Source organism: Triticum aestivum, chromosome 6B (assembly GCF_018294505.1).
Source record: "Triticum aestivum cultivar Chinese Spring chromosome 6B, IWGSC CS RefSeq v2.1, whole genome shotgun sequence".
NCBI lineage: Eukaryota > Viridiplantae > Streptophyta > Magnoliopsida > Poales > Poaceae > Triticum > Triticum aestivum.
Genome location: NC_057810.1, coordinates 198228787 through 198300875, shown reverse-complemented (window position 1 = coordinate 198300875; position 72089 = coordinate 198228787). Strand labels below are relative to the sequence as shown.

Sequence of the window (72089 nt, the reverse complement as noted above, 5' to 3'; positions counted from 1 at the left end):
AACACATAATCGGATGGTACCGTCCCTCTTCTCCACAAACAGAACAGGTGATCCCCAAGGTGAGGCACTAGGGCGGATGAATCATTTCCTCATCTGCTCGGTCAGCTGCTTCTTCAGTTCTGCTAACTCCTCCGACCCATTCTATAAGGCTTCTTATAGATGGGTCCTGCTCCGGGCATAAGCTCGATAATGAACTCAATGTCGCAGTCAGTAGGCATTCCTGGTAACTCGTTAGGAAAGACATCGGGGTATTCACATACAACCGACACTTGCTCCAGTCCAACTTCTGTGAGATAGTTGACTTGGGTGACTTGAGCAGAGGAGGTATTGGAGGCAAACTTAACTTCAACTCCTTGGTCATTGGTCACTATGACAGTTCAGTTGGCACAATCTAACAAGCCTTGGTGCTTGCTGAGCCAATCCATTCCCAAGATCATGTCCAAGCCTTGTGATCTTAGGATGATAAGGACTGCTAGGAAATCTACCCCATTAATGTTGATCCCGACTCCTTTACATCCTATCTTGGCTCTCATCTCGGCTCCGGGGGTTTGTACCACCATGGGATTACTTAGGGGTGTAGGGGTCATGCCACTTTTTAATGCAAACCTTTGGGTGACAAATGAATGCGTGGCTCCATAATCAAACAAGACAGTTACAGGTGAAAGGGCATTTCCCTACCTTATGTTTTGGATGATGATGACAACCCTTTGTTGGACTAATCCTGTGCTAAATGTTTCAGGTTCTCGATGATTAGGCTTACATTGGTTAATGGTTCTCTCTCGAAGGAAACGATTGAAGACGGAATCCTCTACGCTTTTTATCTCTTTGGTCGTAGGGAACTCGTACTATCAAGAGGGAATCAACTTTGGAAAGAATAGGGGAATCCATTCACGTACACCTCCATCATCCCTCTTTTGTCGAGAGAGTGCCTCCCTCTTGATTTAATCTCTGATGCGTTTTCCCAGCGGTTGTACCGCTCGTCCGAGCGGTTGTACCGCTGGCTCTTAGCGCTTCCCTGTCTTTGTCGAGCGGTGGTACCGCTGCCTCCGGGCGGTGGTACCGCCACCAGGCTCTGCAAAGACCAACAGCGGTTGTTCCGGCCATGCACCGCCCATGTACCGGTCAGGCTTCTGTTTTGATGCGGTGGCTGGGCGGTGGTGGCCCGGTTGGTCCGGTTGTTCCTCATCAACCGGTACAACCGGAGGTTCGAGCGGTTCTTCCACTCATACCTTAGCCGCTCAAGCGCTCAAGGCCAAGCGGTTGCACCGGCCCTGCACCGCCCAACTACCGCCCTCAAGGGTGACTCTGTTATGTTTCGGTGTGGTAGCTGTGCGGTGGCTGGGCGGTTGGTCCGGTTATTTTCTAATGACCGGTACTACCGCCCGGTAGCCCGGTTGTACCGCCTGGTAGGGTTCTGTCGTTACATCGTGAGTCCCGGTTGTACTGGGACAGGGAGCGGTTGTACCGCTGCAGTGCTGAAAACGTAGTAACGGTTGGATTTATTAGGGTTGCTATATAAGGTGGTTCTTCCACCTACCACTCCCACCTCTTACCTCTCTCACTCCACCATTAATGCTCTCAAGCTCTCTTGCCCGATCTCTCTCTCTAGCCACTCAAACTTGTTGATTTGCTAGGGACTGAAGGAGGAGACCTAGATCTACACTTCCACCAAAGGATATTTGCTTCCCCCATACTTTCTAGTGTGGATTTTGTTACTCTTGGGTGCTTGAGCACCCTAGACGGTTCAGGTCACCTCGAAGCCATATTCCATTGTGGTGAAGCTTCATGGTTTCGTTGGGAGCCTCCAATTGTTGTGGAGATTGCCCCAACCTTGTTTGTAAAGGTCCGGTTGCCGCCTTCAAGGGCACCAATAGTTGAATCATGGCATCTCGCATTGTGTGAGGACGTGAAGAGAATATGGTGGCCCTAGTGGCTTCTTGGGGAGCATTGTTCCTCCACACCACTCTAACGGAGACGTACTTCCCCTTAAAAGGAAGGAACTTCGGTAACACATCCTCATCTCCACCGGCTCCACTCTTGGTTATTTCGTGCCTTTACTCTTGCAAGCCTACTTGTGTTGTATCCCTTGCTTGCTTATGTGTTAGTTGTTATTGCATCATATAGGTTGCTCACATAGTTGCATATCTAGACAACCTATTTTGTTGCAAAGTTTAAATTGGTAAAGAAAAGCTTAAAAATTGTTAGTTGCCTATTCACCCCCCCCCCTCTAATCAACCATATCGATCCTTTCAATTGGTATCAGAGCCTCATCTCTTTTTAAGGACTTTACCGTCCGAAGAGTATGGTTGACGTCGTAGATGATGTGGGAGAGCACTCCGGTGCGAATCCGATATCATCTACGGGAGATGGGGGTAACTCGATCTCATGTGAGGAATTCAATGTGGCATTGGACACATTGAAAACCTCCATGACGACCGAGGTCAAAGACATGTTTAAGGAATTCTTAGAAGGGCTTAAACTTTCCACCGCGCCCTTGAAAGTGGGTGATCCCGCCAACACGGTGACGGATGCTAACCCCGAAAAGGGGGAAGCTACTAGTGAGAAAGCTCCTTTGTCTAGTGGTAAAAATGGCACCGGCATCTTTGCCCATGTGGAACCTCCAATTTATGGAGGGCCGATTCCCTCTACTCATTTAAATCATGCCGGTCCTCCTCCTAAGTATGAGAAACATGAAGATTTTGATTCTTGGGTTTATCGCTTCAAGCGACATTTAAAACGTGTGAATACTAACCTTTGGAGAATCATTGAAGAAGGTTTCTATCCTCATGACCCAAGCAACTTCACCCCTCGAGAAGCCATGGATAATCAATTCAATGAGAGTGCTCTCTTCATCATCCAAGATGCAATCCTTCCTGAAGATCTCCCTCATCTTTGACCTCATGCCATGGCTAAGGACGCATGGAAATGTGTTGTGTCTCTCTATCGAGGAAGTGCTAGCATTCAACGCTCCAACTATGAAGTGGTGCACGATGAAGCCGATGAGTTTGCAATGAAAGAAGATGAAGAACCTCGTGAGCTCTTTCGAAGAGTGACCAAACTCACGGTCTCACTCCGAGATCGTGGAAGCAAGGACACGGATGACAATTGGATCAAGCGCAAGTTCCTCAAGGCCATGATGCCCTACAACAAGGCCATGTCCTCCGTCATTCGTCAAAGACCGGACTTCCACTCCATGACCTCAAGTGAAGTGTTGGATGAGTTCGTTGCAATGAGAATCTTGGACAAGACCACCGACAATGCGGTGCTCCGCTCTCAAAGGGCAAAGAATCCCAACCTTGCTTTGAAGGCCAAGGTTATTATGTAAGAAGAGGAAGAAGTGGAAGATGAGGAGAGCAACCTCGAAGACACCAAATATGATTATCATGAGCACATGGCCCTTGCTTCAAGATAATTTTGGAGCAAGAATAATACAAGACCCAACTTCAACAAGAAGAACTCAAGCGGCGCCAAGGGCAAGCAACGAGTGAGAACTTGCTTCAACTGTGGCAATATGAGCCATTTCATTGCGGATTGTCCTTATGAGAAGCGGGAAGACAATGGTGGCAAGTTCATCCGAAAGGACAAGGCCAAGTCCTTCCCCAACAAGAACAACTTCGCCAAGAAGACTCCCACTCGTGGGTTGGTGGTTCAAGAAGAATACCAAGAGGATGACGATGATGATGAAAATGGAGAAGCAATGGCCATGGCATCCGTTGCCATTGCTACTACTCCCTGGGTGTCTCTCTTTGATTCACCCAACGAGAACATCACCGCCAAGTGCCTCATGGATAAAGCTTCAAACAAGGTAACCCCCAACATCACAACCACCATCATTACTAATCCCTCCTTGGAGGATTGCATTGATGAACATGATGGGTCTAATGAGGAAGTGAATGAATTTGAGTCTTTTATGAGTAAGCTCAAGGGCAAGTCCAAGAAGCATTTTGTCGCTCTCTTGGAACAACTTGGTGAGGCCAATGACATGATCGAGGCTCACGAAGAAACCATCTCTACGATGGAAGGTCATAGCCATGACTATGCCGATGAGATATCGGATCTCTCTAATGATCTTGAGGAAGAGCGTGTTCATCGTTTGACTTTTGAGGAGTCATACAATGATGACCATGCTAAGTTAAAGAAAGATCTTGATCATGCTCTTGTCGTGTCTCATGTGCTAACTTCCGACAAGGCTAAACTTGGGGTTGATCATGCTAGACTCAAAGAGGAGTTTGAGATACTTGACAAGGCCCACAAGGTTTTGAAGGGTGCTCACGCTAACCTCAAGGAGTCTCATGCTCAACTCCAAGTTAAGCTAACCAAGGAAAAGGCCACCTTCCCTCATATGGTATTAATTGACAATGCATGTGCTACTAACCCATGTTGTGAGCATGTGCATCTTGTGGAGGAGAATGCCAAATTGAAGGATCAACTTGAGAAAGGCCTTGTGACATGCATTCAATGTGAGAAGAACCTCAACGAACTTTTGAGCAATCAAAAGGAAGTTGTGGGCAAGGAAGGAATTGGGTTTGCACCCAAGTCCAAGAGCAAGAAGAAGAAGAACGACAAGACCAAACGTCCTCCTCCTCTCGAGCAAACCTTTGTGAAAGAGGGAAAGGGTGCTCCTAAGGAGAAGAAGGAAAAAGTGAAGGGAGCTGACGTTCAAAAGGGCAAAAGCATTTCCTCCAACAAAGCCGGCGACTTTAACCCATCATATGTGTTATGCCGTGCTAGTGATGGACATGTTTATGCTAAATTTGTTAGCTCTCCTTATGAGTACATTGAGTGGTCTATTTGGGTTCCTAAGACCCTTGTTACTAACATCAAAGGACCCATTACTAAATGGGTACCTAAAACCAAGCATTGATCTCTTGTAGGTGTTTGCTTCCGGTGGGGGGTCATGGTTGCTCGATAGTGGAGCAACAAATCATACGACCGGAAGCAAGGACTTGGTGGTGGACGTGCAAAACATTCCATCTATGCCCACCAATGTTGAGTGGGGTGATGCCTCACATTCTAAGGTATTGGGTCTTGGCAAGGTTGTCGTTTCTCATGATCTAACGATCGAGAAAGTCATGCTTGTTGAGTCCCTTGCATACAATTTGCTTTCCGTTCGTCAACTTGCACTCATGGATTTTGCTACTTTCTTTGACATTGATACCGTGGCCCTCTTGTGGAGCAAGACTTTTAAAGTAGCCTTTGTTGGGCATGTCGAGAACGGTCTCTATGTGATTAACTTTTTGGAGCGACCCACTAAGACCGCGACATGTCTAATGGCTAAAGTTGACGTGGGATGGCTTTGGCATCGCCGTTTGGCCCACGTCAATATGAGATCTTTGCAAAGTCTTCTCAAGGGTGACCATGTCCGTGGACTAACAAATGTTAGTTTTGCCAAAGATCGTGCTTGCAGTGCTTGTATTGAAGGAAAGCTTCATGATAAGGCTCACCCTCCATCAACCATCATCTACTCGAAGAGACCCTTGGAGCTCCTTCACATGGATCTCTTTGGGCCTCCATCTTTTGATAGTCTTGGAGGTAGAAAGTATTGCTTGGTGATTGTGGATGACTATTCAAGATACACTTGGGTATACTTCTTCAAGAGGAAGAGTGAGACTCAACAAACTGTCGTCGACTTTGCAAATGAAGCTCAACGTCAACATAATGCAAAGATCTTGACAATAAGAAGTGACAACGGCACCGAGTTCAAGAACTACACCTTGGATGAGTTTCTTAGTGATGAGGGGATCAAGCATCAATATGCTGCACCTTATACCCCTCAACAAAATGGTGTAGCAGAGAGGAAGAACTGGACATTGATGGATGCGGCAAGGACCATGATGGCGGAGTTCAAGTCTCCATACAACTTTTGGGCCGAAGCCATCAACACCGCATGTCATGCATCCAATCAGCTCTATCTCCGCAAAGGCTTGAACAAGACTCCTTATGAGATACTCACCAGCAACAAGCCCAACCTCAAGTACTCCCGGGTGTTCGGTTGTAAGTGTTTCATTCTCAAGAAAGGTGTTCGTTTGTCTAAATTCAAGGCTAGAGCTCATGAGGGCATATTTGTTGGTTATGCTACAAACTCTCATGCTTATCGTGTTCTCAACAAGTCCACCGGACTCATTGAGGAGACGTGTAACATGGAGTTTGATGAAAATAATGGCTCCCAAGTGGAGCAAAGTGGTACTTGTGATGTAGGTGATGGAATTCCACCCCAAGCCATAAGAAGAATGGGTATTGGTCATATTCTACCCATTGAGGAACCCCTTGTGGCCGAAGGAGAAGGACAATGCTCTACTCAAGTGGAGCCATCACCTCCCCAAGACCCACACGCTTCCGAAGAACAAAGTGAAGGCCCTCAACCTCGTGAACAAGACCAAGGGCAAGATCAACCTCAAGATGGTGGTGAACCTCTAAATGATGCCCAAGGTCAAGTTCTCCCCCTCGAGCAAGTTCAAGATCATGAGCAAGCTCAAGATCAAGAACAAGCTCAAGACGGCGCTCAAGATGATCAAGTCAACCCTCCTCCTTCCACACGCGAGGAGGAATTAGAGCGTCGTGCCGCGAAGATTGCTTCCAAGCTCACCACCCAAGGCCATCTCATGGAAAATGTGGTTGGAAGCCTAAGAAAGGGGGTAAGCACTCGTAGACAATTAGCAAACTATTGTGAACATCACGCGTTTGTCTCTTGTGTTGAACCCCAAAAGGTCTATGAGGCACTCGAAGACTCGGATTGGCTCAATCCCATGCATGAAGAACTCAACAACTTCGAGTACAACAAAGTATGGAGATTGGTGCCAAGGCTATCGGGGGACCACAACGTCATTGGAACCAAGTGGATCTTCAAGAACAAGCAAGATGCTCATGGGAACATCGTTCGCAACAAGGCAATATTAGTAGCACAAGGCTACTCCCAAGTCGAGGGTATCGACTACGGTGAAACCTTTTCTCCCGTTGCTCATCTTGAATCCATACGTTTGTTGATTGCTTATGCTTCCCATCACAACTTTAAGTTGCAACAAATGGATGTGAAAAGTGCTTTTCTTAATGGTCCTATTAATGAGTTGGTCTATGTCAAGCAACCCCCCGGGTTCGAGGATCCCTACTTCCCGGATCATGTGTATCAACTCGATAAGGCACTCTATGGCCTTAAACAAGCCCCACGTGTGTGGTATGACCACCTTATCGAGTTGTTACAAGATCGTGGATTTGAGGTGGGGCTAATCGATCCCACTCTTTTTACTAAGAAGGTCAAAGGGGAGTTGTTTGTATGCCAACTATATGTTGATGATATTATCTTTGGTTCTCCTAACAAAGCTTTCAATGAGGAATTTGCCGCTCTCATGACCTCCAAGTTCAAGATGTCTTCGATGGGAGAGTTGAAGTTCTTCCTTGGTTTTGACATCAAACAAAGAAGAGAAGGAACCTTCATCAACCAAGCCAAATACACTCAAGACATGCTTAAAAGATTCAAGCTAAGTGATGTCAAGCCGGCTACTACACCAATGCCTACCAAGTGCCAACTTGACATTGATCCCAATGGTAAAGCGGTGGATCAAAAGTTATATCGCTCCATGATTGGCTCCTTGCTTTACCTTTGTGCATCTAGACCGGATATCATGTTGAGTGTGGGGATGTGTGCATGGTTTCAAGCCGCACCGAAGGAAAGTCACTATGTGGCGGTCAAGCGAATCTTTCGATATTTGGCTCATACCCCAAACTTTGGCTTATGGTACCCAAGAGGGGCAAACTTCAAGCTTGAAGGATTTATGGATTCCGATTGGGCGGGAGACAAAGTGGATAGGAAGTCCACTTCTGGAGGGTGACAGTTTCTTGGGTGCTCTTTGGTGAGTTGGTCTTCCAAGAAGCAAAGTTGTGTGTCTCTCTCGTCCACCGAAGCGGAATATGTGGCGGCCGGTAGTTGTTGTGCACAACTCCTATGGATGAGGCAAACTTTAAAGGAATACGGTGTCATTTGTGACAAAGTGCCTCTTTTGTGTGACAACGAAAGTGCCATCAAGATTTCCCTCAACCCCGTGCAACACTTCAAGACGAAACATATTGAGATTCGATATCATTTCATCCAGGATCACATTAGGCGAGGGGAGATCGAGCTCAAGTATGTCAACACTCATGATAACCTTGCAGATATTTTCACAAAGCCCTTGGATGAAGCAAGATTTCGCGAGTTAAGGCATGAGCTAAATATCATTGATTCGAGCAATGTGACTTGAACCCTTGCACCCCCCCACCACACTCAACTTGTTGTCTAGTTTAGGTGTAGGCATGGACATAGAGGGGAGTGTTGTTCTCTCAATGAACTCTCCCTCCCCCCATTATGCATAAATCGATCAACTCTTTCACATTAGCCATTTTTGATAGTACTTGTGCTTCAAAGACGAGTTTTGGTCATGGGCCCAAGGATAATTCTTCGCAGTGCCATACCAATTGACTCAAACATAGGTGGCTTCGGCCACTGCCCTCTCTTGAGAGAGAGGCCTGAGCTTGCTCTGCTTTTGTACGGTTGTTTTTGTTTTCCTTTCGTTCTTTTCTCTGTTCTTAGTGTCGGTTTCTCTTAGTTGTTGTCCCGTTTGTTTTGTTCCCTTCTCTTTGGTTTGGGGCATTTGTGGTCGGGCGGTACAACCGGGGTCACGGGCGGTTCTACCGCTGATACCTGGTTGTGCTGCCCCAGTAGGGTTCCATTTAGTGCTTGGGCGGTTTTACCTCCCATTTTCACTGGGCTTCCTTCGTCCGGTACTACCGGTTGTCTCCGGGCGGTACTATCGGTGCCCTTCAGGAAACGGAAGTACCGCCCACTACAACCTGTCAGTACCTGACTTGCGGTACAACTGGTCCTTGGAGCGGTTCTACCGCCACGCGGCTATGGGCCTATTTATATCCGACGGGGTGAAGGGTTTTCTTTTTTTCCCTTCGTCCCCATTCGTCCTCTCCTTGCCCTAGCCGCCGGTCACCTCTGCCTCGCCCTGGAGTGCATTTCGCGCTTCGGATCCGTGGGCTCTCTGTGGATTCTCTCTGTGGAGGCCTTCCGATCTTCTCCCATGGATGGTGGTAATGCCCTTGTTCTTCGTTCCTCGTTATAGGGTTTCTTCTTTGTCTAGGTCATTACTTAACCCTCCTAGTTTAGTGCTTGTTCTTTGGTTGGGAGAGATCGTTGTTTTTCTTCTGTCTATGCAGTACCTAGAAATCAGAATATTGCTTCTGTGATTCCCATGTCTTGGTTAGATCTAACTCCCCTAGTAGTGCCAATGTCAGCGGTTCTACCGCATATACGGGCGGTACAACCGGTGGGGCGGTTCTACCAGTGGGAGATCCGGTACAACCGGAATATATGAACCACACAGCACTATTCTGGTTTCTTTGTTGTTGCATTTTTCGTGTGCTTTCCTCTCATTCTTGCTGGTTTTCGTGTGTTCTCTTCGTGTGTGTGTTCAGGTGGCTCTAGTTCTCGCTCTGCTCCTCGCAAGACCAAGAAGAGGGCTCGAAGGACTGCGCGCCCAGCTGTGTCTGCTAATGAAGAGGAAGTTGTGATTCCCACCAAGCCTACTCGCCGTGAAAAGTCTGCCGCTGCCAAGCAACGTGTGGTAATGCCTCTGCATTGTTGGAAAGCCAAGGATTGGGAAGCCTTCCGCTCCAAGAATCCTTATGTGGTGCCCGTAGCTCCTCGTTGGACCACCGTTCAGTTTCGGAATGAGATGCAAGTGCGAATTGTTCATGAACTCTTTGAGCACAACAAGAACAGATATGCCAAGCAGTGGACCATCGATCTTGATCACTAGAGGAACAACCTGGAGTATTTTGGTGAGGCTTTGGCTCTTTGTGAGGAGTTTGATCTTGTCAAGCTCATGTCCGTCAACTGTGACTTTGATGTTCAACTCATCCATCAGTTCTATGCCACCGTTCACTTTGGAGAAGATGACGTGCGCACCCTCACTTTCATGTGCCGTGATGAGCTCTTTCAGGTTCCCTGGAGGACCTTTTGCAATGCTATTGGGTACGATGATACCGGTCTGGAAGGAAGAGGTGGCATTCGCCCTCATGATCATCCTGACTCCATGCCTAAGGAGAAGCTTGCTCCTTTGTACATTCGGGGCCGTGGTATTATTGGTGAATCTAAGGATTTGGTGAAGGTCTATGACATCATGCATCATGTGTTTCGCAATGTGCTTCTGCCCAAAGTGGGGAATCAAGATGAAATCCATGGCTATCTTGTTGACTTGATGGTTGCTATGAAGACCAAGGTGGGAACTGGGGAGACGTTTGATGTGTCCAACTGGTTGTGGCACGAGATGTACAACATGGTCATCTATAGGAAGGTCCCCATTTATGCTCCTTTTGTCATGTGCTTTCTGAACTCCGTGTGGGAGGTTTGCCGTCCTGGAGAGCCCCTCACCTCTCCTGATAATCTTACCATTCATGAAGTCAAGCTCCTTAAGAAGAAGAAGCACGCCGAGCCTCGTTTCCCTGCTGATGCTCCTAAGGATGTCTATGCCACTTCTAATGATGAGGATTTTGAGTTGGAGCCAGGGGCCAAGCCCTCGTGGGTGGACAAGCTCGCTGCCAAGGTGAAGAAGACTTTCTGCCTTCAGTCTGACATCCAGAAGAGGATGTATGAGGCACATGTAAATGAGAAGCATGCCCGGCGTTGCCAAATTGCTATGATGAGGCACCTCAACATGTCGGTTCAGAGTGGTTCTGAGAAGAGCATCACACCGGAGGAGCGTTGGATATCTTCCCACAGCACCTGGACTGATCGTGAAGCCCCCCTCAGCCCTCCACCACCTTTACTGCTGCTGATGATATCATGGAGGACTCAGATCGGGACGATGATGAAGATTCTGATAATGGTGAAGATTCTGATAATGATGAAGATCCAGATGCTACCGAGGAGTCAGAGGAGGATGACTGAGCCTGGGGCGCTAGCTTCGCTCTCTTCCTTTTTGGTGTCTTGATGCCAAAGGGGGAGAGAGTGTGATAGGACTCGGGAGTTGCATGGGTGTTTGCGTGGTGTGTGTTTCGTGTTGAACTTTGTCAGTGGTCTGCAGTTGAACTTTGTTCGTTTCTCGGTTTGCTTTGTGTGGATCTTGTGCCACTCCTGCTATCTTAATTTCTTGTTTGTTGGATATTATTGGTAGTATTGCTCTCGTTCCATTATGTTGTCTACATTCATATTATGTGCTTAGTGGTGAGTCTATAAAATCTAGGGGGAGTCTCGACCTTAAAGTATGCCCATGCTCTCTAACAACTAGTTCAAATTGGGGCACACATCTAGGGGGAGCTCCGACTAGATTCTATAGATTTCTTTCTTAAATCGTGTTGTTGTCATCATCCACCAAAAAGGGGGAGATTGAAAGGGCATTTCCCTACCTTATGTTTTGTATGATGATGACAACCCTTTGTTGGTCTAATCATGTGCTAAATGTTTCAGGTTCTCGATGATTAGGCTTACACCGGTTAGTTGTTCTCTCTCGAAGGAAACGGTTGAAGACGGAGTCCTCTATGCTTTTTATCTCTTTGGTCATAGGGAACCCATACTATCAAGAGGGAACCCACATTGGAATGAATAGGAGTATCCGTTCACGTACACCTCCATCACCCCTCTTTTGTCTTCCTCTGGTGTGAGAGAGAGTGCATCCCTTTTGGTTTGACTTCTGCTGTGTTTTCCCAGCGGTAGTACCGCTCGTCCGAGCGGTTGTACCGATGGCTCTTGGCGCTTTCCTGTCTTTGTCGAGCGGTGGTACCGTTGCCTCCGGGCGGTGGTACCGCCACCAGGCTCTGCAAAGACCTGCAGCGGTTGTTCCGGCCATGCACTGCCCATGTACCGGTCAGGCTTCTGTTTTGATGCGGTTCCCGGGCGGTGGTGGCCCGGTTGGTCTGGTTGTTCCTCATCAACCGGTACTACCGAAGGTTCGAGAGGTTCTTCCGCTCGTACCTTAGCCGCTCAAGCGCTCAAGGCCAAGCGGTTGCACCGGCCCCGCACCGCCCAACTACCACCCTCAAGGGTGACTCCGTTCTGTTTCAGTGCGGTAGTTGTGCGGTGGCTGGGTGGTTGGTCCGGTTATTTTCTAATAACCGGTACTACCGCCTGGTGGCCCGGTTGTACCGCCTGGTAGGGTTCTGCCGCTACATCGTGAGCCTCGGTTGTACTGGGGCAAGGAGCAGTTGTACCGCTGCAGTGCTGAAAACGCAGTAACGGTTGGATTTATTAGGGCTGCTATATAAGGTGGTTCTTCCACCTACCACTCTCACCTTTTACCTCTCTCACTCCACCACTAATGCTCTCAAGCTCTCTTGCCCGATCTCTCTCTCTAGCCACTCAAACTTGTTGATTTGCTAGAGATTGAAGGAGGAGACCTAGATCTACACTTCCACCAAAGGATATTTGCTTCCCCCATACTTTCTAGTGTGGATTTTGTTACTCTTGGGTGTTTGAGCACCCTAGACGGTTGAGGTCACCTCGAAGCCATATTCCATTGTGGTGAAGCTTCGTGGTTTCGTTGGGAGCCTCCAATTAAGTTGTGGAGAGAGCCCCAACCTTGTTTGTAAAGGGTCCGGTTGCCGCCTTCAAGGGCACCAATAGTGGAATCACGGCATCTCGCATTGTGTGAGGGCGTGAGGAGAATACGGTGGCCCTAGTGGCTTCTTGGGGAGCATTGTGCCTCCACACCTCTCTAACGGAGACGTACTTCCCCTTAAAGGGAAGGAACTTCGGTAACACATCCTCGTCTCCACCGGCTCCACTCTTGGTTATTCGTGCCTTTACTCTTGCAAGCCTACTTGTGTTGTATCCCTTGCTTGCTTATGTGTTAGTTGTTATTGCATCATATAGGTTGCTCACATAGTTGCATATCTAGACAACCTATTTTGTTGCAAAGTTTAAATTGGTAAAGAAAAGCTTAAAAATTGTTAGTTGCGTATTCACCCCCCCCCCTCTAGTCAACCATATCGATCCTTTCAACAGGTGCTGAGTTGACAAGGAACATACCCAGCACAACGTCCGGGTCTTCCTGAGCTTCTTCTGCAGTGACATGGTTCACACGCCCCTTGCCATTGTTGGGTGGGTTGCGGGGAGCTTGGTTCCTTGGGGGCATTCTGCAGCCTTGTCCTAGGTTCTGTGCATTGGGCCACAGAGCATCGGGCTTGTTGTTGGGGCACACCCTTGAGATGTGTCCTGCCTGACCACATCCAAAGCAAGTGACTTGGTTTGGGTTGTTGATCTTGTTGCCACCACTATTATTGGGGTTGTTGAAAGCTGGCCTGGGGTTGGCATACTGCTGAGGCTGATAGTTGGTGCAAGGTGCGGGAGCTCTTGGCTGCTGATAGGTTGGCCTGATGCTGATAGGTTGGCCTGACCGGGGCTGGCTGCCATGGGTGAGGCTTCTGGTTACAGGAACTCCCTTGCTGATCATCTTGCGCTTGCGAGTGTCTTCCAAAGCATGCCACTTGTCTTCAAGCATGAGTGCTTTGTTCACCAGGTCAGGAAAGGTTAGGCAGTCACACACGACAAGCGAGTACTGCAGAGTCTGATTGAGGCCTTCATGAAGCGCTCCCTTTTTGCAGCACCAGTGTTGACATCTTCAGGGGCATACCTTGACAGAACACTGAACTTCTGCATGTACTCCTTGACAGTGCCACTTCCTTGCTTCAGGGCTTGGAACTCACGCTTCTTGATGCCCATGATCCCGGAAGGAATATGAGCCTTGCGGAACTCTGCCTTGAAGTCATTCCAAGTGATGGCTTGCCCAACATGCATGACCTTGAATCCATCCCACCAAGCTCTAGCACCGAGACAGTGGGCGGCATAAGCCACCCTCTCATGGTCTTCGGTGCAGCCGACTAGTTCCAACAGATCCTTGATGGTGCAGACCCAGTCGTCTGCATCCAGGGGTTCAGCAGTCTCGATGAAGGTGGGTTGTCCATGCTTCTTGAACTCTGCCAACGTGGAACATCCATTGCCATTCCCCGCCTACTAGCGGTTGTTGGTGACAGCTTGAGCAATCATCTGCAGGGCTGCAGTGTTGGCTTGGCGCTCCTCTCGGAAGGCTTGGAGAAGTCAAGCCATGTGCATGTTCGGAGGTGGAGGCGGTGGTGGAGTTTGTCCTTGGGTTTGGTCCTGGCTGGCTCCTCCTTGGGTGGATCCTCCAGCTTCTTACTGCTGGGTAGAGGTATCAATACGGGTTACAACAGGCGTCTTGTTGGAGCAGTCAAGATCTCATGATTGGGATAAAATGAGGGAAAACAAGGTAGATGGGGTGCCTGGTAGGGGGTGGGTGTGACACAATTTTAAGTTAAGCAAAGGCTGGAAGGGCCAAACTCATGCATTAAAACCAAATGGGTGATGTAGTCGTTTACAAGTTCCCGAAAGGGAAAGTATGACTTCCATCAAACAAGTCGAAAGCAAACACAACACAACATGGTTTCATTTGAACCATTACATGGACTCGACTTTGCATAAGGGGTACACGACCTATCCTACCTTAAGAGTTACGGACTGGCCTATCCTAGTCCTGAATGGTGTCTAAGTGGTGGAATGCTCGGTCGCATATTCCGGCTCCTCTGGGTCTTCCTCCTCATCTTCATCCGTCTCAGTTTCTTCGTCACTTGAGGGAGTGGGCCGGGGAGTGGAGGAGATGAACACGGCACTGCTTCGCCAGTGGCACCGCGAAGAGGTTGCGATAGTCCTCCGCCGTCATATGGCGTGGCCGGGGTGATCCCTTGGCATGAGTAACCTGTGGGGGTCGCCCGCCTCGATAGGCAACAATGGGCTGTCCAGGGGGTGCACCATCCTTCTTGATACTGTCTGCCTTTGTCTGAGCTAGGCGGAGGAGTTCCTTGGTCTTGTGGAGTTCCTTCCAAAGCTCCATCGACTCCGAGGCCAGGTGTTGTGCCAGGCTGTCAGCACACAAGCCGAAGTAGGTCTGGAAATAGAGGGGAAGTCCTTCAGCCATGGGTGGGGCTCGTGCGCTGCTCTCATCATCACCCTCCTTCTGATAAGGCAGGTAACGGGTGGCTGGCTCACTTGCCATCTCTGGCAGAAGATCCCGGAGGCGAGTCAGCGCCTTGAGGGCAGCAGTCTCAACGGCAAGGAGCAGGGTCGCCATCTGGGGTCCCTCAAAGAACCAGCTCGTCGGGGAGTCGTTCGCCCTCACGACTACCTCCACATGATACTCCTTCTTGGTGTTGTTGATCCAGTGCTCATGATAGGAGAAGGTGGGGGATCGAGTGAACTGGCACTTCTTGAGGTTGTCCTCAAGAAGCACAGGAATTGTCACATCCTAGTTAGCCATGCATTAGAGTGTTGCATCATGTCTACTTTTTCATCAGAAACTTGAAATGGGGATGACAGAACCCCCAGTCCCCTCTGAAACCAACTAGGGTTTACTAAAAAACTTTTCAATGAACCTGAAATGCCCTTCTAAAATGCCCATCATTTTTGTCTTGGTTCAGAACCTCTGCCAAAAGTGGTGCACATTTTCCTAGGCCATCTTAGGGTTTTTGAATTAAATCATAAATATTTGAATTTGGGCATTTAAAATTATATAAAATATTTAAATGCTCAAATATCTCCAAACTAAAATGTTCCATGTTGGAAATAATCCAACTATGGACCAGGAGTAATTTGGTGATTTTAGGAGTTACCTAGGTATTTTATTTAATTCAACAAAGTTGCAGAAGAAAAAAAACAGAAACAGAAAGGAAAAGGGAAAACTTACCTGGCGCCACCACAGGCCCACCAGCCAGCCCACCTGGCCGGCCCAGCCCGGCCACCGCTCCAGTGAGCTGCTTGGCTTGCCAGGCAGGCAGCCAAGGTGCTCGGCGGCGGCACCGCAGCTCGCCACGCAGCTGCACGCCGCCCTGCTCCCCCCTCTCGCCGCCCTGATGGCCTGGACGAGCTCCACGTCGCGCCCCGACCCCCCTGGACACCTCCATTCGCCCCCAGTTCCTTTCCCTCGCGCTCCCACGCCATGGCCGACGCCACCGTCGCTGCACCGCCGCCGTAGCTGTGCTCCCCGTCGTCTCCACGCCGCGCCACCGTGTCCAGAAGCTCCGCCGTCCTCTACTTCTTCGAGCTAGCCGAGCCCCGAGCGCTCGCGTGCCCCGAAGCCGCCGCACCAACCTCGCCCGAACCGCCATCGCCGGAGATCCCCTTCGCCGTCGCCGCCGCAGCAGCTCGTCCCCGACCATGTCGTCCTTTCCATCAAGACCGCAGTGAGCTGGGCTAACTTCCCCTTCCTCTCTTTCTCTCTCTCGTGCACCACAGCGAGCACACTAAGCTCACCCGCACGCGCCGTCGCGGACCTCTTCGCCGACGTGCTCCCGGCCATCCTCCGGCCACCTCGCCTTGTCCATCGCACTCACCACGCCGCGTTGGAGCTAACCATGCACTCCCCGCACCTCACCGCACACTCTAGCCACGAGTTCGTCTTCAACCGAACTCCGGCGGCCGCCAAAGTCGCCGCCGGCGCCAACTCCGGCCACCCCGAGCCCAACCACCACCACCAATAGTCGCGGCTCAACCTCAGCAACACGTAGATGCCTTCCGCCGTCCATTTGGTTGCCGGAATGGCAAAAAGCACTTTCGCCGCCGCGTCGGGCTCGCCGGCGGCTAGACGCCGGCGTGTTTGACTCTGACTTTGACCACGGGTGGGCCCCGGTTGACCCCCTGGGTCTATGACATGTGGGGCCCCCTCTGCTAATTAACCCAGTTAGTTTAAATCTAATTTAATTAAACTAATTGAATACTGACATGCGGGACCCACTGGTCAGTTTGACCTGGACCAGCCGCAGTTGACCACTGACGTCATGCTGACGTCATGCTGGCGCAATAATTATAATTTCTGGATTTAAATTTAATCAGGAAATTCCAGAATATTATTTAAACTTCAAAAATTCATAACTTTTATTCTGTAACTCCAATTGGACAAATTATATATGAAAAATGATCAGAAAAATCCAATCTATCCATCTGTACCATTTTCATGCATGATCAAACAAGTTAAATTGATGTTTCAAGCAGAACAAGGAAAAGCACTTAAAGAGGCCATGTTTGAGTTTGAAATTTGAATCTTTGATTCAAATTTGTTCAAACCCTTCTGGTTTTAGTTGCATTAGCCCAACACACTCATATTGCCATGTTTCATGCATGCATCATATTGTTGCACATTGTTTGGTGATGCTTGTGTATCGATGTCCTTTGCGACAGGTTCTGCCTCCGAGGAGTACCGTGATTACCCTAACGAAGAACCGTATCAGTGCATCGAACCATCAGGCAAGCAACCAACCATTTGATCATATCGATACAATCCCATGTTCTCGCTCCTGCTCTCTTTTACTGCATTAAGACAACGCGTTTCAAACTGCTGTGTGCTACGGTAGTTGAACCCTTTTCCTCTGCATGACCTGTCATTGCCACAGTAACTAGATGAAACCCACTAGCATGTGTAGGAGTTGATTGAGCCATATGTATGTGTTGTTCCTACCTTGCTATGCCTGCTATGCTTAGAGTCGTGTCAGGTCTAGTTCATCTGGGTGATGGGCTAGAGTGAAATGATTATGTCAGTAATGAGAGTGGTATGGTGAACACGATTTGGTAAAGGTATCGATGGGAGGCCATGTAGGAGTACATGGTGGGTTGTTTCATTGAAGCCGACCTTAAGCACTGAGATCTGTATGTGTGATTTAAGAATCAGCTACTACCATGCATTGGGCCCGAAACCAATGGACCCTCTCGGCTTCTTATTCACCCTAGTTCTCCGTCCAGGAGTTGCAAGTAGTTTCTGGTGTTTGTAGTCTACTGGAGGCCGTGGACAGCGCTGACCGTAGGGGTGGGCTGTGATGCGGTAGGTACGTGGCCGGGTGTACCGAATACCCGTTAGGTATCTCGGGAACCCTGTTCACATCGTTCGGGGCCGTATGGGAAACCTCGGCCGGACTCCCTGCGGATGGAACCTGAATAGGCGATAAACCTGGACTGGAGGCTTAGGTGATTAGGTAGGTCGTGGCCGACACCCACGTTGGGCTTCCGCTTGAAGGTTGCCGAGTACATGTCGTGTAAACGACGGTAAGTGGTGAGAGCGTGTATGAAGAAGTACACCCCTGCAGGGTTAACATGATCTATTCGAATAGCCGCGTCCGCGGTAAAGGACTACTTGGTTGCCTATACAGTTCATAGACAAGTAAATGGAAACTACTAAAAGCCTCAAGATAAGTGTGAGTGCCGAGGATGGCTCTTCCGTAGGAAGACGGAGGTGGATCCTCGGTAGTGTATTGAAGTGGTGAGTAGTGGACTCGTGTGCGCAAAACCATTTCAAGTTGGAGTATCGTAGGATAGTCTAGCCAAGAGTCAAAGCTGGCTTGCTGCAATAACTCCACCAACCCTTCTTGATAATATGCATGTATGTAGGATCTGATGTAAGTCTTGCTGAGTACCTTTGTACTCATGTTGCTATAATCTACATTTTTACAGAAGACGCTGCAACCCCTTCTGATGGGTTCTATGTAGACGTTGACATCAACGAGTAGGCTAAAGACCCAGGTGGTGACCCTGAGCTTGTGATGGACCACGTAGTATAGCTAGGCTTTCCAAGCCTCTTTTATTTTACTAGTTGTCTGTACTCAGACAATGTACTTCCGCTGCTGGTTTGTATGACTGTATGACTTGTATGTTGGGTCGTGAGACCCGTACCTTTGTGTATGTTATGTATGGCTCCCTGAGCCTTAAATAAAGTACTTGTGTCGTAGAGTCATGTTGTGATGCTTCGTTGTATTTGCACATATCGAGCATATTGTGTGTATGATTGAAATGCTTGGTATGTGTGGGATCTGACTATCTAGTTGTTTATCTTTAGTAGCCTCTCTTACCGGGAAATGTCTCCTAGTGTTACCGCTGAGCCATGGTAGCTTGCTACTGCTCTGGAACACTTAGGCTGGCCGGCATGTGTCCTTCTTCGTTCCTGTGTCTGTCCCTTCGGGGAAATGTCACGCTTTGAGTACCGGAGTCCTGTTAGCCCGCTACAGCCCGGTTTACCGGAGTCCTGCTAGCCCAGTGCTACAGCCCGGACCCACTTGCTGATGACCGACACGTTCGAAGCTGGGTCATGGATGCCTGTCCCTGTAAGTCTGTGCCACTTTGGGTTTACGACTAGTCATGTCAGCCCGGGCTCCTTATCATATGGATGCTAGCGACACTATCATATACGTGAGCCAAAAGGCGCAAACGGTCCCGGGCAAAGGTAAGGCGACACCCGTGGGGATACCGTGCGTGAGGCCGCAAAGTGATATGAGGTGTTACCGGCTAGATCGATGTGACATCGAGTCGGGGTCCTGACAGCGTTGGCATCAGAGCCGGACTGCCTGTAGGTTCTCCAAGCCAAACTGGTCGATGTTGAGTCTAGAAATTCTTTAGTTATATGTAGGGGAATTGTTTGTGGGTTGGAACGTAAGGCTCTTTTTACTCCTTTATCTAATGACATTCTGATCTGAGTCAGTCCATTCTTCCACCGGGGGTTAAGGAATTAGGATCTATTCTCTCTATCAGGATCACGTGTTGCTAATCAGTAGTACCTTATAGGTATGATGGATACAAGCCTAGTTCAGTTCTTCTACCATATTATGTTGTTAGAATGGATTCAGAACCTTGATATGATGATGTTGAGTGTGTACGAAATCCTTTGTCAAATGTCTCAAAATCCTTTTGAGCATTTACAGCTGTTATGCTGCCGAAATTTTGCTAGAAGTTCTAATGCCTTTGCATTATGATTGTGCTTTCAGATGGCCACTCGCGACCTCAATCAAGTGGTTCGCCTGACTCGATGCCTAGATGTACCCGGCCATACTGCCAAGTTGGTCAGGGTAATGACTGAGGCTGGATACCGCTGGTATCCTGAGTACACGGTCGAGGAGCAATTTCGGGCCTTAAGGTTAGAGCTCTTCAATACTCGTGTTGACCACTGGGCTACTTTGACTCGGTTCGCACCGGCGGTGCAAGCTGGATATTCGGATGTGCGCGATCTCTATCCTGTGAGATCTGCTCTGCCAGACGTGATGGGTTGGCGTGATGTAGGAGGCATCACCCCACCTCGCGGTCCCCGCAGGCCACCGTCTGTTGGTCCAAGACCTCATCCGAGCCCCTATGGTCCACAGGCTCCGCGAGATCGTCTGTTTCCGGATGATCATGTTGAGCTTCCAGGCTATGGAGGTGACTTCTACGAGGACTACTACGGATCGGTCTGAGTTAGCGGTAGTATCACTAGTTCGCACCAGCTGTGTCGTCTATCGTCCCGCGTGACTCGTGGGATATGACCTAGTTTGTACTTTTCCGGAGGTGTAGAAAAATAATGTATAGGAGCTTGGAATGCCTCCGATGAGATGTAATCCTCTTTTCACCATAATAGTACTTTGTTTGGTCTTGTACTAAACCCTGTATGGTGTGTATGACGATGGAATAAAGAAGCAGTTTCTGTATTTTACCATGTCATACGGATGATCATCTTGCATTTCGAGTTATTCCTTACATTTTATATCCTATGTCGGAATTTTATCATCCTGACTAAATCATTGTCTTGTTTACCTAGGATGGTCAACACGCGCACTAACCCTGCTCCTCAAGAGCAGGCCGAAGGCAGTGAAGTCAGGGATGCAAATCTGCCTCATCCTCCTTCCCTAGCCGAGGTTATGATGGAAGCTGAGAGAAACAAGCGGGAGACCAACCGTTTGTTGGAGCGTATTGAACAGAACACAGCACACCATCAGAGGACTAATTTGGTGTCACTCAGTGATTTTATCAAATTACATCCACCCACGTTCCACCACTCCGTCGAGCCTCTCGACGCTGATGACTGGCTTCGCAGTATCTCTCACAAACTGCGTTCCGCGCTGGTAGCGGAGGCTGACAAGGTCACCTTTGCTGCATATCATCTTGAAGGCCCCGCCAGTCTATGGTGGGAGAATTATGGAGCTATGCGCCCAGCGGGCCATGTCACTACTTGGGCTGAGTTCAGCGAGGCTTTCCGTGAACATCACATTCCGGAGGGTCTCATGGACCGTAAACGTGAAGAATTTTGCAGTTTCACCCAAGGCCGACTTTCTGTGGATGCTTACAGCAGGGAGTTTGGTAATCTCGCACTATATGCAACCGAGGAAGTTTCTACTGACGCCAAGAAGCAAGCAAGGTTCCGTAAGGGACTTAGTCCCGAGCTTCGCCGCGACCTCCGTCTGCATGAGTGCACATCTTTTCAGAAACTTGTCAATAAAGCCATCAGTGCTGAAACTGGTCAGACTGACTATGACGCAACACGCAAGCATGGCCGTGATATGGGTTCCTCATCCGGTGCTAGTCCTCAGAAGCGCCGCGTGTGGGTACCCAACACCGCCCTGCCACCCAGGTTCACACCGAGGCCATCTTTCCAGGCGCCTCGCCCTGTTCAACAGTCTGCTCCAGCCAAGCCCTATGGGGGTCCAACTAACAATGCTCCTCCACGTACCAGTTCCGTGACTTGTTTCAAGTGTGGGGAATCTGGTCACTATATGCGTGAGTGTCCCCAGACCAACCCCAATCAATCTGCTAAAGCTGTTGGCCGTGGCAAGCCGACAGGGAAAATATTCCACGCCAAACCGGTCACCGCCTCACGTGGCCATGTCAACTGTATCTCTGCCGAAGAAGCTCAAGAGGATCCCAACGTCGTCCTCGGTACGCTTCTTGTTAATTGCCACCCGGCATCTGTTCTTTTCGATACAGGAGCCTCTCATTCTTTTATATCTGAAAATTATGCTCGTTTGCATAACGTTGCATTCTGTGACATGCCATCCACTATGGAAATTTCTACCCCTGGTTCTAGATGGTAGACCTCTAGGGTAAGTTATGGAAATGAAATCCAAGTCGACAGACTTGTTTTCCTCGCGTCTTTGATAGCCCTTAAATCTTCAGATATTAATATCATTCTGGGTATGGATTGGATGTCAGCTCATCATGCCCAAATTGATTGCTTCTCTAGGACTGTTCAACTCACCCATCCTTCGGGGAAGATAGTCAATGTCTTGACCCGAATAGCCAAGCGACAATTATATTCTCTTAACGCCAGCCCTTTGCCAGACCTTGAGGACATTCCGGTAGTCCGTGACTTCCCGGATGTCTTTCCAGAGGAATTGCCAGGTGTTCCACCTGACAGGGATGTTGAGTTCGTAATCGACCTCATCCCCGGAACCGTTCCGATTGCTAGAAGACCTTATAAGATGGCACCACTAGAACTAGCCGAGCTTAAGAAACAACTCGATGAATCCTTGAACAAGGGTTTCATCCGCCCTAGTTCATCTCCGTGGGCTTGCCCCGTCCTATTCGTCAAGAAGAAGGATGGTACGGACCGGATGGTTGTAGATTACCGACCTGTCAATTTGGTCACAATCAAGAACAAATATCCACTTCCCAGGATCAACGATCTGTATGATCAGCTCGCTGGATCCTCAGTCTTCTCCAAGATGGATTTGAGGTTGGGCTACCATCAAATCAAAATCAAAAACGGGGACATTCCTAAAACGGCCTTTGTTACTCGTTATGGCCAATACGAGTACACCGTCATGTCCTTCGGTTTAACCAACGCTCCAGCCACTTTTTCTCGGTTAATGAACTCAATCTTCATGGAGTATTTGGATAAATTCGTCGTTGTTTACCTCGATGATATACTCATCTACTCCAAGAACGAGGAAGAACATGCCGAACATCTAAGACTAGTGTTGAAGAAACTTCGAGAGCATCGCCTTTATGCCAAATTTTCTAAATGTGAATTCTGGTTGTTAGAAGTGACCTATCTGGGTCATGTAATATCTGGTAAAGGTATTGCTGTTAACCCTGAGCGAGTTCAAGCCGTCCTTAATTGGACTCCACCCGAATCGGTCAAGCAAGTTCGGAGTTTTCTAGGCTTAGCGAGCTATTGTCGTCGCTTTGTCGAGAACTTCTCCAAAGTTGCTAAACCTCTAACCGAACTCCTCAAGAAAGATAAAAGGTTCGAATGGACTCCACAATGTGAGCACAGCTTTCAGGAACTGAAAAGACGCCTGACCTCTGCTCCCGTACTAGTACCGCCAGACTTTTCCAAGGACTTTGTTATCTACTGCGACGCCTCGCGACAAGGGCTAGGTTGCATTCTTATGCAAGACCGACACGTAATTGCTTACGCTTCACGGCAATTGCACCCACATGAGGAGAATTATCCTACTCATGATCAAAGAGCTTGCAGCCGTAGTCTATGCACTTAAGACCTGGCGACATTACCTCCTCGGTAATCGTTGCGAAATATTCACTGATCACCAAAGTCTGAAGTATATTTTCACCCAACCGGATTTGAATCTCAGGCAAAGACGTTGGGTTGAATTGATCACAGACTTCGACTTAGGAATAACCTATACCCCAGGGAAAGCCAACGTCATGGCTGATGCGCTAAGTCGTAAATCTTATTGTAACAATCTGATGTTACAACAAAGTCAACCGCTTCTCCATGAGGAATTTCGGAAGCTTAACCTTCACATTGTTCCTCAAGGTTTTCTTTCCACCTTGGTGGCAAAACCTACCCTTACGGATCAGATTATCAAAGCACAGAAAGTAGATCCGGGAATTTCTCGCATCAAGAGAAACATTCAGAAAGGAATTGCGAATTGCTTCTCCATTAATGATCAAGGGGTCGTATACTTCGGGGATCGACTAGTGGTTCCCAAAGTGCGAAACCTGAGGCGATTGATCCTTAAGGAAGCTCACGAATCTCCTCTCACCATTCATCCCGGTAGTACTAAGATGTATCAGGACCTACGCCAGAGGTTCTGGTGGACTAGGATGAAGAGAGAAATTGCTCAGTATATTGCTAATTGCGACGTCTGTCGTCGTGTAAAAGCAGAGCATCAACGGCCTGCTGGCACCCTTCAACCCTTAGCTATTCCTGAATGGAAATGGGATAAAATTGGTATGGATTTCATTACCGGGTTTCCCAGGACCAAGAGAGGGAATAATGCTATTTTCGTCGTGGTCGATCGTCTTTCCAAAGTAGCTCATTTCTTACCCGTTCGTGAGAGTATAACCGCTAGCCAGCTGGCAGACTTATACATCTCCCGAATAGTGTCCCTCCATGGTGTTCCTTTGGAAATTAACTCGGATCGAGGAAGTCTTTTCACCTCTCGATTTTGGGAAAGCTTCCAAAATGCTATGGGAACCCGTCTCTCTTTTAGCACCGCTTTCCACCCTCAGTCGAGTGGTCAAGTAGAACGTGTCAATCAGATTCTAGAAGACATGCTTCGAGCCTCTGTTATCTCATTCGGAATGGACTGGGAGAAGTGCCTTCCATTTGCCGAATTCGCTTACAACAACAGCTATCAATCTAGCTTGGGTAAAGCCCCTTTTGAAGTTCTCTATGGACGACGGTGTCGAACACCCCTTAACTGGTCAGAGACCGGGGAAAGACAATTCTTTGGCCCGGATATGATTCAGGAAGCAGAAGAACAAGTTCGTATCGTTCGTGAAAAGTTGAAAACAGCCCAATCTCATCAAAAGAGTCAATATGACCGAAAACATAAGGCTATGACTTTCGAGGTTGACGAAAAGGCTTATCTTCGGGTCACCCCTCTGAAGGGAACCCATCGTTTCGGCATCAAAGGCAAATTGGCTCCTCGTTACATTGGACCTTTTCGCATTCTCGCCAAACGAGGGGAAGTTGCCTACCAATTGGAACTACCTCCGCACCTCTCCAGGGTCCACGATGTCTTCCACGTTTCTCAACTCAGGCGTTGCTTCTCGGATCCTATCCGGGGAGTGGACCACGAAACGCTTGATCTCCAAGATAATCTTACATATCGAGAGTACCCCATTCGTATCCTCGATCAAGCCGAACGTACCACCCGACGTCATAATATCAAGTTTCTCAAAGTTCAATGGTCGCACCATTCTGAGGATGAAGCAACTTGGGAAAGGGAGGATCGTCTTCGACTTGAATATCCCGCCTTCTTCCCGGAGGAACCCAAATCTCGGGACGAGATTCTTTTGAGTGGGGGTGAGTTGTCACATCCTAGTTAGCCATGCATTAGAGTGTTGCATCATGTCTACTTTTTCTTGAAATGGGGATGACAGAACCCCCAGTCCCCTCTGAAACCAACTAGGGTTTACTAAAAAACTTTTCAATGAACCTGAAATGCCCTTCTAAAATGCCCATCATTTTTGTCTTGGTTCAGAACCTCTGCCAAAAGTGGTGCACATTTTCCTAGGCCATCTTAGGGTTTTTGAATTAAATCATAAATATTTGAATTTGGGCATTTAAAATTATATAAAATATTTAAATGCTCAAATATCTCCAAACTAAAATGTTCCATGTTGGAAATAATCCAACTATGGACCAGGAGTAATTTGGTGATTTTAGGAGTTACCTAGGTATTTTATTTAATTCAACAAAGTTGCAGAAGAAAAAAAAACAGAAACAGAAAGGAAAAGGGAAAACTTACCTGGCGCCACCACAGGCCCACCAGCCAGCCCACCTGGCCGGCCCAGCCCGGCCACCGCTCCAGCGAGCTGCTTGGCTTGCCAGGCAGGCAGCCAAGGTGCTCGGCGGCGGCACCGCAGCTCGCCACGCAGCTGCACGCCGCCCTGCTCCCCCCTCTCACCGCCCTGATGGCCTGGACGAGCTCCACGTCGCGCCCTGACCCCCCTGGACACCTCCATTCGCCCCCAGTTCCTTTCCCTCGCGCTCCCACGCCATGGCCGACGCCACCGTCGCCGCACCGCCGCCGTAGCTGTGCTCCCCGTCGTCTCCACGCCGCGCCACCGTGTCCAGAAGCTCCGCCGTCCTCTACTTCTTCGAGCTAGCCGAGCCCCGAGCGCTCGCGTGCCCCGAAGCCGCCGCACCAACCTCGCCCGAACTGCCATCGCCGGAGATCCCCTTCGCCGTCGCCGCCACAGCAGCTCGTCCCCGACCACGCCGTCCTTTCCATCAAGACCGCAGTGAGCTGGGCTAACTTCCCCTTCCTCTCTTTCTCTCTCTCGTGCACCACAGCGAGCACACTAAGCTCACCCGCACGCGCCGTCGCGGACCTCTTCGCCGACGTGCTCCCGGCCATCCTCCGGCCACCTCGCCTTGTCCATCGCACTCACCACGCCGCGTTGGAGCTAACCATGCACTCCCCGCACCTCACCGCACACTCTAGCCACGAGTTCGTCTTCAACCGAACTCCGGCGGCCGCCAAAGTCGCCGCCGGCGCCAACTCCGGCCACCCCGAGCCCAACCACCACCACCAATAGTCGCGGCTCAACCTCAGCAACACGTAGATGCCTTCCGCCGTCCATTTGGTTGCCGGAATGGCAAAAAGCACTTTCGCCGCCGCGTCGGGCTCGCCGGCGGCTAGACGCCGGCGTGTTTGACTCTGACTTTGACCACGGGTGGGCCCCGGTTGACCCCCTGGGTCTATGACATGTGGGGCCCCCTCTGCTAATTAACCCAGTTAGTTTAAATCTAATTTAATTAAACTAATTGAATACTGACATGCGGGACCCACTGGTCAGTTTGACCTGGACCAGCCGCAGTTGACCACTGACGTCATGCTGACGTCATGCTGGCGCAATAATTATAATTTCTGGATTTAAATTTAATCAGGAAATTCCAGAATATTATTTAAACTTCAAAAATTCATAACTTTTATTCTGTAACTCCAATTTGGACAAATTATATATGAAAAATGATCAGAAAAATCCAATCTATCCATCTGTACCATTTTCATGCATGATCAAACAAGTTAAATTGATGTTTCAAGCAGAACAAGGAAAAGCACTTAAAGAGGCCATGTTTGAGGTTTGAAATTTGAATCTTTGATTCAAATTTGTTCAAACCCTTCTGGTTTTAGTTGCATTAGCCCAACACACTCATATTGCCATGTTTCATGCATGCATCATATTGTTGCACATTGTTTGGTGATGCTTGTGTATCGATGTCCTTTGCGACAGGTTCTGCCTCTGAGGAGTACCGTGATTACCCTAACGAAGAACCGTATCAGTGCATCGAACCATCAGGCAAGCAACCAACCATTTGATCATATCGATACAATCCCATGTTCTCGCTCCTGCTCTCTTTTACTGCATTAAGACAACGCGTTTCAAACTGCTGTGTGCTACGGTAGTTGAACCCTTTTCCTCTGCATGACCTGTCATTGCCACAGTAACTAGATGAAACCCACTAGCATGTGTAGGAGTTGATTGAGCCATATGTATGTGTTGTTCCTACCTTGCTATGCCTGCTATGCTTAGAGTCGTGTCAGGTCTGGTTCATCTGGGTGATGGGCTAGAGTGAAATGATTATGTCAGTAATGAGAGTGGTATGGTGAACACGATTTGGTAAAGGTATCGATGAGAGGCCATGTAGGAGTACATGGTGGGTTGTTTCATTGAAGCCGACCTTAAGCACTGAGATCTGTATGTGTGATTTAAGAATCAGCTACTACCATGCATTGGGCCCGAAACCAATGGACCCTCTCGGCTTCTTATTCACCCTAGTTCTCCGTCCAGGAGTTGCAAGTAGTTTCTGGTGTTTGTAGTCTACTGGAGGCCGTGGACAGCGCTGACCGTAGGGGTGGGCTGTGATGCGGTAGGTACGTGGCCGGGTGTACCGAATACCCGTTAGGTATCTCGGGAACCCTGTTCACATCGTTCGGGGCCGTATGGGAAACCTCGGCCGGACTCCCTGCGGATGGAACCTGAATAGGCGATAGACCTGGACTGGAGGCTTAGGTGATTAGGTAGGTCGTGGCCGACACCCACGTTGGGCTTCCGCTTGAAGGTTGCCGAGTACATGTCGTGTAAACGACGGTAAGTGGTGAGAGCGTGTATGAAGAAGTACACCCCTGCAGGGTTAACATGATCTATTCGAATAGCCGCGTCCGCGGTAAAGGACTACTTGGTTGCCTATACAGTTCATAGACAAGTAAATGGAAACTACTAAAAGCCTCAAGATAAGTGTGAGTGCCGAGGATGGCTCTTCCGTAGGAAGACGGAGGTGGATCCTCGGTAGTGTATTGAAGTGGTGAGAGTGGACTCGTGTGCGCAAAACCATTTCAAGTTGAAGTATCGTAGGATAGTCTAGCCAAGAGTCAAAGCTGGCTTGCTGCAATAACTCCACCAACCCTTCTTGATAATATGCATGTATGTAGGATCTGATGTAAGTCTTGCTGAGTACCTTTGTACTCATGTTGCTATAATCTACATTTTTACAGAAGACGCTGCAACCCCTTCTGATGGGTTCTATGTAGACGTTGACATCAACGAGTAGGCTAAAGACCCAGGTGGTGACCCTGAGCTTGTGAAGGACCACGTAGTATAGCTAGGCTTTCCAAGCCTCTTTTATTTTACTAGTTGTCTGTACTCAGACAAGTTACTTCCGCTGCTGGTTTGTATGACTGTATGACTTGTATGTTGGGTCGTGAGACCCGTACCTTTGTGTATGTTATGTATGGCTCCCTGAGCCTTAAATAAAGTACTTGTGTCGTAGAGTCATGTTGTGATGCTTCGTTGTATTTGCACATATCGAGCATATTGTGTGTATGATTGAAATGCTTGGTATGTGTGGGATCTGACTATCTAGTTGTTTATCTTTAGTAGCCTCTCTTACCGGGAAATGTCTCCTAGTGTTACCGCTGAGCCATGGTAGCTTGCTACTGCTCTGGAACACTTAGGCTGGCCGGCATGTGTCCTTCTTCGTTCCTGTGTCTGTCCCTTCGGGGAAATGTCACGCATTGAGTACCGGAGTCCTGTTAGCCCGCTACAGCCCGGTTTACCGGAAGTCCTGCTAGCCCAGTGCTACAGCCCGGACCCATTTGCTGATGACCGACACGTTCGGAGCTGGGTCATGGATGCCTGTCCCTGTAAGACTGTGCCACTTTGGGTTTACGACTAGTCATGTCAGCCCGGGCTCCTTATCATATGGATGCTAGCGACACTATCATATACGTGAGCCAAAAGGCGCAAACGGTCCCGGGCAAAGGTAAGGCGACACCCGTGGGAATACCGTGCGTGAGGCCGCAAAGTGATATGAGGTGTTACCGGCTAGATCGATGTGACATCGAGTCGGGGTCCTGACAGGAATCCGGTGGTCAGGAAGTCTTCGGGTACGACGGCCATCTACAAAAGTGGAAGGGGAAAGTTCAATAGAGGAGTTATGACCCATGCTTGGGATATTTTTAGAAAAAGATGGTATATAGGTAGTTTTGGTAAAGAGTCTTGTTCTATCTAACGTCCATGCTAACTAAGGCTTCCTACAGTCAGGATGGCTCTGATACCAGCTCTATGGGGACCCCGACTCATAAGTCGAGATCACCGAATGCATGTGTACAATGATCCCAGAGACCAATGCTCACTGAACACACAGAAGCTGAATAACAAGAGTCTTACATCTATACATACTATCTTACACAAATTATGACCATTATGGTCAAGTCTTATATTGATAAAGCCTTAAGGGCTGAACATCAAATGGAACATAAGGAGCAGAAATCTTCGTCGATAAGTAGAACCCATGCCATCTGCCTTAACCCTACAGGCATTCTAACTGGGAAGCGTCCTAGTTCGCATGTTCATCACCAAAGAACTCTTCCTCGAACTCCTGCTCTTCCATGCCTGGCCAATTAAATAACCAGTGGTAAGCCAATGAGTACTTTGAATGTACTCGCAAGCAACCCATGATTTGGTTCAAAGTAACAATGCAATTGTACAACAAGTAAGCAACTTATACGTCTCCAACGTATCTATAATTTTTTATTGTTCCATGCTATTATATTATCTGTTTTGGATGTTTAATGGGCTTTACTATTCACTTTTATATTATTTTTGGGACTAACCTATTAACCGGAGGCCCAGTCCAAAGAGCAATTTGAGAAAATGCCACACCTTTCCTGGGACTTTGATCCTATAGCACACCTTTCTTTTTATTAGATTAAATAGCACACCTTTGATTGATAGCTAGACAAAATACCACAAGTTAATGTTTTTACTACTTTTTCACGTCTAGGCCACATCTTATATTTCTAGGACTAAATTGCCCTCAGATCGTTGCCTGGTCATATGAAATGACCGAGACAGAGAACAAAGCACAACGCCAGCGCCTTGCTATTCCTCCTGCCTTGAGCCGCCGCCTAGCCGTGCATACTTCCCAGCGCACTGCCGCCTCCTCGTGATTCATCCCGTCGTCCCCTTGTCCTGCTTCTTTTCCTCCCGGACGCATGAACATGCACATTCTGCTGCCTCGCCCGACGGGTCTGACATGTGTATTCAGGAACCCTAGACCATGGACATTATGATGGAGGAGCGCTAGTGGGCAAGCTTCAAGTGTACGAGTAGAACCTATTGTTCACAGTGAAAATGCTGTCAAAAATTTGGTTGTATCCATATCAACAAAACTATACGTCAACACATGTTACATCCATCCAATCTGAATTTTGATACAGCCATATGAAGAAGCATCCAATCTTCTTGTAATAGTTGCTACAACCATCAGCACGTAAGACATTTGTTAATCTGTGTCACTAGTATTTGAGCCATATGCTAACAAAGCTAGCAACGAGCAGGTACAACAGGCTCCAGTGAGCACTTCTCCATCTAGGCATGGCGAAGCGGCAGCGTGCAGGCAACGTGCAGCGCCTGGACGGGAATCATGGGGGAGGAGGAATGGCGAGCTGCTGGTGCGGGGAAGGAGGCACGGCCAGGCGGCGGCACACCAGGGAGGAGGCATGGCGAAGCGTCAGCGTCAGGAAGGACGCACGTCGAGGCGGTGACACACTGCTTTTTCTCTCTGTCTCCTAAGTTTCATATGGCAACGAAACGATCTGAGGGCGAATTCGTCCTAACCAATATGATATATGGGTTTGGACATGGAAAAGGAGGGGAAAAACCAATTTGTGCTATTCTGTCCACCTATCAATCAAAGATGTGCTATTTAATCCAATTAAAAGAAAGGTGTGCTATAGGATCAAAGTCACAGGAAAGGTGTGGCATTTTCTCAAATTGCCCCAGTCCAAATTACTGTTTTTTGCCTATTTCAATGTTTCGCAGAAAAGGAATATCAAACGGAGTCCAAACGAAATGAAACCATCGCGAAAGTGATTTTTGGAACAAACGTGATCCAAAGGACTTGGAGTGGATGTCAAGAAAGAAGCAAGGGGGCCACAAGGCAGGGAGGCGCGCCCCCACCCCCGTGGGCCCCTTGCAGCTCCACCGACCTACTTCTTCCTCCTATATATACCCATATGCCCCGAAAACATCCAGGAGCACAATAGATCGGGAGTTCCGCCGCCGCAAGCCTCTATAGCCACCAAAAACCAATTGGGACCCTGTTCCGGCACCCTGCCGGAGGGGAGATCCCTCACCGGTGGCCATCTTCATCATCCCGGCGCTCTCCATGATGAGGAGGGAGTAGTTCACCCTCGGGGCTGAGGGTATGTACCAGTAGCTATGTGTTTGATCTCTCTCTCTCTCGTGTTCTTGATTTGGCACGATCTTGATGTATCGCGAGCTTTTCTATTATAGTTGGATCTTCTGATGTTTCCCCCCTCTACTCTCTTGTAATGGATTGAGTTTTCCCTTTGAAGTTATCTTATCGGATTGAGTCTTTAAGGATTTGAGAACACTTGATGTATGTCTTGCATGTGCTTATCTGTGGTGACAATGGGATATTCACGTTATCTACTTGATGTACGTTTTGGTGATCAACTTGCGGGTTCAGTGACCTTGTGAGCTTATGCATAGGGGTTGGCACACGTTTTCGTCTTGACACTTCGGTAGAAACTTTGGGGCACTCTTTGAAGTACTTTATGTTGGTTGAATAGATGAATCTGAGATTGTGTGATGCATATCGTATAATCATGCCCACGGATACTTGAGGTGACATTGGAATATCTAGGTGACATTAGGGTTTTAGTTGATTTGTATCTTAAGGTGTTATTCTAGTATGAACTCTATGATAGATCAAACGGAAAGAATAGCTTTGTGTTATTTTACTACGGACTCTTGAATAGATCGACCAGAAAGGATAACTTTGAGGTGGTTTCATACCCTACAATAATCTCTTCGTTTGTTCTCCGCTATTAGTGACTTCGGAGTGACTCTTTGTTGCATGTTGAGGGATAGTTATATGATCCAGTTATGTTATTATTGTTGAGAGAACGTGCACTAGTGAAAGTATGAACCTTAGTCCTGGTTTCCTAGCATTGCAATACCGTTTACGCTCACTTTAACCACTTGTTACCTTGCTGTTTTTATATTTTCAGATTACAAAAACATATATCTATCATCCATATTGCACTTGTATCACCATCTCTTCGCCAAACTAGTGCACCTATACAATTTACCATTGTATTGGGTGTGTTGGGGACACAAGAGACTCTTTGTTATTTGGTTGCAGGGTTGTTTGAGAGAGACCATCTTCATCCTATGCCTCCTACGGATTGATAAACCTTAGGTAATCCACTTGAGAGAAATTTGCTACTGTCCTACAAACCTCTGCACTTGGAGGCCCAACAACGTCTACAAGAAGAAGGTTGTGTAGTAGACATCAGCAACCTAGCTTCAAGCTAGTTGAGATGTCCTATCAACTTGTGAGATATGCATCAATGAACATGGGTAACCTTGAGAACAGGTTATAGATATCAACATAAATAGAGTTTGAATCAATGCCATTTCATTCAACATGTCAAGTCACCACCTTGACATAAATAGTTCTCTTCCACACACACATGCACCAAGATTGTAAAATTTATGGACATAGTTTAAGTAGCACCTCCCAACTGTCTATGACCGTGGACACGACTATTCGAATAGTTTGACACTCTGCAGAGGTTGCGCACTTTACCCACAAGATCCGGGAAGCTTTCATGTCATCCACGATCCTGAAGTACCTCAAGTACTCGGGGAAAGCACCCGATCATTACTTTTCCCTAGACGACACTAACATAGGGTCCACTCGTTGATACACCGCCCTCATGTATAAGCAAAAGATCGTGGGACTCTGCCCTTTTTGCATTATCACGCATACAGGAAGGGACCAACGATATGTCTGGTGCCGTGTGAAAACAGTCATGGCCGCCTATCCAAGCATGACCCCGTCCCGAGAGTGACCTCAAGTCACCCCCGTCACTAGTAATGTGGGCACCATGCTACTATCAGCCTAAGTAATCAATAATGCCCTGTCCCATAAAGGGTAGAGTGGTTGCACATGTTTGGTTGGGATGATAATCACACATAAATCTAATCCATCATTTTACACACACACCAAAAGCTCTCTTTGATACACCACTTCTCCCTCAAGTGGTGACCTTAGTTCAACATCTCCCAAGGGCATTAGGGGCACCCGATGGAGTTTCCAAAAGAATGTAACCACAAAGAGTTCATGGTACACATGCATCATTATGCATCAACTAGTCTTTTGACATTGCATTCATGAACAAGGTAAAGTCATGAGTAGGGGTATGCATCATGTGGTGGTTCACAACAAGTTTACCACCGTCATATTTCATCATCACGCAATCGGAAAAGGGTACCGATGAACAAGAGGGGTGTCATGGTCAAAGGGCTGCTTGCCTGGCTCAACAAAGTCTTCTGGGTCTTCAAAGTCTTCTGGTCCAACTCCTTCGTCAGCAATGCAATCTATCATCGCAAAATAATAACGAGAAAAATAAGGCAATAATAAAACAGAAAAACCAAAGTGCTCAGAAAAATGTCAACTTATTTTTGTTAAATATTAGGAGGAAAACTTAGAAGGGGGGAAATTTTAGTTTTGGATTTGGAGCTACAGGGACAGAGAAATGGGTTTTCAAACAAGGATTTAATTGCTCAAATTTGAATTTAAATTTGAACAATACAAAAAAATTGGTTGCGCATGTATCAAAGTTACACCATTAAATAGGTGGGATTTTTACAAGAATTTAGGAACTGGAATTATTGCATTTGGATAAATATTTAATCCTATGGAATTTTTGGAAAAGAGAAAGAAAAAAGAAAAAGAGAAAGGGCATTGTGCCTGTTGGGCCAGAACAGTTCCAGTGCAGCTGGCCCAGGGGGGAAGAGGCCCAGGCGAGCCGGGGCAGCGCGCGCGCCAAATTTTAAACCTGACGAGCGGGGCCTGGCGTCAGAGAGAGAGAGAGAGAGAGAGAGAGAGAGAGAGAGAGAGCGGGGGCGAGGGAGACGTGAAGATGATAGGTGGGCTCCACCTGTCATCTCTAACCTCGCGGAAGAGAGGTCGGCGAGCTCTCCGGCGACGCTACAGGGCACGACAGATCGAGCAGGTGGCACTGTTGGACTCAGGGGGATGTCGCTGTTCAAGTGGTGGTGGAGGTGGTCGCCGAAGCAGCCTGGTTCGCCGGTGACGAGGTCACGCGGTGGAGGTGCTTCGGGCGTCGGTGGTTCTGGCCGTTCCTGGATGCAAAAAGAGCGGGGAAGAGAGGGGAAAGGGATCAGTGATGCTGCGCGGTTCCAGATCGAGAGAGAACGGGGGCGGAGGAGGCCGGTACCGCGTGGACGCCGACGACCCGAGGCGGCAGAGTTCGAGCTCAATCTTGAGCTCGGGCTTCTCTAGGGTCGAATAGGTGGTGCGGAAGGTAGATTGGGAGTGCGGGAGAGCGACAGCAAGTGAGAGAGAGAGGCTCAGGTCGCCTTTTATGGGCTGGCCGAGGTCCACCGTAGGCGCGGCCTACGGGCGCCCGCGGGATTGGCTCGGGTGGCCGTTAGAGAGGGAATGGAGGGCTCGGGGGTGTTCGTGGGAGTGGTCTAGGGCGCCAGGGAGAGAGAGGAGGAGCGGGACGAGCTGCGGGCGGGCCACAAGAGCGGCACGAGCATTGGGCGAGTGGGGCGGCGCTCTGGCGCGAGTTGCAAGAGAGAGAGGAGGGCGCGGGAGCAAGTGGGCGGCCTGCTGGCGTGGAGCGGATGTCGAGGGGCATCACTGGCGCGCGGGGGAGGCTCGAGGTGGTCGGGAGATGCGGCGTCAACGGTCGGGTGCCCTGCGAGGCGCTCTAGAGCATGACTTTGGCCGGCATCCACGGCTTTCCCGCGTCCTCGCGCGTCCACTTGCGTCTGGCAGCTGAAGGGGCGTGGGCAAAAGCTGGGGAGAGCCTTGGATGCTCTGGAAAGCTGGGGGAGAGAAGGAGGCTGAGAGAGAGGGAGGAATCCACTGTCCAGAGAAGGAAAATGGGGTTCTCCCCCCCCCTTCATCATTGCTTTCTCGGGCAGAAAAGCATACAGGTGCTAGAGGGGGACTAGAGGGGTTGTGGTAAAACTATCAACCCATGGAGATTAGTGGAAGGGACCTAAACAGGGATTTTGAGTTTCTGTCAGAAGGTGTTTGTTGTTGATTTGGGCAAGAAGATGAACCACTCTTGTCATAAGGCTTGACAGGATCAAATGGCATGAGAAAATAAGTGATTCCACCAAGATTGAGTCCCTTTGGGCAAAGTTGCCAATGTAACTTTTGTAAACCCTAGAAATCAACAGAAATGAGTTTTCCAAGATCTAGACTTGCAAAACTATTCTCCTTGATGCACCACTTGGTGTAGTGTCATAATTTAGGGTTTAGAACATGCCCACAAAGGTTGAGAGCAAAAGGAGAAAGTTGCCAATGTAAAGTTGTTCAAATTTGATTCTGGAAGAGAGGGTTTTGGGGCACTTTTGTGAATCAAAACAATTTGGATTGGGAGAAACCTTTCAAGATCATCACATTATGCATGTGTGACTTTCTAGAATTTTCTTGGAATTTTTAGAGAATATTTCCTTTGTAAATATTTCAAAAGCTTGAAATATCCAGAAAGGGGTTTTTGAGGGGTTTGATCAATATTTTGAACATGACCATGTGTTGAAACCCTCATCTATGGACAACATATGTCCACTTAGTTTCCCTAAATTTTCACAAATATTTTTAAAGCATTATAATAATTTTAACCTATTAAATACCATTTCTGGCCTAAAGAAAAAATCCTTAAATAAAATAGCAAAATAACTTTTAAAATTATATTTTTGTGGTTTTTGGGAGTCCTATACCTAATAGGAGCCAAACATACTCTTTGAAAGATTTTTCATAGCCCAAATCAAGTACTTGTAGTGCAAACCTCAATTTAGGGGTTTTTGGAAAACTAAATTTAGAAAATGCTTTTTGGCAAAATTATTTTTGTAAGAAAATTCTATATTGTACTATACACATGGCATGATCATTGGGCAAAAGTTTGGAGCAAGGAAATGAAGCATAGTTCTAAATAGCCGGCTATAGCCCCACTATAGCTCCGCTATAGCTGTTTGAGGATGTTGCCGCTAAATGATTTCATGTACAATTTATCGCTATATCCCAGCTATAGCTGTTTTTAAGGCTTGCCGCTAAATGCCATATCTCGCTATTTAAGACATTGAAATGAAGTATATAAGGTGGAGCTAGAATACGGCTTTCATGAGCACTTGAAATCACAGACAGAAATCCAATTCAAATCAAAAGCCAAATAAAGTGCAAGAGTTATTGTTGGTCCAAATTTTTATGCTTTATTAATGCAAATGACATGTTACAAAACACTGGGTGTGACACCTTCAAGCGTCGAGCAATGCAACGGGCCTCCGTCTGATCATCAGGGAGCTTTTTCCTAGTAAGGTAGGCGAGGAAAGGTTCGGTCCATGGGGCGATTACAGTCATGATTTCGTACGCCAATGGTGTTATCTTGGTGCCCGGACCCGTGACGATATCGGAGCTGTGTTCGGGATCTGGGGGTATGGTTGGCTCTAGAACCATGTTGCCACTACCGTCCTGCCACACTACGGATGGCTTGAAGAGCCTCTCCACGATAAGCCACCATCTTTTTGAATCTTTTGCGTTGAAATCTCCATTTATCAGAGATATTGCAAGGTTTGAATCCCCACGCACTTCAAGGCGTTGTATGCCCATGGAGACGCCCATCCGGAGACCGTGCAATAAGGCCTCATATTCGGCTGCATTGTTAGAGTCTGTGTATAGTATTTGGAGCACATAACGGATTGTGTCTCCCGTGGGGGATGTCAAGACGACACCGGCCCCTAATCCGGCTAACATCTTAGAACCGTCAAAGTGCATCACCTAGTTGGAATATGTGTTGTATTCTTTAGGGATTTCGGCCTCTGTCCATTCGGCGACGAAGTTAGCCAACACCTGAGATTTAATAGCTCAGCGTGGCTTGTAAATTATTTCAAATGGTAAGAGCTCAATGGCCCATTTGGCAATCCGGCCGGTGGCGTCCTAATTGTTTATAATATCGTTAAGTGGTACTTCGGAAGCCACCATGATGGAGCATTCTTGAAAGTAATGCCGCAGCTTGCAGGATGCCATAAAGACCGCATATGCTATCTTTTGATAATGCAGGTATCGGGATTTACATGGTGTAAGGACCGTTGATACATAATATACTGGTTTTTGAAGTGGGAATTTATGTCCCTCCTCATCTCGTTTGACGACGAGCACCGCCCTCACCACCTTGTGAGTTGCAGATATGTAGAGAAGCATCGGTTCACCGATGTTTGGTGCGGCCAGGATTGGGTTACTTGCTAACAGAGCCTTTATTTCTCCCAATCCGGCTGTGGCAGCGTTTGTCCACACGAAGTGGTCAGTGCGGCGTAGCAAGCGATATAATGGCAGCACCTTTTCCCCTAGTCTGGACATAAAATGGCTTAAAGCTGCCACGCACCCAGCTAATTTTTGGACCAGCTTGAGGTATGTTGGTGTTGCCAACTATGACAGGGCTCGGATTTTAGCGTGGTTTGCTTCGATTCCTCTATTGGAGACAATGAACCCCGACAGCTTTCCGGCTGGAACGCCGAAAACGCATTTTGCTGGATTGAGTCGTATGTCATATGCTCGGAGGTTGTCGAATGTAAGGCGTAAGTTATCCACCAATGAATCGGCACGTTTGGTTTTGATTACTACGTCATCTACGTATGCCTCCACAGTTTTGCCGATCTGTTTTTCCAGGCATGTTTAAACCATGCGTTGGTAGGTTGCGCCGACATTCTTGAGCCCAAAAGGCATAGTGTTAAAGCAGAAGGGCCCATACAGAGTGATGAATGCCATTACGGCTTGGTCGGATTCTTTCATCTTGATTTGATGATATCCGGAGTATGTGTCGTGGAAGCACAAGGAATCGTGCCCTGCGGTTGTGTCAATAATTTGGTCGATTTGAGGTAGTGGGAAGGGGTCCTTAGGGCAAGCCTTATTAAGGTCTTTGAAGTCGACACACAGGCGCCAAAATTTATCCTTCTTAGGTACCATGACCAGGTTTGCTAGCCAGTCCGGATGTTTGATTTCTCCGATGAACCCGGCTCGAGTAGCTTCGCTAGCTTCTCCCCCATAGCCTGTCGTTTGGGTTCGGAGAATCGGTGCAGATTTTGTTTGACTGGTTTGTATCCTTTCAGTATGTTTTTTTTACCTTGATCCTTTCAGTATGTTGAGACTATGCTTGGCCAGTCTTTGTGGGATACCTGGCATATCTGAAGGGTGCCAGGCGAAAATGTCCCAGTTCTCACACAGGAATGCGTGTACTGCAGCGTCCACCGTCGGATCCACCTGTGCCCCAATGGAAGTTGTTTTGTTGGGATCCGTGGGTGGACCTGAAATTTGACTATTTTGTCTGCCGGCTTGAAAGAAGTAGATTTGGGTCTCTTATCGAGGATTACATCGTCCCTATCTACTGTGGAATGTAGAGTGGTCAATTCCTCGACCGCGAGGGCTTCAGATAATGCCTCAAGGGCCAGAGAGGCGGTTTTGTTTTTGGCGCGGAGTGCTATGTCCGGATCACTGGCGATAGTGATAATTCCATTGGGCCCAGGCATTTTGAGCTTCATGTACCCATAATGGGGTACGGCTTGGAAGCGTGTGAATGCGTCTCACCCCAGCAAAGCATGATACGCGCTGTTGAATGGTGCCACATGGAAGAGTAACTCTTCGGACCTATAGTTCTCCAGCATGTCGAATACCACATCGAGTTTAATTTTTCCTGAGCATCTAGCTTCTCGACTGGGGATAACACCGCGAAAGGTTGTGTTACTTTGCTCAATGCGACTTCTGTCCACTTGCATTTTATTGAGCGTGTTCTCGTAAATGAGGTTCAGTCCGCTACCGCCATCCATGAGCACTTTAGTGAGCCGGAAGCCGTCTACGATTGGGTTTAGGACCAAAGCGGCTGGTGCCCGGACTGAGCGGGCTCTTGGTTCGTCATCAGTGTTGAAACTGATCACCGTGTCATTCCAAGGATTTACTGCTGCCACATGGCAGACTTTGGCGAGGTCGCGGAGCGCCCTCTTGCACCGATTATTCAAAGAAAAGGTCTCGAAGACCGTGAATACTTTGGGATCATTGTCCTCCGAAGAATAGTTCTCTGGAGTGTTATTTGTGAGGATACCGTCGCCGCTTTTGGCCACCTGCCGGAGTATCCAACATGCTCGAAGGCTATGCGTTGGTTCATTGTCTGGTGTCATGTGAATTTTGCAAGGCTTGTCAAGCCATTCCTCGAGGACAGTTCTATGCCCCATGACGGGTTTAATTTTCTTGTCCACGGGATGATGATTGGGTGCTCCGCGGGGGTGAGTCCTCTTTGCCCGTCCAGGGGATGGCCTAAAGGACTGCGGTTCCCAGCAGGCTGTCTGGGTTTTCCAGGCACTTTCCATTGCGCAGTACTTCTGTACTATGTGTGCCAAATCGGCAAAGTGTAGTACACGATGATGGTTGAGGGCATTAAGGATTCCCTCATCCGTGCAATTGTTGCAAAATACAGAGATCGCATCATCGTCACAGCAATCCTTGATCTTGTTTTTAACAAGTAGGAATCTAGTCCAAAAGTGGTGGACTATTTCCTGAGGCTGCTGCCGCACGTACATTAAGTCGCATATGTCCGGAGGACCGGAGTTGCTTGGGGAGTATTGCTTGTGGTGGGTGGGCGAGTTCGAATCGGAATCCTGACACACTAAGACGTCCGTATTCTGAAGAATTTCCGAGGTTACAAGCCTGAGCTCTGGAGCATCCGGTGTGTTCTTAGGCTCAGTGCCTGATTCCATGTTTGGAGGATAAGAAGTGTCTTCCAGGAGATGGGAGCCCGGTTCTTCGGGTTTGGAAACCCGAACATACTTTGTTCTTAATGTAGGAGAAGAGTCATTGTCGGCTTGTTCCTCCATGATTGCCACGTGATGGGTGATCGACGGAGATCTGATTTCTCTCTGATCGAGTTTAAGCCCAATCCGATCATAGTCGGTTGCGACCCCTAGGGCGGCAATGCGATCTAGCAGTTCGTTTAAGGCCAAAACATCTGTCGGATCCATCTTGTCGGAGTATTCAGGGCCAATGCGGAGGCGATTTTTGGCGATGAGTTGGGCTGATTTTGGCTTAACGGCCGGGTGAGCGCCCATAATGAAGATGCCGAGTTGCAGAGTTTGCCCTAAAGCTAGGGCTTCTTCGGAAGTGATGTTGTCTTTGATGACAAGGCGAGCCATCAATCCTTCTGTCAATGGCATAGAGGAACTCTCAATGAAAGCACCAATGTCAGTGTCGAAACCGGCAGATCTCGGGTAGGGGGTCCCGAACTGTGCGTCTGAGGATCAAAGGTAACAAGGTGGCAGGGGACACGATGTTTACCTAGGTTCGGGCCCTCTTAATGGAGGTAATACCCTACTTCCTGTTTGACTGACTTTGATAAGTATAGGGGTTACAAGAGTTGATCTACCTCGAGATCGTAATGGCTAAACCCTAGATGTCTAGCCTGTATAATTGTGATTGCCCCTAAGGTCTAAACCCTCTGGCTTATATAGGCACCGGAGGGAATTAGGGTTGTACAAAGTCGGTTTACAAAGGGAGGAAACTATACATCTGTACGCCAAGCTTGCCGTCCACGCAAAGGAGAGTCCCATTCAGACATGGGAGGAGGCCTTTTGTTCTCGTATCTTTACGGCCCGTTAGTCTGGCCCATGTCACATAGGCCGGCTCTTCGAGGACCCCATAATCCAGGACTCCCTCACCCTTAAAAGCAACAAATTCTTCTATTTGTTCCACATCATAGTAATCATATCTACCATTGGCATAAGAAGCCAAGGTTTTGTTATCATTAAATTCACATGAAAAGGGAAGATGTGGAGCATTCATCCTAGAGCAACAAGTATAATCATATCTCAAGCATACCTCCCGAGCATACCAATGCAACTTATGAATTTGATCCCATAACAATTTCCCTTTTTGTGTCAAGTGATAATCCCTAAAGTATTCACGTTGATCCAATGTTACTCCCATTATCAAGTTGAACGGGGTTTTCTCAGGATTATCAAAGTAGTGCATAATAATTTTCACATAACGAGCATCGAGGGTTTTAGGAGGTTCCCCATCTCCATGAGTAGCAAGTACCACTATTTTTTTGGTATTTCGTGTTCCATATCCATAACTAAAGATACAGAAGAACTTAGAACTGGAAATAAAAACTACTTAGTGATAAAGCAAACAAGCACACACGAGAATATTCACCCCATGCTATTGCTCCCCGGCAACGGCGCCAGAAAAAGGTCTTGATAACCCACAAGTATAGGGGATCGTTTGTAGCCTTCTTCGATAAATAAGAGTGTCGAACCCAACGAGGAGCTAAAGGTAGAACAAATATTCCCTCAATTTCTATCGACCACTGATACAACTCTACGCACACTTGACGTTTGCTTTACCTAAAACAAGTATGAAACTAATTTGCAAGAATAAAACTATGAGTACTTTGCAAGAATAAAACTATGAATAAATTGCAAGGTAGTAAAAGTGGATAGCTTTTGTCAACAAGAAAGTCATTTGTCCCTAGGCAATCGATAGCAAGTACCGGTAATCATTCTTGCAATTTTATATGAGGGAGAGGCATGAGCTAACATACTTTCTCTACTTGGATCATATGCACTTATGATTAGAACTCTAGCAAGCATCCACAACTACTAAAGATCATTAAGGTCGTGAAACCCAACCATAGCATTAAGTATCAAGTTCTCTTTACTCCCATACGTCATACCCCACTTACTCGGGTTTAAGCTTCTATCACTCTCGCAACCCACCATAAACGAACCATGAACATGTTGCAACACCCTACAGCGGGGGCCCCTCACGTTTGCGCGAGAACGGAGGGCACCGTAGGACAGCACCAAAAATAAAATATACAATCATACCAACCAAGATCACGATTAACCCATAGGACAAAACGGATCCACTCAAACATCATAGGATAACCATAGATCATTGGAAAATAATATATGGAGTTGAGCACCATGTTTAAGTAGAGATTATAGCGGAGAGAAGAGGTGTTACACCGCTGCATAGAGGGGGAGAGAGTTGGTGTTGATGGTAGCAAGATTGTTGATGAAGATCCCCGCCACGATCCTAGCCCCGGCGGCACTCCGGCGCCACCAGGAGAGAGGGGGAGAGAGCCCCCCTCCTCCTTCTTCTTCATTGGCCTCCCCCTTAGATGGGAGGTGGGTTCCCCCTCTAGTCCATGGCCTCCATGGCGGAGGAGGGGCGGGAGCCCCTCCGAGATTGGATCTCCCTCTCTATTCTCTTCTGTTTCGCGCCCCTGATCTGGGAGAAAACTGTTTCTCATATTCTCGGAGATCCTTAACTCCGATTGCGCTGATCTTTTTACACGGTTTTTTTCCTGATATAAGCTTCCTTTCACCCTAAGTATAGATCCAACCGACGTTCGAGGAGGGCAGCACCCACCACCATGCGCCAGGGGCCTGGGGCGCGCACTGGTGTATCGTGGTCTGTGTGGGCCTCCGTTTGCGATGATTCCAACTCCTAAAATTCACAAATATTCCAAAATAATTCTCCATTGAGTTGCATCATGTTTGGACTTTGTTTGATATGGATTTTCTGTGATACAAAAACATGCAACAAACAGGAACTGGCATTGGGCACTGGATAGGTAAGTTAGTCCAAATAAATCATATAAAAAGTTGCCAAAAAGTATGTAAAAATTGAATAATATTGGCATGAAACAATCAAAATTAATAGATACGGCGGAGACGTATCAGGGACTCATATTTTTAATTGTTTCTCCAGTTTCAAATGACAACTGTTTCCTGGTCGAACCATCTCCATATTTCCCATTATCTGCTTGCGGTATTAGTTTCAAAGGACTTGTGACTTCTTGATCAGCCCCTTTCTTGTAATTTTTCTCATCCTTCTCCTTTAATAGCAGGGTATTGTTCTTCCTCCATGAATCACTGTCATTGCCTGAATTACTCCTGAATGCACCACTACCCAAACTTCTGCCACTGCCCCCAGACCTACTGCTTCTAAAAGTTATATCCTCACTCCATCATGCCCAGCCTTCTGAGGGCCCTTTACTCGGAATAAAAGCTTTCATCCATGCTCCAAACTGGGCTTTCTCCCCCCTTTTTAGGCTGATACTGCATTCCCGATCGACAAGTCCCAGCCGGCCACATATGTAGCCAAAATCAGGGAGGAATTCATATTCAAATCTGCACCAAAGATCCACTTGATGTTCAGTTCCTTTGCCCTTTCTTTTTAACCTCTTCTCTTCTTCCCCCTCTTCTCTAGTGAAACCTCACATTAGAGGCTCACTGATATCAACTCGAACTTTGATCCATAGAAAACTTCCTGCAACCATCCCATCTGGTCCAGCATCCACCTCCAGCGTCTCTCCCAAGAAACCACCGATTACTTCTCCCACTTCCCGGCGCATCATACCAAGTGGGAGATTGAAAACCCTTACCCACACTGGAACCCAATAGAATTCATAATCTCTCACTATGTTACTAGGCACAAAGTCCACCACAACCAGCAGTCCCTTGTCAAACTCCCACGACCCTTCCTCCAGAGCCCTCTTCTTCCCCGTCGGCTGGTGGAAGGTAAACACAAATACGCTCTCGCCCATATCCTTGCACTCAAGCCCTTTCAGAGGACACCAGACCCTAGCCAGAGCATTCGCAAGGGCTTCCGCATGCGCTGGCTTGTCAGACATTAGTTTTGCGATCGTCTGCGGTTCCACCACTCCTACCTTGTTACCCCCCACCCCCACAGACGATCTGCCCCCTGCTCCCCATTTCCGACAGTTTTAGACTCTTCAAAAGACCCTCCACCCGATCCATCCTCCTTTCCGCCTCCAAACCTCCAAAGACCACGAACCAGAAAAACTAGGGTAAGACAGTGGTGTACGATCGTGCTCCCTAGCACGCACGAAAGGTCTATGGTGTGGACAGGGATGGTGGAATTCAAATCAGAGCGTGGCGCCCCCGATGAGATCTGGGTTGTGGCAATGGCGAAGGACAGGAACCCTAGGAAAGAGATCGCCTCATGATCGCCCCAAAATCTCCAGGGACCTAACCGTCACACGAGGGACGGACCTACTAAGTTTTACTTTTTCTTGTCAATTTTTTTAGGGATCTTGACAATTTTTTTAGTGCTCTTTTAGTCTCCCAAAAAAAAAACGGCCGAACAATCTCTACGTGGGCTGCTACTTCCTCATGGGCTGCATAGTTAACAGCCCAGTATGCTCTCAAAAAAAAAAAGTTAACAGCCCAGTACTGTGTATCCCGTCCACTTGGGCCCTTCCCTGCCCTTCGTTCTCCGCCTTTCCTCTCACACACCGGCCGCCGCGAGGGAGAGAGGAGCCGAAAAACCTCGGGGGCGGAGGGGAGAGGGGACTGGGGAGGAGATGCAGATCTTCGTGAAGACGCTGACGGGGAAGACGATCACGCTCGAGGTGGAGAGCAGCGACACCGTCGACAATGTCAAGGCCAAGATCCAGGTCGGTCCTCCCCTTCTTGCCCCCGTCTCGCGTGCTCGCGCGTCGTCCCGCGCGAGACGAGGCGATGGCCCTGCATCCGTTTTAGTCCCCTCCGAATTCCGCGCGTATTGGCTATCTACTTGCAGTTTTCTCGTTGTTACTAGCGTGATCCTGCGGGAATTGCACTTCAGGAGCTTTCCATCTTAGGTTTATTGGTTCCCTGCTCATTGCATCATCATGAGATGGACCCCATTAAATGCGTGTGTAGTCTAGGTTTGTTATAGTTCTGTGTGGTTCATCGTCAGTCTGGAGGAGCAAGGGCAGAAGAACTCTATAGCCATGGGATTTTACTGTTCATATTTGACCATGAGCGCTCTGTCCTATCTGCTATTGACCTCCTTGGGTATCGACACTCATATGCTACTGCACTAATCTTGTAATTATATGAACAGTTTTCCCCCTGATTATATAGCAGTTAAGAGACATTGTTGTCCTATTCGTGTTTACATACGTATCGAGAAATACCGGTCGCTTACTTTGGTAGATATATCATTGACGCAGGACAAGGAAGGCATCCCACCAGACCAACAAAGGCTGATTTTTGCTGGAAAGCAGCTGGAAGATGGACGGACATTAGCTGATTACAACATTCAGAAAGAGTCGACACTTCATTTGGTCCTGAGGCTGAGGGGTGGGACTATGATCAAGGTGAAGACACTCACTGGTAAGGAGATCGAGATCGACATCGAGCCTACCGACACAATTGATAGGATCAAGGAGCGCGTCGAGGAAAAAGAGGGCATCCCCCCTGTTCAGCAGAGGTACGCTTCTTATGCCCTGAACTTGGTGTTTATGTGTTATTGGTGGTTGCTGGATGTGTAGCTTCTGGACTTAAGTAGTAGTAATTGCTTTGTGTTATACTTCATCTGCCCCCTTAAATCCATGAAAAGAGTGAACATGCCTGTGTTAATTTTTTCTTGCCAGGATAAAAAATATGGCAGTTATTATTATCCCTAAAATCTTGGTAACGTGGATTATTACTTTTGTCTGTTGTGACTTGATCTTGCTATGCATATGGGCCTATGACTCTATGAGTACTAAACCTGACTTGTAAGCAGTCCTTCCTCAGATACTAATAATCTTCAATACAGGACTAGATTATCTGTTACCTTTTTTTAGCTTGCCCACTTTAATGGTTGAAGACATCTGTACATGGATTGAGGGAAATTTCTTGTTTAACTAATTAGGCTGTTCAGTTGGACGTCCTATCCTAGTCATAGTATTGCCCTGTTTCAATTCAAGTTTATACTTTGAAATCCTGTAATAATTACTAGCACATATTCAGTCAAAAAAAAAATTTACTAGCACATCAGCCTTACTCTGACTGTTGCTTTGCAGGCTCATTTATGCTGGAAAGCAGCTTGCTGACGATAAAACTGCTAAAGATTACAACATTGAAGGTGGTTCAGTTCTCCATCTCGTGCTTGCTCTGAGGGGTGGTCACTAGATACAGTTTCATTTCCACTAGGAATGCATTCACAAGGAGAGCAGCTTTGTCTACGCTATTTTCGTCCTACCATTGTACTTGGCTTAAAATCATGCACTTGACATTATTGAAGTGGCAAGTTATCGGTACATAGGTAACTAATAAAGAAGCTATTTATCTACAGTGGATGAGAAATACTTGAACTGATAAGTTTATGAGCTCTATCATCTGATTAATTATCGTTGGTTTCTCTGCCTCTACTTTGAACCAGAAACATTGCTACATCAAAGATGCTGCCTCCATGCTTTCTTCTTCTTCTACAGCTGAAAATGCATAATCGGTTAATAAATTTGATCAGGCGGATTATAGCCCTGACCCCTTGCTCCTTATCTAATATGAGTATCAACATCTATGTATTGCTTATTTACCATCCCACTTGGTTTAAACATGTTTAATTCTATGCTGGACTATGATCACTAGATTTGACGCATTTTTCATTTGAGCATGACTGCTCAATCGAGTTTTAATGCCTAATACTAAATAAAAATAGTTCACATGCATTTTTCTAGAGTGCAATCAGTTTGTAAAATGGGGAATCGATTCTTATTGGCACAAAAAGTATTTTCTTTGCTCCAAATTATGATTTACTTATTCTTATATTAGAAATGTTTATGTTTTTTTTGGGTGTAATCGTGGATGAGGATATACAACAAGAGTTGTCGCCATGTGTGATCCTACTATTGATTGTTGTAGTTTGTCTATAGTGACAGGAATCTCATGGAGATATACTCTTGTGTCAGCGCTGTGGTCATAATGTAGAATAAGTTCAGCATAGCCCTTGCAAATTACAAAAATAACCATGTCATACATTCATCCATGATAGCTATGATGAGGAAATACTTTATGTGTTCTATAAAGTAAGAAAAATTAATGGACACATATCATCACTTATCCTATTCATCACAACAGTGGGTTCCACTATGATTTTATTGACCTAATCTGTGCTCTTCTTGGAGTGTTTGACATGGTGGAAAATGTACAGCTTTCCAATATATTTCTGACACTAGCAGCATTCTGTAGAACGAAGCAAGACTGATGGAATAGGGTTTGAAGGGAAGGGAGTTATTTGGATAGTGAGTACCAATTGAGGCTCGCCGAGTGCTCCTGGACAAACCATTTAGAGAACATATTAAAATAAATATGCATGCTCCTTTTTATTCTTTTGAATCTATTGCTTTCCAAAAGACACAGATGCCTATCTTGCTAACATTTTCATTCAGAAAACAGTCTTTATGCCGGTTGGTGTAAAATAATATGTTGAACTACACATTACCATTCACTAACACTTTTCGGTCTTACCCTCCTTGTTCCTTGATTCCTTCTAGCATATCTATACTAGCCATTTATTTTTCCTTCTCAGTTATTGTTTTGGTACATTCCTCACGCACCTACAAGGGCGTCTAAAGTGGATTGCTGTTATGTATCCCTTTCCGCCCCTTTTTCTGTAAGATCTGGTTTTCTTTCCTCGAGTGGCTCACTATCTGATTGGACTGATATTTTGGTTTTCCTTAGCCAGATTGCCGTTTAGATTAGAATTAGGTGCATAGTGTCATGCAAGCAGATTGGACTTATTATGCGCATTATTGTCCATATTGGTCTTTATTAGGCTCAGGTATGGTGTCATGACATAGTCATAAAATTTATTCTCAATCTGCATATGATAGCCAACAATATATATGCTTTTGCCTTTAATTTGTAGCCTCCTATCCATGAAGGTTCTTTAGACCAAGAGAAATGCAAAGAATGTCCTTTGGGTGGTTTCGAAAAAATATACAAGGATGTGACATAAAAAATTCAATTTAGTTCATATAAAAGAATAACTATCTATTGCTTTCTTATTGCACTCGGAAAGAATTATATGCACCTATATTCTGACTTCCATATGTTTTGTCTTTGTTGCATCAGCAGTTGCTCCATTGAATGTGTCATGTAGTTTATCCTAGGTTGCACTCCATTCTTTATTTTTAGAACATATTCCAAATCGCCCAATTGTTTTTGTGCGTCAGTTGTGTTATTCTCTACATTCCTTTCTTTCAAACTACTACCTTGTTTTCCTTCTTTGCTGTGCTCTTGTTGGAGGGCGGTAAACATTCCAGACTTGGGAGAGCAAAATGATTAATTTGTGCAAACACAGATGATTAATTTGTTCATCATTTGTGTAGGTTCAGTTGTTTCTGTTTTGAGTGTCTGAAAACACGCTCTGCCCAGGGCCGAATTCGACTGCTTGCTATACATTGATTAGTATTTGAGCTCCTTTTTATGCCTTATAGGGTAGGTACGATGTGGTCTCAAAATGGATACTTTCTTTTGTGGACTGGCAGTTAAACTGGACCCATCAAATTGTTGTACTTAGCCTTCTGTTTCTGGGCTTTGATGTTAGCATATCTGATCTTGTGCAACAAAGAAGATTTGGCTGGAATATACAACCAGTGGAACCATTACTTATTACCATTCTTTTGTTGTGTTCATACTATCAATGATATGCACTACATAACTTCTCCGCGACATCTGGTGATTGCTACTTGTTTTCTGATTAGATACCCTAAAATATTGTTAGTAGGTTGCTGTTAATCTCCATCTGTAACACTTGACCCTCATCACTTGGAGTTCTTCACCCCCCCCCCCCCCCCCTTTTGTGTGTGTGTGTGTGGGGGGGGGGGGGGGGGGGGGGGGGTTGTCAGATTTCACCATTGCTAATGAAGTCACTGTCGTCATGACAATATATGCTTCGATTCCTTCACAACAGAAGCCATAGTTGTGAGGTTTGGAATAAACCTTGCCCGAACTGTTGGATGCAGCAAGATTACGGTCAACTCGGACAGTGCGGAGGTTGTTTCAGCTTTGACAGATTGTAATTCTTCTTCAGTAGCAAGTGCCATCTTTGATGACTGCTACATTTTCTCCTCCTAATCTCTGGATGGACTCTGCCCCGGAGGTGGTGATATCTATATTATGATTTTAAATGATGCTACGATCCTTATGAATGAACAAAGGAGGAGATGATTGCCAAAAAAAAGTATGAATATAGTAAAAAAATTGTCCCTTAAAAGAATGGTTTCATAAATTCTGTCAGTTTCTCTTTTGGCTTATAGTTAATATATTGTACATGAAGCCATCTACTAGTATTTCTATTTGTGAGACAGATGAACAACCAAGTTCATGTTGACAAAGTCCGAAGCTGACCATATTGTTCTTTAGGGTCCAGGGCTAATTTTGGTTACTGCACTACCTGGGATGCTGCATCAATTTGCACCATACAAATGTCAATTCTAGCTATGAGAGTATGATGTATCTACACCGTCGGCAGAAATCAAAACGGACGACATTAATTCTGGAAGAACGCGCGTCGGCGTCAGAACTCCCGGGGATCCACGAACAGAACGTCAGCCGGTGGCGCCGTCGTCCAGTCGTCGTCATCGTCGCCGGCATTGCCAGCACTGTCAGCGGCGACGCCGAGCTTCTTGATGCACCAGACGTCCTCGTCGCAGGAGAAGCTTGGCCAGTGCGGCACCGCAGCGGCGGCGGGGTCATCAGGGCCGAGATCGGCGGCCACGACGGCGCAGGCCGGGTTCTTGCGCGCGACGTTGTGCGCGTGGCGGCACAGCGAGCGGAGCAGCGCGGGGCCCTCGGGGCCGGACATGCGGAGGCCGTAGAGCAGGTACGTGCCGAACGGGCGGAACACGTCGGGGAGCGACGGGACGCGCAGCCACGGCGCGTGCTGGTCGAGCGCGCGCGCCGCGGCTAAGGACGCTCGGAGGAGCGGCGCGGCGCCGCCGACGCGGAGGCGGAGGGAGCGCGTGGCGTCCCAGACGCTGAGCAGCGCGAAGGACGGCGGGAGGGACGGGTCCGGGCCGCGCTCGACGGCGAGGTACGTGCCGAGGGTGAGCTTGTGCGCGAGCAGCGCGGGGAGGTCGGCGGGGACGAACTCGGCCGGGGAGAGCAGGGCGGCGTAGGCCGCGGCGGCGAGCGGCGGCGGCAGCTGCAGCACGCGGTGCGCGCCGGGGACGCGCGCGCGGTGCCTATGCACCGGGTGGCCGAGGAACAGCGGCCGCCGGAACGGCGCGTAGCCGAAGCGCCCCGCGAAGAGCGCGAGCGAGGCGGAGTTGGACGCCGTGGTCGCCATGGTCGCGTGCGCCGCGCCCCTCGCCGCGCACCACGCCTCGGCGCGCCTCACCAGCTCCGTCGCGATCCCGAGCCGCCTGCACGTACACGTACACGTACACCAGCCCGTACGGTGAGCCACCACACTATAGCTCCTCGCATGTGCAAATGCAGCTAGGCACACGCACACGTGCGCACGGCGTGTCATGTCGTACAAGTACAATTTTTTTGTTTACCTGTGGGACGGGGAGACCCTGAGGCCGAGGAGGCAGGCCACCTTGGCGAACTGCTGCTTCTTCTTCATCATCGTCTTCCCCCGGCTCACCGTCCGGACGCAGGCCTTGATCACGCCCACCGCCTCCCCACCTCCTTCCTCCCCATACTCAGCAACCTACAGCACCATATTAGCATTATCACACGGTCAGTTAACCCTGCTGTGTGTGCTTTCTTAGCGCTTAATTTTGCTGCACAACATCACTGTCAAAGGGGTGTCGTGTAGCCGGACAAGTGTCAATGGCAGCGGGGGCAAGCGTAATTGTTGCACATACCAGCATGACATAGTCCGGCGAGTGGCGCACCCGGGCGAACGGGTCGCCGATCTGCTCCACGTAGAGCGACATGCCCTTCTTCTTCTTCCTCCTCCTCCTGCACTTCTTGGCGCCGCCATCGTCGTGGGCGTCGTCCGCCTGGTCGCCCGAGAGGCCGACCTGGCACCGGCGCTCCAGCTCCTCCATCGCCGCCAGGTCCCTCTCCATGTCGAACTCCCGGACTCGTATCGCCATCGTGTCCTTCCTACTCTCCTCGCCCTCGCCCATATCGAATCAACGATCTCTCTCTCTCTCTCTCTCTCTCTCTCTCTCTCTCTCTCTCAAGCTTCTCTACGAGCACCAATCAATCAATATATATGATTACAGCCAACTTTTGCGTGGTTTTGTGAGACTGTAGCAATCTCTTGGTGAGTGCTCCTGCTCCTGCTGCTGGTGCTGCTGCCTGTGGTCTGCTTGGAGAGAAGGAACTGGGAATTTATACACGTAGGTTGACAGGGAGAGAGGGAGTAGGGTAGGAGTAGGAGAGGGGCGCGTGGTGGGGCCGGGCAGAAATAACAGGGTGATATACAAAGGGACACAAAGGCACTAAAATAATCATGCATCTTGGTTAGTAGTAAAGTGTATGAGCTTGTGAGCTTAGTGTTTGATTGAGTATGATGGCAAGCTAGTCCCCAAATAAATATATCCCTGTTCTTATCTGCTCTGTCGCGCGATGTTTCGGGACACATTCAGTTAAAACTTGGTTTAGGTTTCCACTAGTGACTAGTAGCATCAGTTCTACTTTGTGCTCCATTATTGATTTGTATTCCCGTAGGTTTTAGTGCTCCAGCTGATTGTGTATAAGCAGATGACGGAGAGGATGAAGATGCATCTGTTCAAGCCAATCTCTTGTGACATTATGATATCTACAGTAGAATTTCTCTTCTTTTCCAATTTCTGAAAGCACTTCCATTCGTGCTATATTCTTGCTCGGTTTGATATACTAGCATGGAATTGTTTTCTGAAATTGAGCAGCGGTTGGAATTGTTTTCTCAGGATCTAGGGCCATAGCACCATATCTGCAATTCGACGTCACGGTCGATCTCAAGCTTCTCTTTTGTCTGCTTAAGTAAACATGTTGATAGAACTACCCATGGGACCTAATTAGACGCAGTGAACAATTTACTACCCATATAGCTTGTGCCAATGACATGCCAGGAACTATGTACAATGTTTGCCTAGAGTTAAAAGCCATATAGGAGGAACCTACACAGCAACAATGTGTCCCGAAACTATGTATAATACTCCCTCCGTTCCTAAATATTTGTTTTTGTAGAGATTTCAATAAGTGACTACATACGAAGTAAAATGAGTGAATCTACATTCTAAAATATGTCTATATATATCCGTATGTGGTAGTCTATTTAAAATCCTAAAAAGACAAATATTTAGGAACGGAGGGAGTACATACCGTGAGACACTAATTTGATTTCTCATATATATTATCTAGGCTCACTTAGCTTCATGTGTATCCAAGTGGCAGAAATAATAATTGTTAGATAGTAGCTTGGAACATAGGCCAAAGCCTATCAATTCTAGGGCATCCAAGCATATATTCCGTGAAAAGCATTTGTTGATATGTAACTCGGGATATAATCTAGCTGGGGCATCATATTTGTCCCTCATAGACAAGAGATGCATGGACGCACACACAAAAAATCCAACGATTTGCCAGGTCCACGCCACGGTAAATTCGGGATTTCCTTTACATGAGCATGAGTTATACCGATAGAAGACACACCCTCCCCCCCCCCCCCCCCCCCCCCCCGCGCGAAAAAAGTAGTAGACTAAATAGGGGTAACACAACGAGGTCAAAACTCCATATAAGCATATAGTACATAAGAGGGCAACCGACCCGTTACAATATGTGGAAAGAAAAATCTACGACTAAGTAGTCCTTGACATCGAAGATTAGACTGTGGTGGTCCCTACCATCGAGTACTCATGCAACACCGAAGCGCCACCGTCATGGTACTGCAAAGCAAGCGCAATACCACGACATGATCGTGCATGGCACACTAGAGAAACGATGCCCCATCGTCAACACGGCCAAACCGCTCCCCCCTCCCACACATACCTATTGCTCCACCAGATGAAGAACCCATCAACACTTTCCATGGGGGGGGGGAGGGGAGGGGGGTCTACGTCACCCTCAGTAAGGCTGGAAGCAATGGCGACGAGGTAGATGCGAGAGATAACCGAGCTATGGTCTATGGAGAGGCCCCTCCGACACCAGGGGGCATGTTGGGCAGGAGGGGATAGGACATAAAGGCGGCTAGGTGATGTAAAATTTGTGGCAACGGCTAGTGCTTGGGGGGGGGGGGGGTGGAGAGTGAGGAGGCAACACTGATCATGCCTGTAGAGAATGATTTGGTGCATCGATAATTGATTGATCGTGCACTAGGCACATATATACAGGTACAAGGGGTGTGACCGGTATCTTGTCTCCTAAGATACACGTACATACAGAGGGAGACAGACACTACAGGTACTGCATACAAAACCCAGACCTACGTACATGTACACATGTTCAACACCCCCCTAGTCAAAGCGTCACCGGTGATGCAGAGACTGGACCGAAAGCCCTCGAAGGTCGAGGTGGGTAGTCCCTTCGTCATGACATCGGCGAACTGCTGATCGGGGGGCACATGTAGAACACGAACACGACCAAGTGCGACGTGCTCCCTGACGAAGTGGATGTCGAGCTCAATATGCTTCGTCCTTCGGTGATGGACAGGGTTAGCAGCAAGGTACACCGCGGAGACGTTATCACAATAGACGAGCGTCGCCTTGGTAACCTCACATAGCAACTCCTGAAGTAGCCGTCGTAGCCAAGAGCACTCCGTGACGGCGTTGGCCATAGCCCGATACTCAGCCTCGGCGCTGGATCCTGAGACCGTGGGTTGTCGTTTAGATGACCACGAAATTAGAGAGGGCCCGAGGTAGACGTAGTAGCCGGAAGTGGAGCGTCGAGTGTCGGGATGATGTCTACTATGCAACCTTCTTCTTGTAGACGTTGTTGGGCCTCCAAGTGTAGAGGTTTGTAGGACAGTAGCAAACTTCCCTCAAGTGGATGACCTAAGGTTTATCAATCCGTGGGAGGTGTAGGATGACGATAGTCTCTCTCAAGCAACCCTGCAACCAAATAACAAAGAGTCTCTTGTGTCCCCAACACACCCAATACAATGGTAAATTGTATAGGTGCACTAGTTCGGTGAAGAGATGGTGATACAAGTGCAATATGGATGGTAGATATAGGTTTTTGTAATATGAAAATATAAAAACAGCAAGGTAACTAATGATAAAAGTGAGCGTAAACGGTATTGCAATGCTAGGAAACAAGGCCTAGGGTTCATACTTTCACTAGTGCAAGTTCTCTCAACAATAATAACATAATTGCATCATATAACTATCCCTCAACATGCAACAAACAGTCACTCCAAAGTCACTAATAGCAAGAACAAACGAAGAGATTATGGTAGGGTACGAAACCACCTCAAAGTTATCCTTTCTGGTGGATCTATTCAAGAGTCTGTAGTAAAATAACACAAAGCTATTCTTTCCATTCGATCTATCCTAGAGTTTGTACTAGAATAACACCTTAAGGCACAAATCAACCAAAAACCCTAATGTCACCTAGATACTCCAATGTCACCTCAAGTATCCGTGGGCATGATTATACGATATGCATCACACAATCTCAGATTCATCTATTCAAACCAACACAAAGTACTTCAAAGAGTGCCCCAAAGTTTTTACCGGAGAGTCAAGACGAAAACGTGTGCCAACCCCTATGCATAAGTTCACTGAACCCGCTAGTTGATCACCAAAACATACATCAAGTAGATCACGTGAATATCCCATTGTCACCACAGATAAGCACGGCAAGACATACATCAAGTGTTCTCAAATCCTTAAAGACTCAATCCGACAAGACAACTTCAAGGGGAAAAGTCAATTCATCACAAGAGAGTAGAGGGGGTGAAACATCATAAGATCCAACTATAATAGCAAAGCTCGCGATACATCAAGATCGTGCCAAATCAAGAACACAAGAGAGAGAGAGATCAAGCACATAGCTACTGGTACATACCCTCAGCCCCGAGGGTGAACTACTCCCTCCTCATCATGAAGAGCGCCGGGATGATGAAGATGGCCACCGGTAAGGGATCCCCCCTCCGGCAGGGTGCCGGAACAGGGTCCTGATTGGTTTTTGGTGGCTACAGAAGCTTGCGGCGGCGGAACTCCCGATCTATTGTGGTCCTTGATGTTTTGAGGGTATATGGACATATATAGGCGAAAGAAGTCGGCCAGGGGAGCCACGAGGGGCCCACGAGGGTGGGGGGCGCACCCAGGAGGGTAGGCGCGCCTCCCTCCCTTGTTGCTTCCCTGACGTATACTCCAAGTCTCCTGGATTGCTTCCATTCAAAAAATAACTCTCCCGAATGTTTCATTCCATTTGGACTCCTTTTGATATTCCTTTTCTGCGGAACACTGAAATAGGCAAAAAAACAGCAATTTGGGCTGGTCCTCCGGTTAATAGGTTAGTCCCACAAATGATATAAAAGTGTTTAGTAAAGCCCATAAACATCCAAAACAGGTAATATAATAGCATGGAACAATCAAAAATTATAGATATGTTGGAGACATATCAAGCATCCCCAAGCCTAATTCCTACTCGTCCTTGAGTAGGTAAATGTTAAAAACAGTTTTTTTGATGTGGAATGCTACCTAGCATATTTCTCAATGTAATTTTCTTTATTGTGGCATGAATGTTCAGATCCAAATGATTCAAGACAAAAGTTCATATTGACATAAGAGTAATAATACTTCAAGCATACTAACAAAGTAATCATGTCTTCTCAAAATAACATGGCCAAAGAAAGCTATCCCTACAAAATCATATAGTCTGGTTATGCTCTATCTTCATCACACAAAAATTTAAATCATGCACAACCCCAGTTTTAGCCAAGCAATTGTTTCATACTTTAGTATTTTCAAACTTTTTCAATCTTCACGCAATACATGAGCGTGAGCCATGGACATAGCACTATATGTGGAATAGAATGGTGGTTGTGGAGAAGACAAAAATGAGAAGATAGTCTCACATCAACTAGGTGTATCAACGGGCTATGGAGATGCCCATTAATAGATAGATATCAATGTGAGTGAGTAGAGATTGCCATGCAACAGATGCACTAGAGCTATAAGTGTATGAAAGCTCAACAAAAGAAACTAAGTGGGTGTGCATCCAACTTGCTTGCTCACAAAGACCTAGGGCATTTTGAGGAAGCCCATCATTGGAATATACAAGCCAAGTTCTACTCCCTCCGTTCCTAAATATTTGTCTTTGTAGAGATTTCAACAAGTGACTACATACGGAGCAAAATGAGTGAATCTACACTCTAAAATATGTCTATATACATCCGTATGTGGTAGTCCATTTGAATCTCTAAAAAGAAAAATATTTAGGAACGGAGGGAGTATAATGTAAAATTCCCACTAGTATATGAAAGTGACAACATAGGAGACTCTCTATCATGAAGATCATGGTGCTACTTTGAAGCACAAGTGTGGTAAAAGGATAGTAACATTGTTCCTTCTCCCTTTTTCTCTCAAATTTTTTTTGGGCCTTTATCTTTTTAATGGCCTTTCTCTTTTTTTATTTGGCCTATCTCTCTTTTTTAAGTCCGGAGTCTCATCCCGACTTGTGGGGGAATCATAGTCTCCATCATTCTTTCCTCACTTGGGACAATGCTCTAATAATGAAGATCATCACACTTTTATTTACTTACAACTCAAGAATTACAACTCAATACTTAGAACAAAATATAACTCTATGTGGATGCCTCCGGCGGTGTACCAGGATATGCAATGAATCAAGAGTGACATGTATGAAAGAATTATAAAGGTGGCTTTGCCACAAATATGATGTCAACTACATGATCATGCAAAAGCAATATAACAATGATGGAGGCGTCATAATAAACGGAACGGTGGAAAGTTGCATGGCAATATATCTCAGAATGGCTATGGAAATGCCATAATAGGTAGGTATGGTGGTTGTTTTGAGGAAGGTATATGGTGGGTGTATGGTACCGGCGAAAGTTGCACGGCACAAGAGAGGCTAGCAATGGTGGAAGGATGAGAGTGCGTATAATCCATGGACTCAACATTAGTCATAAAGAAATCATATACTTATTGCAAAAATCTACAAGTAATCAAAACAAAGTACTACACGCATGCTCCTAGGGGAAGGGTTGGTAGGAGTTAACCATCGCGCTATCCCGACCTCCACACATAAGGATGACAATCAATAAATAAACCATGCTCTAACTTCATCACATAACGGTTCACCATACGTGCATGCTACAGGAATCACAAACTTTAACACAAGTATTCATCAAATTCACAATTACCAAACTAGAATAACTCTAATATTACCACCTTTATATCTCAAAACAATTGTCAAGCATCAAATTGATCATAGCATCCAATTCACTTTCTATGATAGTTTTTATTATACCCAACTTGGATGCCCATCATTCTAGGACCAATTTTATAACCATAGCAAATACCATGCTGTTCTAGAAGACTCCCAAAATAATATAAGTGAAGCATGAGAGATCAATAATTTCTACAAAATAAAACCACCATCGTGCTCTAAAAAGATATAAGTGAAGCACTAGAGCAAAATTGTCTAACTCAAAAGATATAAGTGAAGCACATAGAGTATTCTAATAAATTCCAAATCATGTGTGTCTCTCCCAAAAGGTGTGTACAGAAACGATGATTGTGGTAAACTAAAAAGCAAAGACTCATATCATACAAGACGCTCCAAGTAAAACACATATCATGTGGTGAATAAAAATATAGCCCCAAGTAAAGTTACCGATAGACGAAGACGAAAGAGGGGATGCCTTGCGGGGCATCCCCAAGATTAGGCTCTTGGTTGTCCTTGAATATTACCTTGGGGTGCCTTGGGAATCCCCAAGCTTAGGATCTTGCCACTCCTTATTCCATAGTCCATCAAATCTTTACCCAAAACTTGAAAACTTCACAACACAAAACTCAACAGAAAACTCGTAAGCTCCGTTAGTATAAGAAAATAAATCACCACTTAGGTACTGCTATGAACTCATTCTAAATTAATATTGGTGTAATATCTACTGTATTCCAATTTCTCTATGGTTCATACCCTTTGATACTACTCATAGATTCATCAAAATAAGCAAACAACACATAGAAAACAGAATCTATCAAAAACAGAACAGTCTTTAGTAATCTGTATCATTAGAATACTTCTATAACTCCAAAAATCCTACCAAATTAGGAAAAACTGAGCAATTTGTGTACCAATCGAGAGCAAAAAGAATCAGATCAAAAGCACGTTTCTGTGAATTATAAAAACTAATTTACTATGTGAAAAAGTTTCTGCTTTTCAGCAGGATCAACACAACTATCACCATAAGCTATCCTAAAGGTCTTACTTGGCACTTTATTGAAACAAAAGCTATAAAACATGATTACTACAGTAGAATAATCATGTGGACACAAAAACAGTAAGGGTAAATATTGGGTTGTCTCCCAACAAGTGCTTTTCTGTAATGCCTTTCTAGTTAGGCATGATGATGACAATGATGCTCACATAAAAGATAAGAATTGAAACATAACGGGAGCATCATGAAGAATATTACTAACACATTTAAGTCTAACCCACTTCCTATGCATAGGGATTTTGTGAGCAAAAAACTTATGGGAACAATAATCAACTAGCATAGGGGGGCTAAACAAGCACAACTTCAAAATTTTAAGCACATAGAGAGGAAGCTTGATATTATTGCAATTCCTACAAGCATATATTCCTCCCTCATAATAATTTTCAGTAGCATCATGAATGAATTCAACAATATAACCATCACCTAAAACATTCTTTTCATGATCTACAAGCATAGAAATTTTATTACTCTCCTCATAAGCAAAATTCTTCTTATTCGGAATAGTGGGAGTATCATAAGAGACTCGAATACTATAAATTGTTTCCACATTAAAAGAGTAATGTTCAGAAAAAAGGTAATCATAATCATGCCAAGTTTTATAAACATAATCATCACAAATAGCAACTTTGTTCTCATCATAATCAATTGAAACTTTTTCCAAGATAATGAAATCATTACTAAATAAAGTCATGACCTCTCCAGATCCACTTTCATAAATATTATAAGATTCAACACCCTCCAAAATAGTGGGATCATTACTTACTAAAGTTGACACTCTTACAAACCCAATTTCATCAATATAACCATCATAAATAGGAGGCATGCTATCATCATAATAAATTTGCTCATCGAAACTTGGGAGGCTAAAAATATCATCTTCATTAAACGTAGCATCCCCAAGCTTGGGAGAAACATTAATTTCAGCAAATATATTCTCAAACATGTCATTCTCATCAAGCATAGCATCTCCAAGCTTGGGCCTTTTCATATCATAAGCATAAGCACTCTCATCATTAATAGTATGGATAGCACCAATAGTATAGCAATTATCATCATCGCAATGAGTAATAGGAGCAACATCATTTGAGAGGGATACCTTTTTACCTTTGCTTCTCCGTCTTTTCTTTTTCTTCTTCACATCATGTGTGGGTTTAATCCTCTTTTTGGAGCTCCTTATTAATGAGATTGGTTGAATAGAAGGCTCCTCCTCGTTACCTGATTCATCATAAGAAATAATAGGAGGATATTGGGAAGTCTCTTCCCTTTCATTAGTATTCTCTTCATCTTCTATTTGCTTTCTTTTCTTTATGTAATTGGCAATATAAGGATTTTCAATGCAATTTACCGCACAATACATGTAAATTTCCTCTAGATCAATATCAAGGAATTTCTCAAGTTATATTCTAGAATATGCTTAGTTGCACATTTCATTTCTTCATAATCCAAAAGCAAACTAAGTTCATTATGATGTGCAAGGGAAATCAAGTCATCACAATTTTTGGACACAATTCGATCATGAAACAATTTGCATCGGAGATTTAAATGACCATGTTCATTGCAAAGTTCACAAGTACGGTAAAGAAATTTTAAGTTTTCAGCACTCATCTAGCCTTTCTTGTAACCATTTAGTTTCTAAATACTTATGCCTCTTGCAAAATCTACCTTCCTTATTTGGTGTGTACTTGCAAACTCTATGCACTCCATAAAAATTGACATGCTTATAAGAGACATTTTCATCACGCCTAGTGCAATCATCATTAGTACTATGGATATTCAAAGAGTTCATACTAACAACATTGCAATCATGCTCATCATTCAAAGATTTAGTGCCAAACATTTTATAGACTTCTTCTTCTAGCACTTGAGCACAATTTTCCTTTCCATCATTCTCACGGAAGATATTAAAAAGATGAAGCATATGAGGCAAACTCAATTCCATTTTTAATAGTTTTATTTTATAAACTAAACTAGTAATAAAACAAGAAACAAAAAGATTCGATTGCAAGATCTAAAGATATACCTTCAAGCACTCACCTCCCCGGCAATGACGCCAGAAAAGAGCTCGATGTCTACTACGCAACCTTCTTCTTGTAGACGTTGTTGGGCCTCCAAGTGGACAGGTTTGTAGGACAGTAGCAAATTTCCCTCAAGTGGATGACCTAAGGTTTATCAATCCATGGGAGGTGTAGGATGAAGATGGTCTCTCTCAAGCAACCCTGCAACCAAATAACAAAGAGTCTCTTGTGTCCCCAACACACCCAATACAATGGTAAATTGTATAGGTGCACTAGTTCGGCGAAGAGATGGTGATACAAGTGCAATATGGATGGTAGATATAGGTTTTTGTAATATGAAAATATAAAAACAGCAAGGTAACTAATGATAAAAGTGAGCGTAAACGGTATTGCAATGCTAGGAAACAAGGCCTAGGGTTCATACTTTCACTAGTGCAAGTTCTCTCAACAATAATAACATAATTGCATCATATAACTATCCCTCAACATGCAACAAACAGTCACTCCAAAGTCACTAATAGCAAGAACAAACGAAGAGATTATGGTAGGGTACGAAACCACCTCAAAGTTATCCTTTCTGATCGATCTATTCAAGAGTCTGTAGTAAAATAACACAAAGCTATTATTTCCATTCGATCTATCCTAGAGTTCGTACTAGAATAACACCTTAAGGCACAAATCAACCAAAAACCCTAATGTCACCTAGATACTCCAATGTCACCTCAAGTATCCGTGGGCATGATTATACGATATGCATCACACAATCTCAGATTCATCTATTCAAACCAACACAAAGTACTTCAAAGAGTGCCCCAAAGTTTCTACCGGAGAGTTAAGACGAAAACATGTGCCAACTGAAAGATCGAGGATGTCGCCTAGAGGGGGGGGGGTGAATAGGCGTTTTAAAATAGTTACGGTTTAGGCTTGAACAAATGCGGAATAAACCTAGCGGTTAATTTGTCAAGCACAAAACCTAAAACAACTAGGCTCACCTAAGTGCACCAACAACTTATGCTAAGCAATATAAGCAACTATGTGATAGCAAGATATATGACAAAGAACAATATGGCTATCACAAAGTAAAGAGCATAAGTAAAGGGCTCGGGTAAGAGATAACCGAGGCACGCGGAGACGACGATGTATCCCAAAGTTCACACCCTTGCGGATGCTAATCTCCGTTTGGAGCGGTGTGGAGGAACAATGCTCCCCAAGAAGCCACTAGGGCCACCGTAATCTCCTCACGCCCTCGCACAATGCAAGATGTCGTGATTCCACTAAGGGACCCTTGAGGGCTGTCACCGAACCCGTACAAATGGCAACCCTTGGGGGCGGTCACCGAACCCGTACACTTTGGCAACCCTTGGGGGCGGTCACCGGAACCCGTCAAATTGCTCGGGGCGATCTCCACAACCTAATTGGAGACCCCGACGCTTGCCCGGAGCTTTACACCACAATGATTGAGCTCCGAACACCACCAACCGTCTAGGGCGCCCAAGTACCCAAGAGGAACAAGCTTAAGGGCACCAAGCACCCAAGAGTAATAAGCTTCTCAACTTGTAACTTCCACGTATCACCGTGGAGAACTCAAACCGATGCACCAAATGCAATGGCAAGGGCACACGGAGTTCCCAAGTCCTTCTCTCTCAAATCCCACCGGAGCAACTAATGCTAGGGAGGAAAATGAGAGGAATAACAAGAAGGAGAACACCAAGAACTCCAAGAACTAGATCCAAGGGGTTCCCCTCACATAGAGGAGAAAGTGATTGGTGGAAATGTGGATCTAGATCTCCTCTCTCTTTTCCCTCAAAAACTAGCAAGAATCCATGGAGGGATTGAGAGTTAGCAAGCTCGAAGAAGGTCAACAATGGGGGCAAAAACGAGCTAAAGAGATGGGGAACCATTGGGGAAGAAGACCCCCTTAAATAGGTCCCCACGAATCTGCCCGTTATGTGCAGAAACCTGTAGGACCGGTACAACCGGTGCACGAACCGGTACAACCGGCCAAAGCAGAGGAAAAAACCAACCTGGGAAAAGCTCTAAGCGGTACAACAGCCTGGGGAACCGGTAGTACCGGTTAGACCGGTTAAACCGGTCAACAACCGCCCAAGAACCGCTCCAAAACAGAAACTAGTCCGGTGGTAGAGCGGTACATGGCCGGTACAACCTCCGGACCAATTCTGGAGCGGTACAACCGCTCCAAACACCGGTTGTACCGGTCAACCGGTACAACCTCTCTACGGGGCGGTACGACCTCTCTATGTAAAACAAGCAATATCAAAACAGGCACAACTTTCGCATACGAGCTCCGAATTCGATGAAACCAAGTTTGTTGGAAAGCTAGCAACAAGGGCTAACACAATCTTGATAGAAATATCAATAAGAAGCAAATGAGAAAAGGCCCATAATAAAATGGTGAGAACCCTTCCTTGGATAAGACCGGTAAAACCTCCAACACCGAAAACATCATAGAAGACGCATGCGAACTCCGTTTTCGATGAACTCAAGCTTGTCATCAAGATGACCATAAGCTCTAAGACTCACAAAGAGAACCAAACAAGAACCAAGAAACATGATGCAAGGATGCAATGGTTTGAGCTCTCTACTAACGATACGATCAAGCTACCAACTTGAGAGCCCCCCTTGATAGTACGGCAAACGATCATATAACCCGGTCTCCCTACTACCACCATGAGACCGGTAAAATAGAAAACCTATCAAGGGAAAACCTCTGCCTTGCACATGGTCCACTTGAGCTAGATGATGACGATCTTGACTCCCTCAAGATGGACCACCTTTCTTGATTGCGTTGGCTCGATGAAGACTAGATGATTGCTCCCCCATAGTCCACTATGGGTGAGCCACTCTTCGGCTCATCTTCACAAGTCCATTGACACCACAATGGATGGCAAGATTCAAGCACTTGATCTCTTCGTGATGCTCCACTTGAACTTGCACACGGCAATCTTGATGACGATCACCACTTGATGTCATCCTTTCCATGGGTTGTATGATATCTTCCTCTTGATGCAAGCCCATGGATACGTACCTAACCCCACATGGAACTCTCACATAGACCATGGGTTAGTACACAAAGTGCAATGGACAAAGCTTACCATACCATGGGATCACTTGATCCCTCTCGGTACATCTTCTACGCTTTGTGAGTTGATCAACTTGATTCACTATTGACTTAGTCTTGATCAACCTTAAATCTTTGCAACTCTCTTCATTTGGATGATGTATTGAAGGTAAACATGAATGATCACACAACCTTCTTCTTCAAGACATGCTTACAATAAGCTCAACACTCGCATGACCAATCTTTGGATAATTCCTTAATAGCACCTTGGTCAACTCATAAACTCCTTGAAACCAACACATGGACTTCAAGAAAATCCTATGGACAAATCCTTCAAATATAACTCAAGACAACCATTAGTCCATAGAGATTGTCATCAATTACCAAAACCAAACATGGGGGCACCGCATGTTCTTTCAATCTCCCCCATTTTGGTAATTGATGACAATCACTTTCAAGAGAGTTTATATAAGGAATTATGCTTCACTATGCAATGCAACAACCAATAGTGCATGCGTATGAGATGCAAATGCTAAGGAACAAAACCAAAGCAAGAGGAGGTAACTCTCTAAACTTCTCCACAAAACTCTCTGAAACTTCTCCCCCATTGGTATCGATTGCCAAAATGGGCTAAAAGCTTAGAAGGCCAATATAAAATGTGTTCCTCCATAAATTGTGTATTTCTCAACAAGAGAGTGGAATGCAATACACATATCCAACTGCCAATACTTGGAGGAAGACAAACTATATTGATGCCCAAAGATTGCAACAAAAAGATATGCCACAAAGACATAACAAAGAGAGACACAAGCAATCAGAAGATACCGATTGAAGCAAGCAATCAATGGAAATCAATTGAACCAACTAGACCAATGATCCTACATGCCACAAGAATAAAGATATTATGAAAAGCGCAGAGGAGTGTTCTAAAGAAACTAGAGAAGCTCCCCATGATTTGTGCACACAAAAGAATTTTTGTATTTGAATACAAAGTGCACAAAATAGGATCATAGCTCCCCCAAAATCAATAGAAACTCACATCCAGTGCAAGTGAGCATATAGGAAACAAAGCCTAGCGCTTGCAACGAGCACATGGTTGAGCAACATGTAAAAGAGGCAACTTAAGAATAGGCTCAACCAAAATGATGTGTGTGAGTCATGGCGAAGCACTTGAGAAGACTAAGATTAGGATGAGCATTAAGCATCAACATAGTCTTGAAAGAATGAGGCACATGGTGCAAGGCCTATCATTCCCACACACAACTGGAAAATGGGTTCACAAGGCCTATCGTTCGATCTATCCTAGAGTTCGTACTAGAATAACACCTTAAGGCACAAATCAACCAAAAACCCTAATGTCACCTAGATACTCCAATGTCACCTCAAGTATCCATGGGCATGATTATACGATATGCATCACACAATCTCAGATTCATCTATTCAAAGCAACACAAAGTACTTCAAAGAGTGCCCCAAAGTTTCTACCGGAGAGTCAAGACGAAAACGTGTGCCAAACCCTATGCATAAGTTCACTGAACCCGCAAGTTGATCACCAAAACATACATCAAGTAGATCACGTGAATATCCCATTGTCACCACAAATAAGCATGGCAAGACATATACCAAGTGTTCTCAAATCCTTAAAGACTCAATCCGACAAGACAACTTCAAGGGGAAAACTCAATTCATCACAAGAGAGTAGAGCGGGAGAAACATCATGAGATCCAACTATAATAGCAAAGCTCGCGATACATCAAGATCGTGCCAAATCAAGAACACGAGAGAGAGAGAGAGAGATCAAACACATAGCTACTTGTACATACCCTCATCCCCGAGGGTGAACTACTCCCTCCTCGTCATGGAGAGCGTCGGGATGATGAAGATGGCCACCGGTGAGGGATCCCCCCTCCGGCAGGGTGCCGGAACAGGGTCCCGATTGGTTTTTGGTGGCTACAGAGGTTTGCGGCGGTGGATATATATAGGCGAAAGAAGTCGGTCAGGGGAGCCACGAGGGGCCCACGAGGGTGGGGGCGCGCCCAGGGGGTAGGGCGCGCCTCCCTGCCTCGTGGCTTCCTTGTTGCTTCCCTGACGTATACTCCAAGCCTCCTGGATTGCTGTCGTTCCAAAAATAACTCTCCCGAAGTTTTCATTCCGTTTGGACTCCGTTCGATATCCCTTTTCTGCGAAACACTGAAATAGACAAAAAAACAACAATCTGGGTTGGGCCTCCGGTTAATAGGTTAGTCCCAAAAATGATAATAAAAGTATTTAGTAAAGCCCATAAACATACAAAACAGGTAATATAATAGCATGGAACAATCAAAAATTATAGATATGTTGGAGACGTATCATGGGATACCCAGCCCAGTCGGCGTCGGAGTAGGCGACAAGGCTGGTGTCAGGTGATGCCGTTAGGGTGTGACCCATGGCTGTGGTGCCACATATGTACCGAAGTATACGTTTCACGAGAGCCCAATGGGTGTCATGAGGAGCATGCATATGAAGGCACACCTGCCGAATGTCCGGACGCGTCAGTGTGATGTACTGAAGCGCACTGACGATGGAGAGGTAGAAGGGAGTGTCAGACGCGGGAGAACCCTTGACGGCAGACACCTTAGCCTTCGTGTTGGCAGGCGTGGGAGTAGGCTTGAAGTTAAGCATGCCCGCTTGCTCCAGAAGCTCGTAGGGATACTTCTGCTGGTGCAGGAAGAAGCCAGTAGCCCGGTGCACGAACTCGATGCCGAGGAAGTAGTGGAGAGCCCCCAAGTCCTTGAGAGCGAACTCGGTGCCGAGGCGAGCTGTAATCTATTGAAGTAGCATTGCGAGGATGCAATCATGATGATGTCGACATACAGTAGGAGGTACGCGGTGGCGGGGCCCTGGTGATAGACAAACAGGGAGGCATCGCACCGTGTGGACTGGAACCCCTGCTGCTGAAGGAAGGCCGCGATCCGCTGGTACCAGGCCCGAGGTGCCTGCTTCAACCCGTAGAGAGAAACGAGAGAGCAAACACACGTGGTCCGGATAGTCGGTGTCGACAAAACCAATAGGCTGCTGACAAAACACCTGCTCGTCGAGATGGCCATGCAAGAAAGCATTAGACACATCGAGCTGGTGGACTGGCTAGGCGCGAGAAACAGTAAGCCGGAGAACGAGCGAATTGTGCGCGGTTTGACAACCGGGGCGAAGGTGTCGGTGAAGTCCACGCCGGCACGCTGGCGAAAGCCGCGCACCACCCAACGCGCCTTGTAGCACTCGAGAGAACCGTTGGGGCGAGTGTTGTGGCACAAGACCCACTTGCCAGTGATGACATTGGCATGGGGAGGCCGCGGAACAAGCTGCCACGTACGGTTGCGCTGTAGGGTGTCAAACTCCTCACACATTGCAGCTAGCCAGTTTGGATCCCGAAGGGCTGTGCGAGCGGAGGTGGGAAGCGGAGATGGCGCCGAGGTAGATGCAGCACACGCGTACTCGTCTGACGGGTAGCGCGTGTTGGGACAAAGCGTCCCAATCCGAGACCGAGTGACCACACCGGTGAGGGGTGCGGCCGCAGCGACGGGGGCCGCATCAAGGGCCGCGGCGGGGCGGCCAAGGAGGCTGTGGCGACGGGGGGCACCGCAGGGACCGCGACGACGGGGGCCGTGGCAGGGGCCGCAGCAGGGGCCGCAGGCGTGGGGAGCGCAGGCAGGGCCGAGTCCGGTGTGCGGCTGGGCGGTCCGCCAGAGGTGGAGGCAGGGGCGAACCGCGCCGCGGGAGACGCCGAAGGTGATGGTACCTGCTGAAACGGGAACACCAGCTCATCAAAGTACACATGCCGCGAAGTGAAAATGCGGTGGGACACTGGATCATAGCACCGGTAACCTTTGGTGTTGGGAGGATAACCAAGGAAAATGCAAGGAAGCGACCGAGGAGCGAGTTTGTGAGGAGCAGTGGACGTGGTGCTAGGATAACAGAGACACCCGAAGATGCGAAGACCATCATAAGATGGAGCTGCACCGAAGAGGAGCTGGTGAGGAGTGTAGTTCCAGCGGGAATGACAGGGACGAATGTTAATAAGGAGGTTGGCGGTCGGGAGCGCAGCCAGCCAGAACCGAGGAGGCACGTAGGAGTGGAAGAGCAACGTGCGGACACAGTCATTAAGAGTGCGAAGGACGCGCTCAGCGTGACCATTCTGCTGGGACGTGTAGGGGCAGGTGAGGTGAAATATGGTGTTGTGGGACGCAAATAAATTGTGGATGATGACGTTGTCAAACTCCTTGCCGTTGTCAAACTCCTTGCCGTTGTCAATTTGCAAGGCGAGAATAGGACGACCGAACTGTGTGGTGACATATGAATAAAAGGCTGTGAGTGTGGCAAGAGCATCGAACTTGCGACGGAGAGGGAATGTCCACACATAATGAGAAAAATCATCCAATATCACCAAATAGTATAAATAGCCCGTGTTGCTAGCAACTGGGGACGTCCAAACATCACTATGCAATAACTGAAAGGGAAAGGTGGAAATGTTTGTAGACTCGCTAAAGGGAAGACAAACGTGCTTGCCGAGACGGCAAGCCTCACAAGTGTGATCGTCGACCTTATTACATGAGAAAGAAAAACTCTGAAGAATCTGACGCATAACGGTGGAGTTGGGATGACCGAGACGGGCATGCCAAAGATCGACACTGGCGGCAAAGGCGACGGGACGACGGCTGGTGGTGGCGCCGGAGGGATGCACTGGGTAAAGCTCGTCCGGGCTGTCACATCGGTGGAGTACCATCCGTGTACGGGCATCCTTCACAGAAAAACCGATATCGTCAAATTCAACAGTGATAGGATTCTCACGAGCAAGGCGACGAACATAAACAAGATTAGTGACTAAGTCAGGAGACACAAGAACATTAGACATATTGACAGGAGTAGAAGTAGAGGGAAAATACATATGACCGACATGTGTAGTGGGTATGGAGGAACCGTTACCAACGGTGATACGGGTGGGAGTATGAACGGGAGTGGCAGACGTGAGGTTACCGGGATGAGCAGTCATGTGAGCGGTGGCGCCCGAGTCCATGTACCAGTCACCACCGCCACCATAGGAGCTCGGTGACGGGGCGGAGTGCATAGCAGCGAGTAGGGCCGGGTCCCACGGCGACGGCACCTGAGAAGGGTAAAACCCCCCGTAGGCCGGCGCAGGAGCTGCACCGAAGGCCGATGCGGCGGCGGCCCCATAGGCCGGCGCGGACCTGTAGGCGCGCACAGGCGGGGGGGGGGGCACCGTAGCCGCTGTAGGGAGCAGCGTTCTGCGCGGCGAAGAGAGCCTGGTGGCCCGCCGGGCGAGGCCCAAGGATGCCCGGAGCAGGAGCCCGAGGGACTGACATCGAGTACGCGTGGACGACGCCGGTCCACGGGTTGGTGTCGTACTTCCATGGAGGAGTCACCTGATGCTGCTGCTGACGAGCCCTCCCCCTCGGTGCCTTTTGCTGCTTGCGGCCGCCCCCGCGGCGGTTGCTGTCGGTGTCAAAAACGGCGGATCTCGGGTAGGGGGTCCTGATCTGTGCGTCTAAGGCTAATGGTAACAGAAGGCAGGGGACACGATGTTTTACCCAGGTTCAGGCCCTCTCGATGGAGGTAAAACCCTACTTCCTACTTGATTGATCTTGATGATATGAGTATTACAAGAGTTGATCTACCACGAGATCGTAGAGGCCAAACCCTAGAAGCTAGCCTATAATGATTATGGTTATTCTTGTCCTACGGACTAAACCCTGCGGTTTATATAGACACCTGAGGAGGCTAGGGTTATACAGAATCGGTTACAAAGAAGGAGATCTAATATCCGAATCACCAGGCTTGTCTTCCACGCAAAGGAGAGTCCCATCCGGACACGGGACGAAGTCTTGAGTCTTGTATCTTCACGGTCCAACAGTCCGGCCAAAGTATATAGTCTGGCTGTCCAGATACCCCCTAATCCAGGACTCCCTCAATAGCCCCTGAACCAGGCTTCAATGACGATGAGTCTGGTGCGCGGATTGTTTTCGGCATTGCAAGGTGGGTTCCATCTCTGAATACTCCAAAGCAGATTAAGGATTGTGTCCGGCTCTGTGAGATAATTTCCGCATACCACCGTAGAGAGCATAACACTTTACAAATCTGATCTGCCGGCAATTTTTTTCACGGTGTGCCCTTACGCCGTGGCCTGGCTCAATACGAACCGGTTTTTCTCGGCCTGCCTCGACACGCGTTGTGAGGTAGTTTTATCGGCACGCCTTGCCAAAGCAGAGATCGTGTTCCCCTTATCGCGGGATCCTCCATCAATACGGGCGCGTACAACCCCACGACGCCTGTTGGTATGACTCCGTGTTTTTAGGTAAGTCCCAAGCGGTTATGCTGAGGACGCTTGATATTCACCCCCTTTATAGAGGGGCCGAGGCCTATCCCTCTTTCCTACCACGCTTGCGCCTTTCCGCATCTTGAGTTCCAACACCCGAAGCCCAAGCTTAGATACTTCGGATCTTCAATCATGTCCGGTTCCAACCTTCAAGGCCGGTGGATGGCCTCCTCTATCACAGAGGAGGACATTGCGAAGCTTAGGGAGGTCAGATATCTGACCACCGACATCAAGCACAGGCTTCCTGTTCTAGGGCAGGTCATCCCTACTCCCGAGCCCAACGAGAGTGTCGTATTTGTTTCTCACTTTCTCTGCGGCTTAGGCTTCACCCTTGATCCCTTTGTGAGAGGGATCATGTTCTATTACAGGCTAGATTTTCATGATCTAGCTCCGGACTCCATCCTTCACATCTCGTCGTTCATCGTCGTGTGCAAAGCCTTCCTCCACATCACCCTGCACTTCGGCTTATGGCTCAAGACCTTCAATGTGAAGCCAAAGATGATTGAGGGGCGACACGCGGAGTGCGGAGGCGCTGCAATAAGCAGGAACACCGACGCCCCATGGCCGGAGGGCTTCTTCCTGGAGGTGTCCGATCTATGGCAGCGGAGGTGGTTTTACGTCATGGCTCCCAGAGGCACAAAGTGGGTGGCTGCCCCCGACTTCCGTTCGGGCCCTCCGCCTCAACTAGCGTCATGGGCCAATGTGGGACTAGATTGGGGGCCTGCTAATGATGTACCAATATTGCAGAGCCGCATTCGGGAGCTTCTTGAGAGGGACATTAGTATTGTCAGCGTAATTCAGGTAATGCTAGTCCGACGGATCTTGCCGTGCAAACGTCGGCCTCTCCGGATGTGGGAGTTCAACCCAGAAGGTCCGCGGACTATTCTGCACTTCTTCGGCTTGACGCTCGAAGGGATGTGTAAGTTATTCTTCAGACCACAAGTAAAGTGTCCGGACACCACCGAGAATGCGGGCCTGAGCTGCAACCGCCGAGATACCCAAGTAAGTAACCCAGAAACCGAACACTTCGTTTATATTTATCATAACCATATGCGGCCAGGATTGGCTCAGCAAGGCGGAGAGGACCAGGTGTCCGGCACTGCTTCCCGAAGGCTCGCCTTGTCCTGCCATAGCCAGGATGCTTAGTCGTGTGCTAAGTCAAGTGCCCTTGGGGGAAGACGAAGGGAAGAAAAGAGAAGCAGAGCTTCACACATTGCACATCCAAACCGGGGGAATTACTGCCTCCACGAAGGAGGATAGTTGGGGAGGGGAATCTACGGTCTCCTCCCCCCGCGGGAAGAAGAGAGCCGCCTCCGAAGACTTGGAGAAGGAGGTGCCTAGCAAGGGAAGAAAACTTCACCAGGGGGCCCTGCCCCGGAGGGCGTCCTCACCGTGCCATGCCCGCAAATGGGCCAGCCCTCAGTGGAGCTGTAAGTTAATCGTAAATACAAAGCTACCGCTTCCTCCTCCGAGAACAATAACCAGGATCCATTCTGTGTAGTCCGGCTAGCAGCTCTTCTCAACAGAGTTCGTCTTCGGGGGATCTTCTTCCGGAGATGATGGAGAGTGAAACCCCACCTGCCTCTCCGCCTCCTGGGGCGGGCGACCCCGAGGTGTCATCACGGAGGAGTCCAGATTTGTCAAGGCCAGAAGCTAATACTACTGCCACCCCGAGCCCGGAGCGTTCGGCTCCCATGGGGGGCGATGAGAAGGGTCCGACACGGTTCAGCGACCGGCCGGACACGCTGATAGGCCTTCTGGAGCAAGCTTCTCTCTCGGAGGATCACCGCTCATTAATGAGCATGGTGCTTGAGAAGATTTCATCCGCCACAAGCGGGTTGAATGAAGCTTTTATGAGCCTGCTCAAAGGCTTTGAGGTCCGTAATGAAATACGTAATTTTTTGGTTGTGGCGCACGCGCTAGGTGTGCTCTGTATAGATAGTAGCCCCTGAGACTGTGGTTGCCAGCCCTAGGCGGCAAACAGAGGATCACATTGTAAAGTAATGATCGCACTGTATTCATGTGCAAGTGGCTAAGGGTCCGGTGGCTGACCGGTCCGTTGAAGTCACCGAACTGAGGCGATAGATTGAAGTTGTGGATGCTGACATCACACTTGTGAACGAGCG

The 72089-nt window shown here is 47.3% G+C and overlaps 2 protein-coding genes across 2 annotated transcripts; one reads left to right on the top strand and one right to left on the bottom strand.

Moving 5' to 3' along the window:
- The first annotated feature begins 44601 nt into the window (after window positions 1-44601).
- Window positions 44602-46513, top strand: LOC123136549 (ubiquitin-NEDD8-like protein RUB1). Its single transcript, XM_044555952.1, has 3 exons — window positions 44602-44790; window positions 45331-45590; window positions 46168-46513. The coding sequence occupies exons 1-3, from the start codon at window positions 44698-44700 to the stop codon at window positions 46274-46276; spliced, it is 462 nt and encodes a 153-aa protein (XP_044411887.1). The 5' UTR covers window positions 44602-44697; the 3' UTR covers window positions 46277-46513.
- A 2905-nt stretch (window positions 46514-49418) lies between these two features.
- Window positions 49419-51396, bottom strand: LOC123136548 (probable N-acetyltransferase HLS1-like). Its single transcript, XM_044555951.1, has 3 exons — window positions 50965-51396; window positions 50653-50807; window positions 49419-50514 (listed from the first exon to the last, which is right to left on the bottom strand). The coding sequence occupies exons 1-3, from the start codon at window positions 51229-51231 to the stop codon at window positions 49668-49670; spliced, it is 1269 nt and encodes a 422-aa protein (XP_044411886.1). The 5' UTR covers window positions 51232-51396; the 3' UTR covers window positions 49419-49667.
- Window positions 51397-72089: the final 20693 nt, after the last annotated feature.

What these genes read in the sequence shown, in the direction of transcription:
- LOC123136549 (XM_044555952.1), top strand. Translation starts at nt 44,698, where the DNA reads ATGCAGATCTTCGTGAAGACGCTGACGGGGAAGACGATCACGCTCGAG. An exon ending in ATGTCAAGGCCAAGATCCAG is followed by an intron (nt 44,791 to 45,330) that starts GTCGGTCCTCCC and finishes TCATTGACGCAG; the next exon opens with GACAAGGAAGGCATCCCACC. An exon ending in ATCCCCCCTGTTCAGCAGAG is followed by an intron (nt 45,591 to 46,167) that starts GTACGCTTCTTA and finishes GTTGCTTTGCAG; the next exon opens with GCTCATTTATGCTGGAAAGC.
- LOC123136548 (XM_044555951.1), bottom strand. Translation starts at nt 51,231, where the DNA reads ATGGGCGAGGGCGAGGAGAGTAGGAAGGACACGATGGCGATACGAGTC. An exon ending in CGCCGGACTATGTCATGCTG is followed by an intron (nt 50,808 to 50,964) that starts GTATGTGCAACA and finishes ATGGTGCTGTAG; the next exon opens with GTTGCTGAGTATGGGGAGGA. An exon ending in AGGGTCTCCCCGTCCCACAG is followed by an intron (nt 50,515 to 50,652) that starts GTAAACAAAAAA and finishes GTGTACGTGCAG; the next exon opens with GCGGCTCGGGATCGCGACGG.